Here is a 72089-nt window from a genome sequence, read left to right as displayed (position 1 = left end):
AAGCATACACATAACTGACTTTCTTAAGTAATATAGATCAATTGTATAACTAAACAATGGAGTATAAGTAGATCTATTGAATTAGCCATAGCTGAACGGATCAATGTGCTTAAAAAGGAACAACTATGTAACTGGAAAAGTAAAAGATATAAAATTATAAGCTTATCTAAACTGTCATGTCCGACTTATGATGTAAAACTTCAACTGATAAACATCTCTTAAATTTCGTTCCATAAATGACTACTGTATGGGTCCAAATTTGACCGACCTCAACCTATGATGAGTACGACCAACGACCGAGTACCTTTGAATCGGCGTCCCGAGGGAGACGACCGTAAGGCAAAAGTAGAAATTGTACGACCCTTGTAGAAATGTAAGCCCATTAGGAGACATTAAGAATATTCCTTGTATTTTTAGTTCTTATAATTCCGAATGTTTTCTCTCTAGTATATAAGGGGGAAAACAGGACCTTGCAAGGGGAGAGATTCTGGAAAACTTATCAATCTCGAACAAAAAGAAAACTTGGCAACTCTCTTCTCTTTACTTACTATTATTCTAGAGACTATTATCTTCAGCTACGATTTACCCCTTCATCTTTGATTGATTTGTCTAAAGGTCTGTGGGGATTTCTATAGCTGAAACCATAGTTCTCATCTAGATCCCTGAAAGTGATAGTTACTTTTCTTCAAACTTCGTATAAACCAACAATGGCGGGAAAGGAAGCGAGGCTAAAGGCGGTAGCAGATGCCTCGAATAATCTCCTGAACTCCCTCAACGAAGCCAGCAGAGAAGACAATGAGAATGCAACACCAAGCGCAACACCGGAGGGAGAGATCTCACCTCTTCCACACGGAGATCTAACGATCTTACGCGAAAGGGGAACCTCAGCATCCACGGCGGGGGAAGCCCCACTTGCAGTCAAAAGGCTACTAGAAGAATGGCTAACGAGTGCTTTGAGCAACATGCTCGAGAAACCCACTCAAGGAGATGTCGAAGACGTGCCACCTACAGAAATCACAGCAACCGCCGACGAGCCAAGCGCTACACGAACAGGTAACACCCGCACTGTTACTAATGCAGGTGACGATGCACTCATGGACATCTTAAAGAAAATGGAAGAGATGGAAAATGAGAACAAAACACTCCGCGACCAAATGAAGGAACATCAGGAGAGGGTCGATAAAATACCGGGCGCTCCGAAGCTATTACCAAAATGCGACGTGGGCCGATTCGTCGAACAGCCATACAGCGAAGGGGTTGCTGCTCATCCTATTCCAAAGACCTTCAAGATGCCGCCATATTTGAAAATATATGACGGGACCACGGACCCGGAGGACCAACTAATCCATTATGTTACTGCAGTAAAGGGCAATGATCTGTCAAAAGAACAGGTACCGTCTATGCTGTTAAAAAAGTTCGGCGAAACTTTGACAGGGAGAGCATTGACATGGTACTCCCAGCTACAGCGCGATCGATAGCGACGTTCGAAGAGATGGCGGATGAATTCGCCACCGCCCATGCAGGAGCGAAGAAGGCCGAGGCTAGGGTCAACGATATCTTCGCCATCAGGCAAACGACGAGCGAGAGACTTCAGGATTTCCTGGACCGATTCAAAGTAAGGATGAGTCTACCGAACGTGTCAGAAGGGATGGCAGTAGCAGCCTTTCAAAATGGGTTAAACAGGAACGGATCAAAGGCGACCAAAAAACTGCTCAGTAAACTCATGAAGTACCCCCTACCACATGGGAAGAAACCCACAACACATATTGCACCGAGGTAAGGGCAGACGAGAACGACCTGAACGGGCTGCTTCAGCGATTAACATCAGTCCAGACCGAGACAAGGAGAGATCGACGTAACGATGGGCGAAGAGATCAACCACGACGTTTCAATCGAGAAAGGCATCAGCCCCTATATCCGTACATCCAACTCGACGTCATGCCACGACACACGTCACCCCTCCGAAACGAAAGAGGTATGCCTCCACTACTATCCGCTCATATTTTTTATGTCTCCCCTTCAGAAATAGTGTACGCACTGGAGAAACTGCGCACGAAGGTGCAGTGGCTGCAAAAGATGAAATCGGATCCAAGCACCAGGAGGTCGAACGTCCTTTGCGAATTCCACCAAGAAAGAGGACACAAGACCGAAGATTGCATAGGTCTGCGACAAGAAGTAGTTAGGATGTTGAACCAGGGGTACCTGAAAGAACTGCTAAGCGATAAAGGAAGGGCCAACTTCGCTCGAGGACGCGACCCATCTCAAGGACCTCCAAAGCCACCATCGCCAGCGCGTACCATACAAATGATCATTGGCGGCGACGATGATACAGTAATCAACCATGTGAAGTTCACTACCACGCACAAACTCAAACGGACAGTCGCTTACGAACGGTATGATGACCTCGAAGATAGTATCATCTTCGATAAGTCAGATACCGATGGTTTGTCTTTCCCTCACTACGATGCTTTGGTTATAACTTTACGCATCGTTGACACCGATGTAAAAAGAATCATGGTGGATGACAGAAGCGGCGCGTGTATTGTTCACCCACGAGTTCTCATGCAAATGAGGCTCGAGGATAAAATAATACAGCGTTGCATAACACTAACGGGTTTTAATAATGCAGTAGAGCGGACACCCGGAGAAATAGTGTTGACTGTCCTAGCATGAGGGGTCACCCTAAAAACAACACTCCACGTCATGAACCAGGAAACGGTCTACAATGCCATCATAGGGCAACCATGGATACACGCCATGCGAGTCGTCCCCTCAAACTTCTATCAATTGATCAGATTTCCCGCCCCATGGGAGATATTCAGCATCCGAGGCGAGCCACGTACCGCCCAAGAATGCTACCGGATCGCCCAAGATTGCACACACACCAAGCAGCTAAAAGGGGTAAGCGCGGAAGCATAGCAGTCAGCCATGTCGGGCACCAAACCCGATATACAAGTAGAGGCCATCAAAGATCCTGACATTGTAGAAGCTTGCAGAGCAACCGTGGAGGACCTTGATCCCGTCCAGTTAGATAACACTGACTGCACCAAAAAGGCCTATGTTGGACACAACCTCTCGGAGCCAGGTAAGTATCGTGAGTTTTTAACTAACAACGCCGATTTGTTCACTTTTTCCCACTTAGATATGTCAGGAATCCCAAGGGAGATCGCCACACACAAGCTAAATGTCGATCCACTTTATCCGTCGAAACGTCAAATGAGGAGGAGGTTCAATGTCGCGATCAATGAGGCGGTCAGCGAAGAAGTTTATAAATTACTCGCCAACGGTTCCATCAGAGAATCGAAATACCCCCAATGGGTCGCCAATGTGGTCATGGTCAAAAAGAAGAATGGGAAGTGGCGAATGTGTGTCGACTTCACCGATTTGAACAAAGCATGCCCTAAGGACTCTTTCCCGTTACCCCACATCGACCAACTTATCGATGCAACAGCGGGACACGAACTGCTGAGCTTCTTGGACGCATACTCCGGCTATAACCAAATTCTAATGGCTGAAGAAGATAAAGAAAATACCACTTTCATCACTCACCGAGGTACGTACTGCTATAAGGTGATGCCGTTAGGGCTAAAGAACGTAGGGGCCATGTATCAAAGGTTAGTCACCAAAATGTTCAAAGAACAACTTGGTAAGACAATGGAGGTTTACATCGATGACATGCTAGTGAAGTCGGCAAAGAAAGGAGATCACATTGGTCATCTGAAGGAAGCCTTCAAAATACTTAGGCAGTACGGAATGAAACTGAATCCCGAAAAGTGCGCCTTCGGCATGACTTTTGGAAAGTTCCTCGATTTCCTAGTGTTACAAAGGGGAATCGAAGTCAACCCGGACCAAATCAAGGCCATCGACGCAATACCGGAAATACTGACCAGCAAAAAGTAGGTGCAGAAATTGACTGGACAAATAGCCGCCCTATCAAGGTTCATTTCACGATCCACAGATAGATGCCATAAATTCTTCAATGTACTAAGGAAAGATCACGGGTTGCAATGGAATGATGAATGTATTGACGCCCTGAGAAAGCTGAAAACGTATCTATCCTCGCCACCACTGCTCGTCAAAGCGGATCCAGATGAATGCCTACTGGTGTATCTAGCGGTTTCCGAAGTCGCGGTAAACGCGGTCTTGGTCCGTGAAAATAAAGGTATGCAATCCCCGATTTACTATATCAGCAAAACTTTAATCGATGCCGAGACGAGGTACCCTCACCTCGAAAAACTAGCTCTGGCACTAGTCGTAGCTTCACGGAAGCTTAGACCGTACTTCCAATGTCACCCCATAAAAGTGGTAACAACCTTCCCTCTAAGGGGTATCCTACACAAACCCGAACTGTCGGGTAGATTAGCCAAATGGGCCATAGAACTAAGCGAGCACGACATAACGTACCAACCGCGAACTGCCATCAAGTCGCAGATGCTCACGGACTTCGTCGCTGATTTCAGCACGGAAATATTGCCCGAGGTAGAACAGGAAACACTCCGCACTTCTACACGTACCGACCTCTGGGTCCTCTATACCGATGGTGCCTCTAATGCCTCGGGACTGGGACTCGTCCTCGAGGTCCCTACAGGCGAAGTAATTCGCCAGTCCATACGATGCCCCGAGATGACTAACAACGAGGCCGAGTATGAAGCTGTGATTGTAGGTTTGAAGTTAGCCCTCAAATATGGCGCTCGATGACTCGTCCTCCACTGCGACTCTCAACTCGTGGTGAATCAGGTCACCGGGACTTTCCAAATCAAGGAGCAGAGGCTACAAAGATACCAGTCAGAAATCCACAAACTACTGCCAGAATTCGACGAATGTCGGCTCGACCAAATACCCAGGGCGCACAATATCGAAGCAGACGGCCTCGCTAAACTGGCTGCGGCCACCAAGAATATCAACAAAGAAACGTGGTCACCCTACTTCATTCCGCAATAGACCATGTCGAGGTACATTCTATAAACTTAACTTGGGACTGGCGTAACCGCTTCGTAGCCTATTTGCAGGATAGAACGCTCCCGCAAGACAAAAAAGAAGCCAAAAAACTCCCGGTACAAGCAGCCCGGTACAGCCTAGTAAACGGCGATCTCTACAAAAGAACGTTCGGTGGCCCCCTAGCTAAATGCCTTGGGCAACATCAAACAAGGCGAGTACTAGAAGAAGTACACGAAGGGCACTGCGGCGCCCACACAGGAAATCGTGCCCTCATCCGATGCCTCATTCGCGTCGGATACTACTGGCCCACCATGAAAAAAGAAGTCGCCGACTATGTCAGAAGATGTGCACAATGTCAAAAGTACGCCCCTTATGATACACCAAACAAGGGAGCTCCTTCATTCTGTTACTTCGCCATGGTCGTTCATAAAGTGGGCAATGGACATAGTTGGCCCCATCCCAGCAGGACGAGGTAAGGTACGTTTCCTTTTGGTTTTAACTGACTACTTCTCTAAATGGGTGAAAGCAGGTGCATACACAAAGATACGCGAGCAAGAGGTCATCACCTTCATATGAAAAACATTATCTGCCGTTTTGGCATCCCCAAAGAAATGAGCTACGACAACGGACGTCAGTTCGTCGGAAAAAGAACGACCAAATTATTCGAAAAGTGGCGCATCAAACGAATACTCTCCACGCCATACCACCCTGACGCCAATGGTCAAGCCAAATCCTCCAATAAAGTAATATTGAACATATTGAAGAAGAAGCTTGAGGAAGCTAAAGGGCTATGGCCTGAACTACTACCGGAAGTATTATGGGCATACCGCACTACGCCAAAAACCAGCACAGGAGAAACGCCATATTCACTAGTCTACGGGACCGATGCAGTTATACCCGTTGAGGTCGGGGAGCCCAGTTTGAGATACTTCAATGAGAGCGGAACAGGCAACGACGAAAGTAGGCTACAAGAGCTGGATGAAGTTAAAGAACGAAGAGACATGGCTCACATAAGAATGGTAGCCCAGAAGCAGCAAGTAGAAAGATACTACAACAAGAAAGCCAAGGTGCGATCACTCAAAGTTGGCGACTATGTCCTCAAGGCCAAAACGCAAGCGTCAAAAGACCCTAATCAAGGAAAATTGGGAACGAACTGGGGTGGACCATACAAAATCGTAGCAGCAGCAAACAAAGGAGCGTTCCAGCTAGAAACAATGGGGGGGGGAACTACTCCAAAACAACTGGAACGTCGCCCATCTCAAGTATTTCCACTTCTAAAATAAGGCGTCACCTAAGTCGTACTCTTTTTCCCTTACCCGGGTTTTGTCCCAATCGGGTTTTCCCAGGGAGGTTTTTAACGAGGCGGCAAGGGGGACGCCTTAAGAATCGACATGCTGTTCATTACCTCGACCCGTCGATACGACCTCCGGATCAAAGTAATGAAGGGACTACACATAGATAATCGAATCTCCATTGTATGAACGGAATCAAATCTCCATTATATTTACGAAATAAAATCTCCATTGCATGTGCAGAACCAGATCTCCACTAGTCGACATGTGACGTCTTCCAACGGGAATACGATCAAATCTCCAAAAAGTATAAGTTCGACCTCGTTCGAACTACGACGGGATTCTACTTTGACGACAGTTCGAAGCAACATCCTAATGGCCAAGGCCATCGAAAGTATAAGTTCGACCTCGTTCGAACTACGACGGGATTCTACTTCGACGACAATTCGAAGCAACATCCCAATGGCCAAGGCCATCGACGAAAGTATAAGTTCGACCTCGTTCGAACTACGACGGGATTCTACTTCGGCGACAGTTCGAAGCAACATCCCAATGGCCAAGGCCATCGACGAAAGTATAAGTTCGACCTCGTTCGAACTACGACGGGATTCTACTTCGACGACAGTTCGAAGCAACATCCCAACGGCCAAGGCCATCGACGAAAGTATAAGTTCGACCTCGTTCGAACTACGACGGGATTCTACTTCGACGACAGTTCGAAGAAACATCCCAACGGCCAAGGCCATCGACGAAAGCACAAGTTCGACCTCGTTCGAAACAACATCCCAGTAGCCAAGGGCATCAACGATATCACGCATGCGGTAAATGCAAGAAATAAATAAGCCGACAAAAGTAAATTTCACATTACAGCAAAATATCATTTACATTTGCCCCTACAAACGGGCCCAAGTACGACCCGTGCAAATATCCCTAAACAAAAGCAAATACTACGGGACCGATGCAGTTATACCCGTTGAGGTCGGGGAGCCCAGTTTGAGATACTTCAATGAGAGCGGAACAGGCAACGACGAAAGTAGGCTACAAGAGCTGGATGAAGTTGAAGAACGAAGAGACATGGCTCACATAAGATTGGTAGCCCAGAAGCAGCAAGTAGAAAGATACTACAACAAGAAAGCCAAGGTGCGATCACTCAAAGTTGGCGACTACGTCCTCAAGGCCAAAACGCAAGCGTCAAAAGACCCTAATCAAGGAAAATTGGGAACGAACTGGGGTGGACCATACAAAATCGTAGCAGCAGCAAACAAAGGAGCGTTCCAGCTAGAAACAATGGGGGGAAACTACTCCAAAACAACTAGAACGTCGCCCATCTCAAGTATTTCCACTTCTAAAATAAGGCGCCACCTAAGTCGTACTCTTTTTCCCTTACCCGGGTTTTGTCCCAATCGGGTTTTCCCGGGGAGGTTTTTACCGAGGCGACAAGGGGGACGCCTTAAGAATCGACATGCTGTTCATTACCTCGACCCGTCGATACGACCTCCGGATCAAAATAATGAAGGGACTACACATAGATAATCGAATCTCCATTGTATGAACGGAATCAAATCTCCATTATATTTACTAAATCAAATCTCCATTGCATGTGCAGAACCAGATCTCCACTAGTCGACATGTGACGCCTTCCTACGGGAATACGATCAAATCTCCAAAAAGTATAAGTTCGACCTCGTTCGAACTACGACGGGATTCTACTTTGACGACAGTTCGAAGAACCATCCTAATGGCCAAGGCCATTGACGAAAGTATAAGTTCGACCTCGTTCGAACTACGACGGGATTCTACTTCGACGACAGTTCGAAGCAACATCCCAATGGCCAAGGCCATCGACGAAAGTATAAGTTCGACCTCGTTCGAACTACGACGGGGTTCTACTTCGACGACAGTTCGAAGCAACATCCCAATGGCCAAGGCCATCGACGAAAGTATAAGTTCGACCTCGGTCGAACTACGACGGAATTCTACTTCGACGATAGTTCGAAGCAACATCCCAATGGCCAAGGCCATCGACGAAAGTATAAGTTCGACCTCGTTCGAACTACGACGGGATTCTACTTCGACGACAGTTCGAAGCAACATCCCAACGGCCAAGGCCATCGACGAAAGTATAAGTTCGACCTCGTTCGAACTACGACGGGATTCTACTTCGACGACAATTCGAAGCAACATCCCAACGGCCAAGGCCATCGACGAAAGCACAAGTTCGACCTCGTTCGAAACAACATCCCAGTAGCCAAGGGCATCAACGATATCACGCATGCGGTAAATGCAAGAAATAAATAAGCCGACAAAAGTAAATTTCACATTACAGCAAAATATCATTTACATTTGCCCCTACAAACGGGCCCAAGTACGACCCGTGCAAATATCCCTAAACAAAAGCAAATACTACGGGACCGATGCAGTTATACCCGTTGAGGTCAGGGAGCCCAGTTTGAAATACTTCAATGAGAGCGGAACAAGCAACGACGAAAGTAGGCTACAAGAGCTGGATGAAGTTGAAGAACGAAGAGACATGGCTCACATAAGAATGGTAGCCCAGAAGCAGCAAGTAGAAAGATACTACAACAAGAAAGCCAAGGTGCGATCACTCAAAGTTGGCGACTACGTCCTCAAGGCCAAAACGCAAGCGTCAAAAGACCCTAATCAAGGAAAATTGGGAACGAACTGGGTGGACCATACAAAATTGTAGCAGCAGCAAACAAACGAGCGTTCCAGCTAGAAACAATGGGGGGAAACTACTCCAAAACAACTAGAACGTCGCCCATCTCAAGTATTTCCACTCCTAAAATAAGGCGCCACCTAAGTGGTACTCTATTTCCCTTACCCGGGTTTTGTCCCAATCGGGTTTTCCCGGGGAGGTTTTTAACGAGGCGACAAGGGGGACGCCTTAAGAATCGACATGCTGTTCATTACCTCGACCCGTCGATACGACCTCCGGATCAAAGTAATGAAGGGACTACACATAGATAATCGAATCTCCAATGTATGAACGGAATCAAATCTCCATTATATTTACGAAATCAAATCTCCATTGCATGTGCAGAACCAGATCTCCACTAGTCGACATGTGACGTCTTCCTACGGGAATACGATCAAATCTCCAAAAAGTATAAGTTCGACCTCGTTCGAACTACGACGGGATTCTACTTTGACGACAGTTCGAAGCAACATCCTAATGGCCAAGGCCATTGACGAAAGTATAAGTTCGACCTCGTTCGAACTACGACGGGATTCTACTTCGACGACAGTTCGAAGCAACATCCCAATGGCCAAGGCCATCGACGAAAGTATAAGTTCGACCTCGGTCGAACTACGACGGGATTCTACTTCAACGATAGTTCGAAGCAACATCCCAATGGCCAAAGCCATCGACGAAAGTATAAGTTCGACCTCGTTCGAACTACGACGGGATTCTACTTCGACGACAGTTCGAAGCAACATCCCAACGGCCAAGGCCATCGACGAAAGTATAAGTTCGACCTCGTTCGAACTACGACGGGATTCTACTTCGACGACAGTTCGAAGCAACATCCCAACGGCCAAGGCCATCGACGAAAGCACAAGTTCGACCTCGTTCGAAACAACATCCCAGTAGCCAAGGGCATCAACGATATCATGCATGCGGTAAATGCAAGAAATAAATAAGCCGACAAAAGTAAATTTTACATTACAGCAAAATATCATTTACACTTGCCCCTACAAACGAGCCCAAGTACGACCCGTGCAAATATCCCTAAACAAAAGCAAATACAAACTAAGACTACACATCATCCCCAGCGGGGTAAGCGTCTTCATACCACGAATCTGAAGCAAGGTGATTCGCATCATCAGAGTTAATACCACCCGCGTCAGGTGTAAGGGGGTTGTACCCGCACGATTCACGAGCTGCACGAGCTTCAATATGCACAACCTGAACCTCCGCCTCAGTAGCCCTTCCATCGGCGTGAAAAGCCTTATACACATCAAGTCGAGCCTTCGCGTGGACCCATAACTCGTATAAACGACGGGGCACAACCGGATCGGCTGAGGCACGAGACGTAGAAGGCTGAGAATGTCGACTCGCATCCTCCGCCCTCAGCGAGGCCATTTGTCCGTTTAGTACGGTCAGCTCCGCCTCCAGCTCTTTGACACACCCTTCGAGCCCTGCAACCCGACGACTAGAGGCTCCCTTCTCCCCAATCAACTCCGACCTGGAAATGCGGAGGGCATCTTCCAAAGATACCGATTCAGAGATAGTTGCTGCCAGCTTATCAGTGCTAACGTTCAGCTCGCCCTTAAGCCCTCAATCTCCGCTGCCTTAGTACTCAACTCAGCAGTCAAGGCGGCCACCTTCGCCAGTAAGTCGACATTCTCAGCCGTCACCCCCGTGCTCAACTCGAGCTCGTCCTCCTTCGCCTTAAGAAAGGCCTCCAACTCACTGTTACGGGCGACAACCTTCACGAGCTACTCGTCCCTCTCCATCAACTCCTCTATTTTGCGCTCCAACTGATCCTCCCGCTGCTTAAGCCCCTCACGAAACACCTGAAACTTAGGTCTTGATGATAAATGTCGGACATCGTCCGGTGCTTAGCACGATACTGCTGATACTTGGACGACATCTTCTCATAAAGGCCCGTCCTTTTTCTCTCTCAATGCTCCCTCTCAATCTCCAGGACGAGGGTCTGACAAAAAGGAAAGGGCGGAAGTTAGAGACAAAATACAGAACGACGATTACCGCATCAATCCAACGACAAAAAGAGAAGGAAAGGCACCTACCTGTAGGGCCATACCAGCAACTTTCTGAGATAACTCCATGTCGTTCATCGCCCCAAGCATCTCGCTTTCAGGAGCGGCACACAGAAGAGCTAGGGCCGACGCCACCTGCTCGTTGTTCAGCAGCAAATTGTAGTTCCCCGGAACGACTACATGACAGTCGGATTCGTCCATCCTAACCTCCACATGGGTATTGGCGGCCCACATATTCATTAACATCCTCTGGGTTGATATCCGAACCTGAGTCGCCGCCCTCCGCACGATGCCCTCCAACATTAGACTATGCACCACCCTCAACAGAGCGCACCAAACTAGCTCCTGGTCCAACTCCTTCCACTTGGGGAGATCTCCCCGACAAAATGGCATCGGCCATGAATACGGGCACAGGGGCTGTCCGGGACGCCCTGCTGCCGTCAGTCAGTGTCTGTAGCCACGCCTTTCCTCAACTCCAGCCTCCTCCTTTTCCTCGACAACGGCTCGTCCCCGTAGAGGATTTGCCCAAAGGATGTGAAACCGGTACCGAAGAAGCATCTTCCCTTGCAGCCATAACTCGAGACGGGCCTTCCGATTGAATAGGTTGAGGATGACCCCATCAAACAGACTCACTTAAGACAAACTGCGTATCAGCAGCAGCAACGGCTTGTCGGAAGGCGGGGACTGGCGCCGTCCTCCTGGAAACTCCTCGAGCTGTCATCACAAAGGATCGTACCATTAAGCAAAGTCGCATGGTCAACAAAGTAGTAAATAAAATCTTTACCTGAGGAAACTTTAGGGCCATAACGCTACACGAAGGCGGGCCCGGTTCGAGTTTTTGTTGTATGAGGCAACAAGCGAGCTACCCAATCTCTGATATCCGCAATGGGGCGAGGTGGACGGCCCATAGCTGCAAAACGGCAAGCGAATAAGCTTTACAGTGAATACAGAAGAAAGAGGAACATAACGAATGACGGCACTTAAGTACTTGTGCCAGAACTTGCGGCTCGCCCGGTCATCCGTTCCAACCACCAGCCCTTTCGTACCACGAAGCCTCAAATGCACCATGGTACCTCTGAGGAAGGCAGGCGTGAACATGTGTAAAAAGTGGTGGACAGAAACGCTACATTCAGCCAACTCTGCTTACTTAGTCAATAGCAGAAGCACCTTGAGCGTGTATGGCAAAAGCTGTGCTGGGCAAACTTGGTAAAATCTACAGAATTCTTCCGCTAAGGGGAAGAGAGGAAGGGTGTAGCCAATTATAAAAGGGTACTCGTAGAAAGCACAGTACCCAGGTCTATGGACGTCCACGTAATCTCTCCCCGCTGGAACCATTTCTATATGAGCAGGAATGCCATACTTTATACGTAGGGCATCAATATGGACCTGCTCCGTCTCAGAAAATACGGGGTTCGGAGTAGGAGGTGGATCTTTGAGGAAGTCACTCCGGGATAAGGGGTGCCTCGGTAGTAACTCATCCACCGTAGGAGGGCAGTCACTCTCTTCTACCACTACATCTCCACTGTCAGAAGGAGGCGCCATGGATGACGGGGCGGCTTCAGTAACCTCTTCGCGAGAACGACGAGACCTCGGAATATATCGTTTAAAGGAGTATCAACACAAAAAGAGGAAGGAAAAGAAGCTTCAGGTGAAGAACGAAAGAAGAACAGAAAGATATGAGAGCAAGTGAGAAAGAATGAAAGAGGTCTTCAAGAGAGGAATGGCCAAAGTTTTTCAAAAATCAAATCCTTCACCTATTTATAAGATCGGAAGGCGCCAGAATCGAGGTGACAGCTTCAAGGCAGCGCAAGAATCGAAGCACCAAGCCTTCAGTCCCCGCCTCGAAAACCTGCGTAATGATGACGCACGTAAAGCTGACATCACTTCCCGGAGGAGTGTACCACACGATGCCTTGCTGAACACGATGACCAACTCCCATTGGCCACGTCACGTCGTTCCCGCGGGTCAAATTTCTCCAAAAGAATGCACGAGCTCCGCTCATCGAGGACGCATCCGGCTGCGACCCCGACAAGCGGAGGGACTAACTGTATGGGTCCAAATTTGACCAACCTCAACCTATGATGAGTACGACCAACAACCGAGTACCTTCGAATCGGCGTCCCGAGGGAGACGACCTTAAGGCAAAAGTAGAAACTGTACGACCCTTGTAAAAATGTAAGCCCATTAGGAGACATTAAGAATATTCCGTCGAATATTCCTTGTATTTTTACTTCTTATAATTCCAAATGTTTTCTCTCTAGTATATAAGGGGGAAAACAGGACCTTGTAAGGGGAGAAATTCTGGAAAACTTATCAATCTCGAACAAAAAGAAAACTTGGCAACTCTCTTCTCTTTACTTACTATTATTCTAAAGATTATTATCTTCAACTACGATTTACCCCTTCATTTTTGATTGATTTGTCTAAAAAGGTTTTAACATCTTTTGAGTCAAACAACTACTCCAACGCTTAGCAATCAGCATGCAAACCACTGACAACACACTTTCATCAAATATAGACCCAGAATCACATGGCAAGAACACACTTTGGTAACTCAAAAAAGTCAGAGAAATCACTGCTCTTTTTCACTTCTCTTAATTAACTTATTTTCCATGTGTTGGTAACTAATTTAACTATTAACTTTTACGTATGTGCTTCACCTGGACAATCATGCCCATATCCTAGACTAAAACAGTTAACTTGCTCGACACTTAGCAAACAACAATTAACTTCCAACTTAAACAGAGTTAAAAACCCGTAGAAGTAGGAGCTAGGGATTGATTGGTACCTCCTTCCAGCAGCGAGTTAAGACCTCGCCCGGGTCACCCTTGAGCACCAATAAGCGTGAACCTAGCTTACTGAGACTCAAGTCAAGATCAACTAGGCATTCAAGCAAGAACTGGATCCGGTTCAACCCGGCTTTGGAAGAACCGGGAGAGAATGCAGTCGGGTCGAGCTCCATGTAGTGTGGATCAATCACGAAAACCGGGTATAGAAACTTCGACCCTTTAGCTGCGTACTCCAGAGCTGGATTATCATGGAGTCTCAGTCCCTTCCTGAACCACATCAATGAGTTCGACCCGGAAGCCATGGTTGAGATAAAGTTGCCTGAAAACAGAGAGGAATTCAGCATTTAAATTTATTATTTAAAGGACAAAATGGGGGATCTTTATTTAAACGGTTAACGGGTTTCCCGCCATAAATGGGTTCTGGTACTTTTACAATGAGGGGTGTTAACTAACGTGAGCCGGGTGCTATGCGTTGGCGAAATGGCGAGCATTTGGTCATTTTTCATGAGGATGTTAGGGCTAGTACGCAACAAGCGTAAGTTAACATAGAACAGGGAAGCATTGGCTGTGAAGATGCCACGTCATTTGTTGGTAGTTCTAACGCTTTGGGCTTCCCGATGAGGTGGATTAATTTGGACCGATTACTCCCACCTTGCAGAGTTTTTTTTTTTTTTTTTGGTTTAATAGATAAACATATATTATATTAAAGGTTGTGTACAGAGCCTGGATGCCTATATTGCATCCTATTACATGCAGATGCATGTGCTAAAGTATTATACACAACTATAATACTACCACACCTAGGATAACCACTATTATACCACGTATTTACGATATTAAAAACGTAAGAGTGAGGCCTATAGTGACCCAAAACAAGTTCCTGCACTGTACTCTTTTCTTGCTCAAAAATTGATCATGCAAAGTCTGGGTTGTCGTCAAAAATACGCACCACCGATTGAATGTCAAAATTGCAGCCTTCCTTTGCTAGTTTATCTGCAACTCTATTCTGCTCTCTGTACGCATGCAGTACTGTAGGTTTACCCAACCTGTCCAGGAGGTGCCTGCAGTCAGAAATTAAGTTATTAGGTGCCACATTATTAGAGTCGAGTAACCATATAATATCCTTTGAGTCCACTTCCACTTCTAGTGGTACAAGATTATGCTCAAGAGTTAATTGGAGTCCCTGCAATAAAGCACGTAGTTCTGCTAAAGATGGTGAATCTGTTGTTATTGCTGCTGCGAATCCTAATATCCATTCAGCATTTGCATTTCGTATCAGGCTACCAATACCAGACTTGCTCATAGTATATGCTCCATCGATGTTTAATTTATAGCAAGGATATTTAGGAGGTTTCCATTTAAGATTTTGTTGTCTCTTTTTCCTAATAGTGTGTTTCTTAGCAACAAGATATGTGAATTCGGCTGTTTGTTGAGTAGTTAATTTAGTGGAAGCTGTGGAAATGATATTTCTATAACAATTATTATTACGTGCCACCCAAATATTCCATAAACTTAGAGGCAAGTATGTGGCTGGATTTATTTTGTATGGAAAATGAAGATCCTTCCAAGTTATAAGTTGATGAACCCAATCAGAAGCATGTGTTCCTTGCAAATAATGATTGATGAATTGAAGGATGCCTAAAGTCTGCCAATATGTTTTAGCATTTGTGCAATCTAGGAATAGGTGATTAATGTTTTCATCTTCCCTATGGCAATATTGATAGGTAGCATCTTGAATTACGTTGATGTGCTTGAGATAGTCCCTAGTGGGTAGCCTCTTTCTGTCAAGAAGCCAGATGAACCCTTTAATTTTGGGTTGGACAGGTAACTTCCATATCCACTCAGAATTTGTATAACTTGGAGTAGAAATATCATGATGTGCATCCAATATACCATACATAGACTTGGTGGTGAAAAGACCCGTAGGAGTTAAACCCCAGAAAATGCTATCAACCTTATTACTGTATTTCGAAATATAAGTAGATTGAATTAGTTGGCTAATATTATTGGGCATCTCAAATGGCAGCTTATTCCAATCTCATCCCTCATTATCAATAATGGAAGAGATAGTCCTATTCTGGTGCTCTAAGGGTAAGGATCCATAAATAATTGATCGAATTGTTGTACCAGGCGCAATCCATGGATTATCCCATAATTTAATGTGAGTTCCTTTTCCTATATTCCATTTTATACCTAGCTGACATAAGTGCCAGCCATTAATAATGTTAGACCAAATGTGAGAGTGATTAGTAATACGAGAAGTATGAATATATTTGGACAGTAAGACCTTAACCCACATAGCATTTAGTGAATTGAATAGCCTCTAAGCTAAACTTGCTAATAAAGCGTTGTTCTTTTCACGTAATATTTGAATTCCTAATCCTCCAATATTTTTAGGCCTAGTAATATCATGCCATTTGACAAGGTGCAATTTCTTATTTTCTTATGTAGTACCCCATAAGCAATTTCGTTGGTACTGATCCAACTAATGAAGAATGTGGGATGGAATGTGTATGTATTGCATTATATGATTTGGTAGTTGGTTTAAAGTGGATTTTATTAAGGTGGCTCTTCCTGCTAGTGTTAGAAATTTAGACTTCCATCCTGCTAATTTATTCTTAAAATTGTCAAGCAGGAAAGAAATCAACATTCTTAGGCTTTGCCTAGAACACGGGGAATCCCAAGTAAAGGAGTTGCCTTCTTTCATGCTAAAGGAGTTGATAACAAAATCCTTATCATTAGGACCACAATTTTTAGAGAAGAATAGTTTAGATTTATCAAAATTAATTCTTTGCCCTGCGTATTTAGAAAAGTTATTTAACACATCGATGATCGCATGACTGTAAGCACGTGATTTTTACCCTATATGAGAATTACTCCCAAAAAATTCAAAAATAAAATAATTTTTCTTGGTGTGCAATTTTTGTGATATTTTGTGTAACTATTTGTATGTTTGTCTATGCATGTTTATTTGTTAAATTAATAAAAAATACAAAAATAGGCATCTTTTGCATTTTTAGCATTTAATGTCCAAATGAACAATTTTATGCTTAATTATTACTTAATTGTGCGTTAATTGTTATTGGAAGTTAATTTGCGCTTTTATAACTTAATTTAGTTCTTAATAATAATTTAAGTACTTTTATAATTTAGTTTTAGAAAAATAAAAGAAGAAAAGAGAACAAAAATACAAAGAAAAATCGGATTGGGCCACTTCTTCAATTTCAAACCACAGGCCCAAATAATTGCCCAACTTTCCCCATGACCCGGTCCGTTTCAAACCGGGTCGATCCGGTCCGCTCCATTAACCCAACACCCCTTCTTCATTTTTGTCCAACACAAAACAAAACCGAAAAAATAAAAAATAAAAAGTGAATTATCACTATTAATAGTTTTATTTTTTGTTTTTTATATATATAAAAAAAATCCGAAAATATTTTATTTTATTTATTATTTTTATTTTAAAAAATATATATATATAGTAATTTCGGAAATGATTTTAAAAAAAAAAAGTAAAAGAATGTAGAAAATTTTAAAAAAGTAAAAAGTTTTAAAAAATTTAAAAGTAAAATAAGGTTGGAATTAAAAAATAAATATAAAGGTATCTGAAAATTTAAAAAATTTAAAGTAATTGAAAGTAGCATTTTTAAAAGAAAAAGAAAAGATAGTGGTTTGTTTTTTAAAGAAAAGTTAAATAAAGTGAGATTCTCTTTTAAAAAAATAAAAAGTGGGATTTTAAATAAGATAAAGTAATTAAAGTTGGAATTTTAAAAATAAAAGTAAATAAAGGTGGGATTTCTTTTTCTAAAAAAATAAAAGCAATTTGTAAGTGGGATTTCTTTTAATTAAAAAAATAATAAAATAATAAAAAACAAATCTGAAAATTTCGAAAATTTTGCTATAAATAGAAGAGAAAATTTAGGAAGAAGGGTGGAAAAAAAGAGAGGAAAAACTAGATAGAGAGAAGAAAAAAAGAGGGGGCGGAGTGAGAAGTATACACCCGATATACATTCTGGATACACTGAATATACAGGGGCAGAATTCATTTTGGAGAGTTTTGAAGTTGAAAAAGAATAGTTACTGCTTCATTGCCTCGCTTAAGATCTGAAATAGTCAGAACCTTCCTGCCTTTTACTTCTTCTCTATACTTGGAGTCGTTTATAGTCTCCTGGGTTTTCTGCTATTCCTACTGTACTGGTTTGCGGTGTTGCTGAATCTGCTGTTGCTGTGTTATTACTGCTGTTGACTTCTCCTTCTTTTGTTCTTGTACTGCTGTTTCCAGGTACACATTTGTACAATCTCGGCTTGAAGCAAAAAATGAAATATTAATCAGGCTTTGTTCCTGTTGAATTCCTCCTGTTTAGATTTGTGGTTGAATATAATTTTTCTTTCTTCGTATAAAGATGTAGTTGAATGATTAATGAATAATGAGGTTGCATATGTATACTTTCTTCATCTAATAATGTTAGTTTAAATTAATCGGAGAATAATTAATCTGTTTTGATATTATGGTCAATCTCATGTTCTAGTATTATTGAATAACAGAATATAAAATGAAAGCAGTTTTTTTTGTACAAACTCGATCGCAATTTTCCATTCGCATTAGCCGTAAACTAATAACTAATAAGTTACGTTTTTCAGCATGTAAATAATTAAGAGATTTTCTTTTATTTTAGAGACGAACTTAATAGAAAATATAGTCATTGTAGGTTTATCCTTTAAAAATAAAAATGAGACGAGCCTCGCCAAATAAAACGTATAGATTGCGGGGCCCTCACAAAATGTATGGTTTAATTAGAATTCGGAAGGACCGTTTAGCGAATTTCACGGTCTTCCCCAAAATAATAACGCGATAATCTCTTTAGGCGCGTGTTTAATATTTTACTTTCTTAAGCCTGGGTGTGCATTTCATGCGACCCGAATCCAAATCCCAAAACATCAAATAAAACGTGTTCCGGATTGTGGGTGCATTTCATGTGACGCAGTCCAAAGACGTGTTTTAAGCGATGTTCACATTTCTTTTAAAAACAATAATAATAAAGCGGTTAAAAGATAAAATTTGCACATAAGTTCATATTTGTATAAAATCAGATAATCAAGCCGAATATAACAATTGAGCGACCGTGCTAGAACCACGGAACTCGGGAATGCCTAACACCTTCTCCCGGGTTAACAGAATTCCTTATCCGGATTTCTGGTACGCAGACTGTAATATGGAGTCATTCTTTTCCTCGATTCGGGATTAAAATTGGTGACTTGGGACACCCTAAATCTCCCAAGTGGCGACTCTGAAATAAATAAACCAATCCCGTCTCGATTGTCCTTTAATTGGAAAAACTCCCTTGCACCCTCGCGGGTGCGGAAAAAGGAGGTGTGACAGCTCTGGCGACTCTGCTGGGGAATACTTTGACCCAGAACCACTGGTTCAGGGTTAGAAATTCGAGCTTAGATAAATTGTTATGTTTGGCTTTATCTGATTTTTACATGTTTTGAGCCTAATGTGCTAAATGTTGCCTTTACCGCTTTGATATTATCTGAACTGTATATAAACTGTGCCGAAACCTACTCTTCTTACCTCCGGGGATGTGCTTACTGGTTAAGACTCCCTATTCTATTAGTGTCATACCCTAAATAAAAGAGGCTCGGAAAAGTTTCTAAGCCGGCTGGCCTTTTGGTTCCCGGACAGGAGCTCCTTCCTCAACTCGAGTGGTCCGCTCGGGTACACTGTCTAGAACACCGACCCAGGTTTTGAACATAGAATAACGTGACTTCATGCCGGATCCCTAGTAGGAACGCTTATTTGCATCACGTTGCATTTGACTTAGGGGACTCAACACAGGGGTTGGGTCCGTCTAGGACTAGCAACCTGATATGAAAAGGCCATCCTGATGCATCCTATTTGTTTTCCGTGCATTTATTTGTCTCGTGCCCGCATGCTGACCGGTGTTTGAATATTATGAATATTGTGAAATTGAAAAAAAGGAAATAGCGGTTAGGGAATTGATTGTTTATTTTTGAAAAAACCCAATACCCAAATACTGTCAAAACTCTGCCGAAATTTTGGAAAGAAAAAAAAACGTCTTATTAGTTTGTTTTATTAAAAGCAAAGGAAAAATAGAAAAAAAAAATCGTTGTTCTGTTTTGTTTTTCAAAAAAAAATATATAGAAATATATAGTTTGTCTTGTCATAAAAATAAAAATTAAAAAGAGTCTTACTTTTTTAAAATGGGTTTTTTATGAAAATTCAAAAAATAATAATAATAATAATAATAAAAAAAAGAGTCTTTCATTATTTGTCACAAATATATACATGTATATATATATATATATATATATATATATATATATATATATATATATATCCAAAAGTTTTTATTTCCAAAAAATATATATATGTCTTTATTTGTTGCAAAAATATTTGTCTTGCCAAAAAGTCTAGAAAGGTTTTTAGACCCCCAATTTTCAAAAACAAAAAAAAAATCCAAAAATATTTTCCATTATTAACTTCTTTAGAAAGTCTTTTAACTATTTTTTTTTAAAAAAAATGTATAATAAGATAGAAAAAAATCCGAAAATATTTTTCTTCTTTCAAAATTGAAAAGAAAATTCAAAATTCAAAAAAAAAAAAATTTTAGAAGCATTTCTTTTATTAAAGGTAAAATTCCGAAAAATATTTTCTTCTTCCTTTAGAATAAGAAAAAAAAACAAATGGAAATTAAAAAAAATATATATATCTTAGAAGTCTTTCTTTTAAAAAGAAAATCAATCAAAAATATTTCCTTTCTCCTTTTAAAGTAGTTCTTTCACAAATTCAAAAAAGGAAGTTAGTTCATCTACTTATTCTTGATTGCCCGAACTACGCGGGTTTGATTCTCACCGGATGTGAGATACGTAGGCAACCCTCATCGGGTCCAACCCCACCTTTTGCTAAAAAAGCCAAAAATAAATAAATAACAAAAAATATATGTCAAATTTTAATTTTGGTGATGTTGTTTTGTCATAAATAGCCGAATGTTCCCGAATGGGACACCGGAAGGCTGACTTTGCATAAACAGCCACCTTTGGGTCATTTTTTAAGACTTGGTCCAGTTGACCCCCACAGCCTAAAAATCTTCGTCCCCGAGACGTTGAAAGGCCGTGTTTGCAATATTGACTTTTCTAATTTGAAAAACGATAAAAAGAGTTATAAATAAGTCAGGTGATGCTGTTTTGTCATAAATAGCCGAATGTTCCCGAAAGGGACGCCGGAAGGCTGACCTGGCATAAACAGCCACCTTTGGGTCATTTTGAGATATGGACCCACACAACCTTAAAAATCTTCGTCCCCGAGGTGCTGAAGGGCCGTGTTTGCAACATCAAGTTTTTATTATAATTTGAAAAAAAAAAACAAAGAGTCGACGGTCAGGTGAATACCGTTTGAAAATATTGTCATAATAAGCCGAGCCAGCTTCGGCCGCGTCTTAAACCGTTCTTGCCGAAATAGCCTTAGAATATCTTTCAGTTGTCGAAAGGTTGTTTTCGTAAAAGAATGGACAAGTTGGTAAAGTGTCAAAATAATCCTCCCCGACCTCAAAATTCATGTGAAGTTTGACAGGGGCCACATTTGCAAAAATAACCGTTTGGTTGCATTTGACAAACGGGGAAAGGAAGCTGGCCGTTGTTTTTGTAAATCTTTTGATTAGAATATGCGGGTTGTTTGATTTTCAAGTTTGTAGGTCATCTTTAAACCTTCGAAACCCAATTTGTTTTATTATGAAAATTGATAAAGAAAAAATGTTTCATTGCTTTTACCTTTCATTTTGTCCGAACTACGCAAGGTCTGATTCATGCGGGGTCATGATACGCAGGCAATCTCCATAAGATTCGACCACAACAAAAAAAATGAAAAAAAAGACAGAAAAAAGAGAATGAAAAAAAAACGAAAAAAAATGAAAAAATGAAAAATGAAAAATAGAAAAAAAAGAAAAATGAAAAATTTTGAAGAAAAAAAAGAAAAGAAAAAAAAGATATTGTCAATAATGAGGACCGACTGAGTCCATTCTAACCTGTTTTGTTTTGAATCACAAAGTTAAGGTGGTTGGTTTATGGTAAGCCGGACAATGACACCCAGAACATCGCGAAGAATCCTATTGGGAACTTGTTGACGGGTGATGATATTGAAGTTGGCAACGGTCTGGCAATACTGATGCAAAGCAAAATGGCTAAGATGCCAGTTTCGCTAAGTGGGAGGACGCTCCGTTCCTTGGTTAACAAGAAAGAAGCAGTTGGTGGCTTATTTTGTTGTCATTTCTGTTTGTTCGGATTATTAGGATTGTAATTCGGATTTTGTTTTGTGTCAATATCTTTCCGCTTATCTTTCCGTTTTGTCATAGCGGTTTGTTTAAGTTTTGTCCAGGTTGTTTAGGATTTTATTTCGTTTGTTTTGTTATTCAAACCATTTCACCGGTAGTCTAGCACAAAATCCAGTCTTTTATTATTTCCATTCATCTTTTTGTTTAGTCTTTTTATCATTTTGTTCAGCGCCGATTCTAGTGACATGACATGCGCACACAGTTTGGGCCTAATCTTTAAAGTTAATCATAAAACCCCGAAAAGGTGATCAGAACATTTAAAGGAAATAAGAACGGTTTGAGATTATTCAGAGCTCGAGTCATGTGGAACTGGGGCAAGTAAAACATAAAGAAAACCGTTAAAGGCAAGATTCGCCAAATTGACATAAGGGTCTTCATGATAATGAGAAGTGAGAGTGTCGCCCAACGGTGCTTTAGAAATGGCAAATGAAAAAGCAAACGTGTGAATATAATTGTCAAGTCCAGCATCATCGGAAGAGACTATAAATCTTTATTGTGTTGTTTGCACTTGGCATGTTTTGAAGACTGGAATGACGAAGGCATTTTGTTCTGCTACCTAAACACTTTACCCTTCGTTACCCCTTTTGAGCCTTATTTATTTTCCTTCATACCCCTCGTTCGGAATTAGTAGCAATGAATAGAAAACGCAAGCGCGGCAGGTAAACAAAAGAAAAAAAGGAGAAAGAAAAGAAAACAACACAACAAAAAAAGGGGGAAAAGAAAAAAAAAGAAAAAAAATGATAACAAAAAAACAAAAAAAAAAAACAAAAGAAAGTCAAATGAAAAAGAGGAATTGGGAACTACGTTTGACCTGATTCCTCAAAGAGGATACGTAGGCGCTTCACGGCTCGGTCATAGTTTTGAAAAAAAATATAAAGAAAAATCAATTAAAATATCCCCAAGCAAGAAACTGGGGCAAAGGTTGCGTTTGTTGTAAATAAATCTAATTCCGAAGGTTGTAACTAATAACCCAAAATTAATGCATTTTTTGAGCCTTTAATACCTTTTTTTCTAGCCCTATCCAAAACCCACATTACGGTCCAAAGAAAGACCTTCTGATCAGTCTTCAAAAGATGCCAAGTCAGACAAATGAGAGTCTCCCCGGTGAGCATAACATTCTGTTCCACAGCAGAAAAGACTCTAATCCCCAGCAGAAAGAGTCATACCGGCGACACTCCAAATCCCCAGCTGGAAAGTGATACAAATGAGAGAGTCTTATCGGTGAAAACCTTCACAGGCACCATAAGGCGATGAAAGCTGAGAGAAAACCAAAATGAGAGAGACTTGATAGTGAAAACCCTTCGGGCACTACAAGTCGAATAAGATTGAGAATCAGAGGGGGAATCGCCAATGGAAGATCTTGAAAGATGATTGACGGTAGAGGATAGGCCACATGTGCATGTCATGACCATTAGAGCTGGTATCTCCATTTGATAGATTTTCATTTATAGTTTCTTTTGTTAAAGAGTCATCTTTTCTTTTGTCTTTATTCTGTTCCCTTTTATCTTTTTCCTTTCATAGAAAAATCCCCAATAGAGTCTGTTTGGTCAGAACAAGTGTGAACTGACTTCAAAATAGGCCATCAGCTTTCCAAAATGAGATCTGACTAGTATATCCAAGTGGTATAGTCAGCAGGGAACAAACGCGAGGCCAGTGTCAAAAGATATCCCCAACAGAAGGGAATTGACAGAAGGACTGACAAGTGTCAAGAGGGATACCATTGCCTTTATCAAAGGTTATAAACCTCAAGGCCAAAGCCCGTGGGCAAATCAAGGAGAGCAATGAGCATGATTTGGGAAATTCATACTAGACTAAAAGGTCGGGGAAATGCCAGTTTCCGAGCTATGCCACAAAAGAAGAGGGATATCCCCAGAAAGGAATTATCCCCAGCAAATAATATCATCCCCAACAAGTTGTGGAGCGCAAAGCAAGGAAGGAGAAAGGGAAAACCATCCCAGTAGGAGTATCACAACCAACCACCATGTTTTAAACTAACAAATTTTGTTTGATTTGAAACAGGTAAAGGAATGGGCATTGACGCCAGAAATGCATGCCACAAGGGATATTACCAAACTGGGGCAGAAAATTTTTCTTCCATTTAGAAAATTTTTTGTAAGTCAGGTACCCATGCGGGGAAAAATAAATATAACACCAGTCTCAAGGGAAGTGGTCTTAGAACCAGTGTTGCCCCAACATAATAAGTTTCAATGGAGGAAGTTGTTCCCCAACAAAGGAATCAGAATCCCCCAGCAGTGTTATCCATGACAGCGTTATCCCCAGCTGATAACATTTTACCCCCAACAGGTAAGTAAATAATTCCCCAACAGTGTTAACCCTAGCAGTTTCGAGGAGTCCAACACGAGTTTGGTGAAAATCGGTATCCTCAGCGGTTCCTTTCGGGGAAAGGCAAAACGAGTCTCAAGGGAGTTAGTCTTCAAAGAAAGAAGCTAATAATAATAAAAAAAAAATTAATTTTTTTTTTTGGGGAAGGTAGAAAGGGAAAATTCATCCCAAGCAAAATAATCCCCAACAAGTATTCGAGATAAGATATTTTCAAGTCTTAAGGATATTTTGGGTTCATCCGCCCCCTCGAATCCGCCCTCGAATATTTTGGGTTCATCCGCCCTCGAATAGGATATTTTGGGTTCATCCGCCCTCGAATAGGATCTTTTGGGTTCATCCGCCCTCGAATAGGATCTTTTGGGTTCATCCGCCCTCGAATAGGATATTTTGGGTTCATCCGCCCTCGAATAGGATATTTTGGGTTCATCCGCCCTCGAATAGGATATTTTGGGTTCATCCGCCCTCGAATAGGATCTTTTGGGTTCATCCGCCCTCGAATAGGATCTTTTGGGTTCGTCCGCCCTCGAATAGGATCTTTTGGGTTCGTCCGCCCTCGAATAGGATATTTTGGGTTCGTCCGCCCTCGAATAGGATATTTTGGGTTCGTCCGCCCTCGAATAGGATATTTTGGGTTCATCCGCCCTCGAATAGGATATTTTGGGTTCGTCCGCCCTCGAATAGGATCTTTTGGGTTCATCCGCCCTCGAATAGGATATTTTGGGTTCATCCGCCCTCGAATAGGATATTTTGGGTTCGTCCGCCCTCGAATAGGATCTTTTGGGTTCATCCGCCCTCGAATAGGATCTTTTGGGTTCATCCGCCCTCGAATAGGATCTTTTGGGTTCATCCGCCCTCGAATAGGATCTTTTGGGTTCATCCGCCCTCGAATAGGATCTTTTGGGTTCATCCGCCCTCGAATAGGATCTTTTGGGTTCATCCGCCCTCGAATAGGATCTTTTGGGTTCATCCGCCCTCGAATAGGATATTTTGGGTTCATCCGCCCTCGAATAGGATATTTTGGGTTCATCCGCCCTCGAATAGGATATTTTGGGTTCATCCGCCCTCGAATAGGATATTTTGGGTTCATCCGCCCTCGAATAGGATATTTTGGGTTCGTCCGCCCTCGAATAGGATCTTTTGGGTTCGTCCGCCCTCGAATAGGATCTTTTGGGTTCGTCCGCCCTCGAATAGGATCTTTTGGGTTCGTCCGCCCTCGAATAGGATATTTTGGGTTCGTCCGCCCTCGAATAGGATATTTTGGGTTCGTCCGCCCTCGAATAGGATCTTTTGGGTTCGTCCGCCCTCGAATAGGATCTTTTGGGTTCGTCCGCCCTCGAATAGGATCTTTTGGGTTCGTCCGCCCTCGAATAGGATATTTTGGGTTCATCCGCCCTCGAATAGGATATTTTGGGTTCATCCGCCCTCGAATAGGATTTTATTTTCAAAGTTATTGTTGAAACCAGGCACCCACCTGAATAACGAGAGGAATACTTTTCTTGTCTGTCCATTGCATATTTTAGGTGCCCACCTGTATAACAAGGGGATACATTCCATGCCTTTACCAATAGGAGACGCACTTCCTAGGTCAAGTTTTACCAATAGGAGACGCACTTCCTAAGTTTTACCCATAGGAGATGCATTTCCTCCTAAAAGTTTAGTTTCACCCATAGGAGACGCATTTCCTCCTAAGTTTAGTTTTATCCATAGGAGACGCATTTCCTCCTAAGTTAGTTTTTACCCATAGGAGATGCATTTCCTCCTAAGTTAATTTTAGAGTTCTACCCATAGGAGATGCATTTCCTCCTAAGTTTGTTTTAGTTTTACCCATAGGAGAGGCATTTCATCCTAAGTTGTTGTTAAAATCAGGAGCCCGCCTGAAGAGAGGAATGACATTTATTTTTAAAGTTGTAGTTAAAATCAGGAGCCCGCCTGAAGAGAGGAATGACGTTTATTTTTAAAGTTGTTGTTAAAATCAGGAGCCCGCCTGAAGAGAGGAATGGCGTTTACTGTTAAAAGTTGTTGTTAAAAGCAGGAGCCCGCCTGAAGAGAGGAATGGCGTTTACTGTTAAAAGTTGTTGAAATCAGGAGCCCGCCTGAAGAGAGGAGTGGCGTTTATTTTTAAAGTTGTTTAAACCTCGCCAACCTAAAGAAAGGAATGACATTTTATTTTCAAAGTTGTTGAAATCAGGAGCCCGCCTGAAGAGAGGAATGGCGTTTATTTTAAAAGTTGTTTTTGAAACCAGGCGCCCACCTGAATAACGAGTGGAATACTTTCCTAAAGTTTATTTTACCCATAGGAGATGCATTTCCTCCTAAGTTTGTTTTAGTTTCACCCATAGGAGATGCATTTCCTCCTAAGTTTGTTTTACCCATAGGAGATGCATTTCCTCCTAAGTTTAGTTTTTCCCATAGGAGAGGCATTTCCTCCTAGGTTAGTATTGAAGTTGGGAGCTCGCCCATATAACAGAGGCATACATTTCTGTCCTTTCACATTATGTTCTAGGTCGCCCACCAGTAAAATACGGGAATACTTTCAGTTCTAGGTCGCCCACCAGTAAAATGCGGGAATAAATTATGTTCTAGGTCGCCCACCAGTAAAATGCGGGAATACTTTCTGTTCTAGGTCGCCCACCAGTAAAATGCGGGAATACATTCTGTTCTAGGTCGCCCACTAGTAAAATGCGGGAATACATTATGTTCTAGGTCGCCCACCAGTAAAATGCAGGAATACTTTCTGTTCTAGGTCGCCCACCAGTAAAATGCGGGAATACTTTCTGTTCTAGGTCGCCCACCAGTAAAATGCGGGAATACTTTCTGTTCTAGGTCGCCCACCAGTAAAATGCGGGAATACTTTCAGTTCTAGTCGCCCACCAGTAAAATGCGGGAATACATTTCAGTTCTAGGTCGCCCACCAGTAAAATGCGGGAATACTTTCAGTTCTAGGTCGCCCACCAGTAAAATGCGGGAATACATTCATGTTCTAGGTCACCCACCAGTAAAATGCGGGAATACATTTCAGTTCTAGGTCGCCTACCAGTAAAATGCGGGAATACTTTTCAGTTCTAGGTCGCCCACCAGTAAAATGCGGGAATACTTTCAGCTCTAGGTCGCCCACCAGTAAAATGCGGGAATACTTTTCAGCTCTAGGTCGCCCACCAGTAAAATGCGGGAATACTTTTCAGCTCTAGGTCGCCCACCAGTAAAATGCGGGAATACTTTTCAGTTCTAGGTCGCCCACCAGTAAAATGCGGGAATACTTTCAGTTTTAGGTCGCCCACCAGTAAAATGCGGGAATACTTTTCAGTTCTAGGTCGCCCACCAGTAAAATGCGGGAATACTTTCAGTTCTAGGTCGCCCATCAGTAAAATGCGGGAATACATTCATGTTCTAGGTCACCCACCAGTAAAATGCGGGAATACATTTCAGTTCTAGGTCGCCCACCAGTAAAATGCGGGAATACATTTCAGTTCTAGGTCGCCCACCAGTAAAATGCGGGAATACTTTTCAGTTCTAGGTCGCCCACCAGTAAAATGCGGGAATACTTTCAGCTCTAGGTCGCCCACCAGTAAAATGCGGGAATAATTTTTAGCTCTAGGTCGCCCACCAGTAAAATGCGGGAATACTTTTCAGCTCTAGGTCGCCCACCAGTAAAATGCGGGAATACTTTTCAGTTCTAGGTCGCCCACCAGTAAAATGCGGGAATACTTTTCAGTTCTAGGTCGCCCACCAGTAAAATGCGGGAATACTTTCAGCTCTAGGTCGCCCACCAATAAAATGCGGGAATACTTTTCAGCTCTAGGTCGCCCACCAGTAAAATGCGGGAATACTTTTCAGCTCTAGGTCGCCCACCAGTAAAATGCGGGAATACTTTTCAGTTCTAGGTCGCCCACCAGTAAAATGCGAGAATACTTTCAATTCTAGGTTGCCCACCAGTAAAATGCGGGAATACTTTTCAGTTCTAGGTCGCCCACCAGTAAAATGCGGGAATACTTTCAGTTCTAGGTCGCCCATCAGTAAAATGCGGGAATACATTCATGTTCTAGGTCACCCACCAGTAAAATGCGGGAATACATTTCAGTTCTAGGTCGCCCACCAGTAAAATGCGGGAATACATTTCAGTTCTAGGTCGCCCACCAGTAAAATGCGGGAATACTTTTCAGTTCTAGGTCGCCCACCAGTAAAATGCGGGAATACTTTCAGCTCTAGGTCGCCCACCAGTAAAATGCGGGAATAATTTTTAGCTCTAGGTCGCCCACCAGTAAAATGCGGGAATACTTTTCAGCTCTAGGTCGCCCACCAGTAAAATGCGGGAATATTTTTCAGTTCTAGGTTGCCCACCAGTAAAATGCGGGAATACTTTCAGTTCTAGGTCGCCCACCAGTAAAATACGGGAATACTTTTCAGTTCTAGGTCGCCCACCAGTAAAATGCGGGAATACTTTCAGTTCTAGGTCGCCCACCAGTAAAATACGGGAATACTTTTCAGCTCTAGGTCGCCCACCAGTAAAATGCGGGAATACTTTTCAGCTCTAGGTCGCCCACCAGTAAAATGCGGGAATACTTTTCAGCTCTAGGTCGCCCACCAGTAAAATGCGGGAATACTTTTCAGTTCTAGGTCGCCCACCAGTAAAATGCGGGAATACTTTCAGTTCTAGGTCGCCCACCAGTAAAATGCGGGAATACTTTTCAGCTCTAGGTCGCCCACCAGTAAAATGCGGGAATACTTTCAGTTCTAGGTCGCCCACCAGTATAATGCGGGAATACATTTTCTGTCTCTTCATTTCTATTCTAGGTCGCCCACCAGTATAATGCGGGAATACATTTCTGTCTTTTCATTTCTGTTCTAGGTCGCCCACCAGTATAATGCGGGCATACATTTCATATTTTTGCATTCAGGCACCCACCTGTATAACAAGAGGAATACTTTTGAGTCTTATACTGCAAATCTTGAAATCAGTAACCCACCGGAAGGTAGAAGGTTACAACAGGAATCCCCAGCAGGAAACAATAAAAATCCCCAGCACCGGAAAGCAAAAAGTTGCAACAAGAGGTCCCAACACAAGTTCAAGCGCATGAGTCAAAAGGAAGAAAAGACGCGTCTTGAAAGAAGCGGCCTGTGAACATTAAATTATGCCCAGCATAACAGATCTGATGAAGAGAGCCGTATCCCTAGAGGAACCGCCAAAAAGCTTAATGAAGGAAGTCATGTCCCCAGCGGACCGAACAAAATGATGAAAACTGGTATTCAGAAAAGCAAAGGGCCAGTGTCATCCCCAAATTCACGGAAGAAAAGCACCGGAGGAAACACAAGCCGACAAGAAAGGAAGGCAACAAGAACAAGTTGCAGTCTAGCCTAGCTTCTTGTTTTCTTTTAAGCACGGTGTAACAAAGAGATCGGTAAGCAGTGGTAATAGCATGCAACAACAGTAACATTGCAGTCCCACGGTAGTCCCAGCTACCAAAACTTCCCGAACTACATTGACCTGATTCCTGTTTAGCCCAGGATATGTAGGAAACCTTTGAAGCAAAGGTTCGGTCAAATCTTTTTCAAAATAAAAAAATAAAAAAAAATGCTTCACACGGAGTACTCGGATGGGCAAAAATCGCTCGCTTTATCTTTGCACGAAAACCATTCGTGTCTTCGGGCAAAGAGGGGCAGCTGTAAGCACGTGATTTTTGCCCTATATGAGAATTACTCCCAAAAAATTCAAAAATAAAATAATTTTTCTTGGTGTGCAATTTTTGTGATATTTTGTGTAACTATTTGTATGTTTGTCTATGCATGTTTATTTGTTAAATTAATAAAAAATACAAAAATAGGCATCTTTTGCATTTTTAGCATTTAATGTCCAAATGAACAATTTTATGCTTAATTATTACTTAATTGTGCGTTAATTGTTATTGGAAGTTAATTTGCGCTTTTATAACTTAATTTAGTTCTTAATAATAATTTAAGTACTTTTATAATTTAGTTTTAGAAAAATAAAAGAAGAAAAGAGAACAAAAATACAAAGAAAAATCGGATTGGGCCACTTCTTCAATTTCAAACCACAGGCCCAAATAATTGCCCAACTTTCCCCATGACCCGGTCCGTTTCAAACCGGGTCGATCCGGTCCGCTCCATTAACCCAACACCCCTTCTTCATTTTTGTCCAACACAAAACAAAACCGAAAAAATAAAAAATAAAAAGTGAATTATCACTATTAATAGTTTTATTTTTTGTTTTTTTTATATATAAAAAAATCCGAAAATATTTTATTTTATTTATTATTTTTATTTTAAAAAATATATATATATAGTAATTTCGGAAATGATTTTAAAAAAATAAAAAATAAAAAAATAAAAAAAAGTAAAAGAATGTAGAAAATTTAAAAAAAAGTAAAAAGTTTTAAAAAATTTAAAAGTAAAATAAGGTTGGAATTAAAAAATAAATATAAAGGTATCTGAAAATTTAAAAAATTTAAAGTAATTGAAAGTAGCATTTTTAAAAGAAAAAGAAAAGATAGTGGTTTGTTTTTTAAAGAAAAGTTAAATAAAGTGAGATTCTCTTTTAAAAAAATAAAAAGTGGGATTTTAAATAAGATAAAGTAATTAAAGTTGGAATTTTAAAAATAAAAGTAAATAAAGGTGGGATTTCTTTTTCTAAAAAAATAAAAGCAATTTGTAAGTGGGATTTCTTTTAATTAAAAAAATAAAAAAATAATAAAAAAAAAACAAATCTGAAAATTTCGAAAATTTTGCTATAAATAGAAGAGAAAATTTAGGAAGAAGGTGGGGAAAAAAGAGAGGAAAAACTAGATAGAGAGAAGAAAAAAAGAGGGGGCGGAGTGAGAAGTATACACCCGATATACATTCTGGATACACTGAATATACAGGGGCAGAATTCATTTTGGAGAGTTTTGAAGTTGAAAAAGAATAGTTACTGCTTCATTGCCTCGCTTAAGATCTGAAATAGTCAGAACCTTCCTGCCTTTTACTTCTTCTCTATACTTGGAGTCGTTTATAGTCTCCTGGGTTTTCTGCTATTCCTACTGTACTGGTTTGCGGTGTTGCTGAATCTGCTGTTGCTGTGTTATTACTGCTGTTGACTTCTCCTTCTTTTGTTCTTGTACTGCTGTTTCCAGGTACACATTTGTACAATCTCGGCTTGAAGCAAAAAATGAAATATTAATCAGGCTTTGTTCCTGTTGAATTCCTCCTGTTTAGATTTGTGGTTGAATATAATTTTTCTTTCTTCGTATAAAGATGTAGTTGAATGATTAATGAATAATGAGGTTGCATATGTATACTTTCTTCATCTAATAATGTTAGTTTAAATTAATCGGAGAATAATTAATCTGTTTTGATATTATGGTCAATCTCATGTTCTAGTATTATTGAATAACAGAATATAAAATGAAAGCAGTTTTTCTTTGTACAAACTCGATCGCAATTTTCCATTCGCATTAGCCGTAAACTAATAACTAATAAGTTACGTTTTTCAGCATGTAAATAATTAAGAGATTTTCTTTTATTTTAGAGACGAACTTAATAGAAAATATAGTCATTGTAGGTTTATCCTTTAAAAATAAAAATGAGACGAGCCTCGCCAAATAAAACGTATAGATTGCGGGGCCCTCACAAAATGTATGGTTTAATTAGAATTCGGAAGGACCGTTTAGCGAATTTCACGGTCTTCCCCAAAATAATAACGCGATAATCTCTTTAGGCGCGTGTTTAATATTTTACTTTCTTAAGCCTGGGTGTGCATTTCATGCGACCCGAATCCAAATCCCAAAACATCAAATAAAACGTGTTCCGGATTGTGGGTGCATTTCATGTGACGCAGTCCAAAGACGTGTTTTAAGCGATGTTCACATTTCTTTTAAAAACAATAATAATAAAGCGGTTAAAAGATAAAATTTGCACATAAGTTCATATTTGTATAAAATCAGATAATCAAGCCGAATATAACAGTTGAGCGACCGTGCTAGAACCACGGAACTCGGGAATGCCTAACACCTTCTCCCGGGTTAACAGAATTCCTTATCCGGATTTCTGGTACGCAGACTGTAATATGGAGTCATTCTTTTCCTCGATTCGGGATTAAAATTGGTGACTTGGGACACCCTAAATCTCCCAAGTGGCGACTCTGAAATAAATAAACCAATCCCGTCTCGATTGTCCTTTAATTGGAAAAACTCCCTTGCACCCTCGCGGGTGCGGAAAAAGGAGGTGTGACAATGACAACTTTTAGTAGTTATTATAGAAAATAGTATAATATCGTCTGCGAAGAATAGATGAGATAGTAGCCGACCATTGATTGAGAAATATTTCTAGATAATAATTCCATGCACATAATAAACAAATACGGTAACGAAGGATCTCCTTGACGAATACCTCTTGAGGGTGTAAAGTAGTGTGTGCTTGAACCATTGATTAATATAGAAACTGAGGTAGTTGTAACACATGACATAATTAAAGAAATCATCGAAGGAGGAACGTTAAAATAAAATAAAGCATGTCTTATAAAAAACCGTTCTAATCTATCAAAAGCTTTCTCTAAATCAAGTTTTAATAACATTGATGGATATTTCCCTGTCATTCTAGCAAGGTAATTTAAAGCTTCTTGGACTATTATAGCATTATCGCAAACTCTCTTGCCTTGATGGAAGATAGTTTGTGTTGGTCCTATAATCTTACTAATGATTGGCTTAAGCCTATTAACTATTATCTTAGTAATTAGCTTATAAACAGTATTGCAAAGACTGATTGGCCTAAATTGTTGTATTCGAGTAGGATGATTTACCTTAGGGATAAGGCAAAGAAGAGTCTTATTAAGATCATGGGGAACAGTTTTAGAATTAAAAACATTATGACAAAAAGTGGTAAGTTATCACCTACATCCTTCCAGTATTTTTGGTAGAAAAATGGATGTAATCCATCTGGTCCTGGTGATTTGTAGGCCTTAAAACTATTTAAAGCGTTTAAAATCTCTTTATGATCAAGAGGTAAATCCATATTAATTAAATCATTAGAAGAGATTTCATAACTATATGAATTCATTCTCATGTTCTCCGAGATTAAATGGTCAGTTTGAAATAGATCAGTGTAATAATTTAATATTAGGCTATGTATTTCAGTAGAAGTAGATACCCAATTCCCAACGTTATCTTGTAAAGCAGTAATTTTATTTCTACGACATCTATGAAGAGTGGATAGATGGTAAAATCTAGTATTTGCATCCCCTTCATTCAACCAATTTATTCTAGATTTTAACTGCCAGAATTCATCTTCTATACAAAGAATGTGACTGTATTCCAAAGTCAATTGAGTTTCCAAATTTTGCAAGAAAATACTAGTAGGATAATGTAATGAAGATTGTAAGCTTGCTAATCTAGCAAGCAATTTTCTTTTTCGTTCAAAGATATTACCAAAAGTATTATAATTCCAACATGTTGCTACTCTCTTAAAGTTTTCAGTAGTAGTTAATAAAGATGTATCATTCGACCATGTTGCATGAACCAACTGTTGAAATTGTGGATGAGAAGCTCACATAGTCTCAAATCTAAATATCTTTTTATGAAATGGTTTAGGAGGTTCTAAATTAATTAGTAAAGGACAATGATCAGAGTGAGTACGAGGAAGATGCATCACAGTAGAGTTTGGAAATAAATTTAACCACTCATAATTAGCTAAAAAACGATCTAGCCTTTCTAATATGGTACGCCCATTTCGTTGTTTATTAGTCCAAGTAAAACGACTACCCTGAAAACCTAAATCAATAAGGCTACAACTGTGCATGAAGTTAGAAAATTTATCAGCCCTATTATTATTATTAATGGGTACACCCCCAAACTTATTCCTAGATTCTAGAATTTCATTAAAATCCCCCCTATTAGCCATGGCAAAGCATTGTTATCATGCAAGTTAATTAAACTATTCCAAAACACATCACGTAGTTGATAATGTCGACTAGCGTAAATAACAGATAATATCCAGGAGGGTTTTGTGGGACTAACCTGGACTAGGCAATGTATTTTCTGTTCAAATATCCTCATTTCAGTGACATTAATAAGATCAGCATTCCAAAACACCACCAAACCCCCGATGAGTCCATTTGCAGAAGCTTGAGCCATATTTGTGAAATTGAAGTCCTCACGCAAGCGTGCATGATCTTGCATGTTGGTTTCCAGTAAGATAGCAAGAGTGGGAATATGATTATCTAATAGAGACCTGAAGTGCCTCCTAAACTCCGGATTATGGGAGCCCCTACAGTTCCAAACTAAGAAATTCATATAAGAATTAGGGTTTCTGGGTTGGTTCGTAGGAGTTTGAGTCAGCGGATTGACAACTGAGGGTGTCAAAGACTCAGTGGAAGTTGAAGAAGCGTTGGAATGATGACCATGGCATATTTTCCAACCTCTGGATTGGTTGTCTGGCGGAAATTGAGGTTGCATGTTATCAATTCCGGAGGACACTTTAGAATGAATTTTTTTTCAAATTCTTCCTTGAGGTTGTAAAACTGGATCCCTTTTAACCACAAAAATTCCGTTCGTGTCTCTCTCATCTCCGCAAGTAGTGCTATCTGTTCCTCTCTTGTATATCTATCTAGTTCTTGTAGAGATGGAAGGGGTGAGTGCACTGGACTGTTAATGGAGTTAGACTCTCTAGTAGGCTTGAATAAGGGAAGAGTGGATTGAAGGAGTCCAAAGCTTGAAACCAAGGAGCATATACCTGACCCGTATGATGGGGTGGATAAAAGGGTAGGAGACTTACTGAGTGATCCCAGGTTGGATTCATTTGGGTGAACTGATATGGCCAAGGTTGATGAGTGGAGCTGGAAGCCTGGTGGTCCATCGGAAGAGGAGTTTGGGTCGTGTACCATTGATTCTGGTTGTAAGCTTCCATGCCCAACCTCATCTCTTCTATCACTATTTCTGCTAGATGAATTGGATTTTGTATGAGCAACACCACCTCTTGGTTGTTGAGTTGCAGAGTAAAAACTATAGCATATCCCTGCAATCCTATTTACAACCAAGATTGGAGAGGAAGATCTGTGGTCATTACCTGGGACGTGTATATCAGAGGTGATGTACTTCGAGGCAGTTGAGAACCTACCATTGTGAGACGAGGAAGATGGAAAAATTGGTTGTTGGTTTGTAAATTTGCCCTCAGAAACTAACTCTGAGTCATACTTATGAATGTTGATAGTTATGAACTCTGAGTCATACTTATAAATTTGCCCTCAGAAACTAACTCTGCATTGAGAATAAAGTATGATAGTTGCTTTGCTTCAGAGGGAATAGTCGTACTTGGTGCGGGTGTTTGATCCAGTGAAGGATAAATATTAGTGAGTGAAGGAGATACGATGGTGGGTTCATCATGATGATATTCACATGAAAGGTCATCATGTGGTTTGAATGGGTTTTGAGGAAGCCTAACATTAGAAGTTACTGGATTTACTGTAGCATGCATGGATTTTACTCCTCTAGTCTGAGTTGGATCCAACATGTCTAAAATTTGTAGAGGTCTTTCTGACTTGGTTGATGTTAATTGGCTTATAGAAGTAGCTGGCCGGTTACATGGCAAGTGTAGAATAGGTGTCATGCAATCCTGATGAGACGTGTGATAACCAACTAAAGGTGTAGATTGATCTTTTGGTAGTATAGGCTTAGGGTTATGAGGAAGAGGATTGGTTATTGAGGGCGGCAACTTATCACCATCCAGTATGAGTTTGTTAGCATGGTCTTGGTCTTGTAGTAGTTTATTACTAATATTATTAGCTATTGGGCTTTGGAAGGAGCAGCCAGATTGAAAATCTGATGGCCCAACTATAGAAAGCATTTGAAATTTATTTTTAGATCCTATAGTGGGCTCCTGCAGCTTAACATGCCTTGTGGGGGAGACCCGGCCCATTACAGCTGGAGTAGGGTTAAAGAACTTACCCGGGGGTGGATGTGTCGCTTGTGAAACCGCCGTTGTAGCTACCTGCTCCTTGCCAAGGAGTTGTTTAGGTAGATTAATGTATTTCTTTGGAAAGATTACTATTTTCCATTCATTGTTCTCCGAAGGGATGTTATTAGTAGAGGTAGTAGATTGTAGCTGAGTGTTTTCCTTATTTTGCTCTTTTGGGACACTAAAATTTTCAGGGCAATTAGAAGTAGGGTGCCCAAATCTCCCACAGTTGGTGCATAAAAGATTTAATCCTTCATATAAAAGGGACTGCATGTGGTTTCCTATATATAGATGAGTTTTTAATGGCTTCTCCAAAGGCACTTCAATACATATACGAGCGTATCATCCACGTGTAGTTGATGATGTACATGTATCTATCTTCAGCAGTCGCCCTAGTTTAGAACCAATCCTTTTGAGTATTTCCAAGTCGTAGAACTCTGTAGGCAATTCAGGCAGCCTTACCCATAGTGCTGAATAGGTAAGTTGTGTAGAGGAGGCCTTGAACTTAGGTTCCCATCCTCTGACAGTTAGGAAGTGACTTAGGATAAACCATGGTCCTCCATGTAAGGCTTTATGCATATTTTCTTCTCTTTGGAATTTAATGAGGAAAAAATCCGAACCTAAATCAATGAGGGGGAGGGCCTCCGTTGTTTTCCATAAGGACATCAGCTTATTATGCATGATTTGGTGCGTAATCCTTCTACTAAACAACTTAACGATGACAGAGTATTTCTATGGTTCGTATAATCGTGTTTATCAGTCGATGTAATTGGAATAAAAGTATCATCGCCAGTAGGGTTATGAAGAACTTCATCTGTTAGATCTATAGTGGTTAAGGCGGGTATTTGCGTGGTTGGGGCTGGCATGAAATATTTGTCGGTTAGTAGAGTTTGTAAGAAAGTTGGTGGTTGTGTAGGCATATTTGTATCATCGATTTGCATAGATCCAATATCCAAGGGTTCTGTAGGCGTAGTAATCTGAGGTAATTGTTGTTGAGAATCAGCCATAGTGTTTGCTAAAAGAGGTAGGATGGATGGAGTTGTGTTCTGAAGTAGATCGTTGGTAGGGAAGGTTTTCACATTGTGAGAGAACTTTTTGTCTAAGAAAGAGAGAACTTTGTTCGAGCTAGGTTTTTTTAGCTTTGAATTGCACACAAATCCTTTGCAAATCCCTTGCAGAGTTATTACAAGTTATACTCTGTTTCGAAAAAATAAAATAGAGAAAATTCTAATGTTTGGCTTCCAACGAAACTTTTATGATTAACAAGGTCGGATAAAAATTATAAGAGATCAGAATTTAGACTTGAGCAAAGACAAAAATATTATTCTACCTCCTTTGTCTCAATTTATGTGATGCAATTTTCTTTTTAATATGTCCCAAAAAAATAATATACTTTTATACTTAGAAAAATAATTAAATTTGAAACTTTCCATTTATTTTTAATAGAATTATTTATAAAACTTTTATGATTAACAAGGTCGGATAAAAATTATAAGAGATCAGAATTTAGACTTGAGCAAAGACAAAAATATTATTCTACCTCCTTTGTCTCAATTTATGTGATGCAATTTTCTTTTTAATATGTCCCAAAAAAATAATATACTTTTATACTTAAAAAATAATTAAATTTGAAACTTTCCATTTAGTTTTAATAAAATAATTTATAAATACACATTATATCTCTATGAGTGCGGCTCTTCCTCATATCTTGCATAAATACAAAATATTTTGTGGATCGGCTGCACATACATTTATAAAATTCAAAAGTTCTTTGTTTTCTTTGTGTTAGATAAATATTACAAGAAAATTATACAAGTTCAACTTTGTAAGGCAAAATATCCGAGCTCGATCTTTCCCTCCCCTTACAAAAATTTGCGCGGCGTGGCACTGTATGGCCAATGAATGTCTTCCCTAACTGACGATATTTAATAAATGGCCCTTACGTCTTTTTTCCTTGTGTACGCTTCGATAAGATCTACTAACACAGTAAAATTTGTACCAAATGCTATATAGTAATATATTTGTATCTAAAAGTTTTACTATTTTGTCATATTGTTTGTACCCAATTACACTTTTGAAAAAACACTTTATGAACAACATAAATAAATTATGCTATTTGGTAGATTTTGATGAATTATTTTGACAAATAAGTCACAACGTCATACAAATCTAGTTTGATGAACAGTTGAATAAGCATATAATAATGGCAACTAGAGTTATGAGCAATCTAAAAAATATGTGACATGCAAATAGCACAAAGTGAACGTCAATTTGACAGCTTTTGATGAACAATTAAACAATCACAAAATTATATCAACTGGGTAGATCTTGATGAATAATTTAACAAATAGGTTGATTGTAGCTAACACAAAATTACGCCAATCTGATATAGTTTAGTGAACAGTTGAACAAGTACATATCATGCCAAACTCTATCAATTTGGTAAAAAAAATCCTAGAAAATAATAATTGTGTGTGCAGATTCGAGAGTTCTTTTTTTTTTTCAATGACGTTAAGACCAGTTTGTTCCTACCAATCTCCCCTACACTAGAGCCCGTTTGGTCAAGCTGCCAAAAACTTTTTTTTAAAGTACTTTTTTTCAAATGTGTTTTTTGAAAAAGTATTTTTGCAAAGAAGCATTTTGTGTTTGGTCAATTCATTAAGCAGTGCTTTTTGCAACCAAATTGAGTTTGGCCAATCATCAAAAAAAGTACATTCGAGTATCAAATTACTAAAACGGGCAGTAAACGTTCAATTTGCAATTAGTATTAATTAAATACAACAACAACAACAACAACAACAACATACCAAGTATTTATCCCACACCGTGGGGTCTGGGGAAGGTAGTGTGTACGCATACCTTACCCCTACCTTGTGAGGATAGAGAGGCTGTTTCCAATAAACTCTCGGCTCAAGATAGTATAAGTACCACATTAATAAAAATATAGGCAAGAAGAGACAATATCAAAAAGCCATATAAAAGCATAATAACACAACAAGACAGTAAAGTGTTCGTCAATGAAATAAAACAATGGTTAGTCATAAAAACCTTTTACCAACAGAAAACGAGACTGCGTGGCAATACTAAAGTTATGAACACTCTATACTACCTACTCTACTACTCTACTACTCTAATTCTCGACCTCCATACCTTCCTATCAAGAGTCATGTCCTCGGTCAGTTGAAGTTGCGTCATGTCTTGCCTAATCACTTCTCCCCACATATTATTTGGCCTACCTCTACCTCTCCGTAGGCCCTCCAATGTCAACCTCTCACACCTCCTCACCGGGGCGTCTGTGCTCCTCTTCCTCACATGACCAAACCACCTAAGTCGCGCTTCCCGCATCTTGTCCTCAATAGAGGCCACCCCTACCTTATCGCGAATAACCTCATTTCTGATCTTATCTAACCTAGTGTGCCCGGACATCCACCTCAGCATCCTCATCTCTGCTACCTTCATCTTTTGGACATGAGCAATCTTGACTGGCCAACACTCAGCCCCATACAACATTGTTGGTCTGACCACCACTTTGTAGAACTTACCCTTAAGTTTCGGTGGCACCATCTTGTCACACAAAACACCGGAAGCGAGTCTCCATTTCATCCATCCCGCCCCAATACGATGTGCGAAATCTCCATCAATCTCCCCATCCCCCTGAATAATAGACCCGAGGTATTTAAAACTCCCTCTCCTAGGGATGACCTGCGAGTCCAGTCTCACCTCCCCTTCCCCTCCTAAAGTCTCGCCGCTGAACTTACACTCCAAGTATTCTGTCTTGGTATCTGCTCAACTTGAAACCCTTAGATTCTAGGGTCTGCCTCCATACCTCTAATTGCGCATTCACACTGTCTCGCGTCTCATCAATCAATACAATATCATCTACAAATAGCATGCACCACGACACCTCCCCTTGGATGTGGCGCGTCAGTACGTCCATCACCAGAGCAAACAAAAATGGGCTTAATGCTGACCCCTGATGCAACCCCATCATAATCGAAAAATGGTCTGAATCCCCCCCATCGTCCTCACTCGAGTCTTTACTCCATCCTATATGTCCTTAATCAATCTAATATAGGCACCAGGAATACCTATAGCCTCCAAACATCTCCACAAAACCTCCCTCGGAACTTTATCGTACGCCTTTTCTAAGTCGATGAACACTATATGCAAGTCCTTCTTTCTCTCCCTATACTGCTCCATCAATTAATATTAATTAAATGAGATAAATAAATTTAATATTTATTATAATAAAATATAATTTAAAGATTTCAATCATTATAAAATATAGTTATTCCAAAGTAATAAATTTGGGTATCTAGTATTACTTATTGTATACAAGATGATTTAAATATATTAAAATATATCATTCAATATAAATTAAAAATCTACTTATAAATCACTATATAAAAGAAGAAATCTATTTATAATAGAGAGAATATTCTAAAGAGTAGTAGGAGAAAGAGAATAAAAATATGATTGAATAAAGAAGAGAAGAAGTATATGGTAAAAAGAGAAAAAGAGAATAGAAATATTAAAGTAATTAAAATATAAATTTAATGTAAGGCTATTTATATTTTGATAAATTAATTTTTTGCTTCTTCTTCTACTTCTCGGAAGAAGATAGAATTTGTAGCTACTCTCAAAAAATGTAAAAATTATTTTTGTTAATGCTCAAAAGTATTTTTATTTATTTTGACCAAATATCTTAAGTCTTTCAAACATTAATTTTTTTGACCCAAGTTCTTACCTAGCTATACTACAATTTAAATCTGTTTACCACCTTTATTTAGGTTTCTTATTAATTACTTTGTAGATCTATATTTACTAGTTATATACAACATAAAAAAAGAAGAAATTCAAAATCCCTTAAGTCTAGCCTATCAGTTACATGACACTTAACCTCCATTTTCAATAATTCCGCATACATTTAAGATTCTTTCTTTTTCCGGAGGATTATAAAATCATCTTTTGTCTTTCTTAACAATTAGCCAAAATTATTCTTACCCATAGTCAGAAATCTCACTTACCAAAACCTTGCTTACCCAATTATTCACCCCAAAATTGCAGATTCTTTTACTATTCCAAAGCTTTTGAAATTCAATTTCTCTCTTTTTTACGAATCACCCAAAATCTCTATTTCTTATTGATACAATACGATGAAATTAGAAATATTACTCGAGAATCAAGTTGTCGGTAAGTTTTGAATCTTATTTTCTTTTTTTCTAAAATATTTATTGTATATGACTTGTATATGATATATCAAAACCCAAAATAATACTCGATACAATATTAATACAATTTCTTCTTATCTTTTCTTGTATCTAGCTTATGTTTCAGTCTTTTTATTGGTTTATTACTTACTCTTTTCACGATTATATTAAATTTTTAGTGTGGAGTTGTGATTGAAACCTGGAGAAAATGGAGGTCATAACTGTATGATTTTCTAAAAATGTATCACAGTTGTATTTTTAGATATGATAATTGTTGCATGAATTGTATTACAAATGTATGATAATTGTACATTCATTGTATATTGTTAAGAAGTTACGCATTCGTGACAAATTTCACAGTTTGTATCACAAGTATGATAATTATATATTAATTTATTAGTATTGTATCAGATATTATTTTGGGTATTAATATATCGGATACAAGTTATATACAATTGTGATACAAGTATGATATATTTATGTTTTAGGCATTGATATATCTGATACAATTCAAATACAATTATGATACAGTTATCACAAAATTTCAGAATATTTTTTAATAATATAAAGTTGTCGGTAATGGTGGAAAGTGAGAAGATGGAGATTGTGGGCATAGATTAAGGAATTTTGATGTAAAAAAAGGAGAGAGAAGAGGAAAGGAAAAAAAAGAAATGATATAATTGAATACCTTAATTGAAGACACTAATAATGGAGTGAAAGTCTTTTAAGAAGTAATATATATAATGTGTAAGAAAAATCTAGATACTTATTAAAAACTTAAAAACATAGAGAACATGGCTAAACAAGTTTCTAATATAGTATAGCTAGGTAAAAATCCCAAAAAAATACTTTTTGCTTTCCACTCTTACTAGGAAAACCGAATTTGACTCGAGCTAGGCGGCCCAAGGCCCGGCTCCACGAATTCCTGATTTTTTTAATGAGAGAATTACGCTCCTTATCACTTGGCCCAATAGTCCATCAAAAAATGACCCACGTTTGAAGCCCTTACCTGATATGACCAAGGTTGTACATAATCTAAAAATTATTTTTCGCTAGTTAGCCTACCTTATTTAATTATTTTTTTCTTTTCTTCGTTCTTCTTCTTCTTCCTCTTTCACGACTTTGCACCCCAAAAATTCTCTACAATTATATATATATTCTTTAATTCTCCTTCCAGATTCAAAGTTGATAATCACTATTAAGTTGAGAAGAAAAAATACCACTTAAGAGAATTATTATTTTTGGAGCCACCATTAAAGGTCATTCGAAGCTTCAATTTCAGAAATTAGATTTTTCGATTTTGTTAGTTGTTTGGATTGGGTGTTGGCCCAATTAATTGGGATCGTCAAGGGGAGTTCAAAACTCAAATTTGAAGTGATTTGGAGCATATTTGAGGTAGATTTGAGTTGAATTTCATAAGATGCCCAAAGAAGAAGAAGAACCAGTGAAGCTCCATTAATAGGATTCATTTGTATAATAGTGTATAATAGTGTATAAACACCTCTTATGCATTATTTTATACAAGGCTAATACATTATTTACAGGTATTTGGTGGATTTCTCACATTTCTTCTTCTTCTTCTTCTTCTTCTTCTTCTTCTTCTTCTTCTTCTTCTTCTTCTTCTTCTTCAACTGCTACTCCTATATACATGGTGTATCACTAACATTTTCACTACTGTGCTTATACATTTTTATACACTTGTATACAACTATATATATAATATATCTCTTTGTATAAAAATGTATAATATTGTATAAAAGTGTATAAGTGTCTCATACGAATTTTTTGTAAGATTTTCACTTGCAATTCTTGATTAAGACTATTCCAAATCTCCACTAAATGACTTCAAACTTTGTATACAGTCTACTTAGAATAATTTTAATAAGTTTAAACAATACCCACTCTAAATTTCTCACAAAATAATATTCAAAAACTAACAAAATTAGTATTAAAGAAGATTAGATTTTAGATTTCTCGCGTCAGTTTGTGAATTTTCGTAGTTGTAATAGGTATGTAGAAACTTGACGAAAAAGGAGAATGAAAATATTTCACACTTGAAGATATAGAGAATAAAAAAACTAAAAAAAAATAATTCAGATTTAAGCTTATTAATATTTGGCTACACAGTTGTAAATTTGTAAGTGAGCTAAAATAATGGAAGGTAAACAAGTGCATCGTTATGTAATTTTGTCTGTTTTAATTCTCCAGATGGTCTGAGCCACACGCGCCTCTCCCTCCCACACACGAAGGCAAAAAAATCTTCTCGTTCCCTAAACAAAGTGCAGTCATTCCAACGCCACACCATTTTCCTCTCCACTATTCATCTGCGCAGCGTTGCCTCTCTCTCTCTCCTTGAATAATGAGTACGTCCTCTTTCCTATCTCGATTTGTATTTTATTGATGTTCAACAAAATGCGTCCGAGAGCGAAATGAACAATATAGATCTCAATTGGTCTGGGATTAAAGTTTATTGATTGAGTAGAAATGAGCTTAATCTTATGATATTTTTTACACAGGTTTGGGAAAGAAGATCGGGATAGGGCTCGCAGGTATCAACTCATCTCTATTCATAGATTTTGCAAACATTTTATACTTGTCAATTTTTGCTTTATCATTTCCACCGGAACTGTCAAGTTTTTTTGTCGTTTGGAAATTCAGGATTCGGAAGAATTAATCGTTTTATTACGAGAGCAGCTCGCCACAGAGACGAAACCAAGCTTTCGAATGCCAGTGATGTGCTTAAGACCTCAACTACTAAGGTATTTATTTATTTATTTATTCTTCCCAAGGGATGGTGCAAATTAAATTGCAATATAAGTTATTAGGGAATTTTTCTTTGAAGTCAAATTGTTATCAGTGTCGCGAATAGAGTGGAATAGATGTAGAGGAATCATATAGCTGACCTAGTTTATAAAGGAGATGTAGTTGATTGACTGTGCTAAATTCTGTATCCCTATTTCTCAGAACGTTTTTCTCTCTGCGTCTTATGGTAGCAAGGCACGTTCCACATTTTTGATACAGAAATAGCTTCAGGTTGATTGGAACAGTAAAAATGATTCGGTGCATGTATCTGTCACCATGTTGGTCTTTAGAATTGGGCGACTGCACCAGTGCCAGACTTGCTAAAATGTCTTTGTTGAGATTCAAATGTTAATACTTGTACGTTGTCGAGAACCAAAAACTATATGATTAGGTAGGAAGAGAGAACTTATAGGTTCATATGTTCACCTGTCATGGGGCAATATGCTTTAGATTAATTTTCTTTTCCTTCTGCTGGTGCTTTTTGATTCTGCATATGCTGCAATATGTAAGGTTGGACATTCATTGTAAGAGGATGATCAATTAAAGATTTCAGTTGAATTTGCATAGAGGAATTAGTCATAGTCAGTTAAATAGTGCTGTTCATTAGAGCTTCCGTAACGGAAACATGGAAAGCCAACTTCAGTTGCAAATTAGCTTGTGTTAATTGTTAAACGAGCCTTAGATTAACTTCCTCAGTTGTACTTGTTGCTGGTCTCTCCTTTAACCGAGTGAATAGTTACCTGCGCAAAGTACACCATAATTCGAAGACTTCTTGAGGCCTAAGCACGAGGGACAAAGAGAGTTGTATGCTTTATAGAAGTGCCACAAACATTTTTAACACAATGTGATTTTTTTGTGACATAAAGTTTCAGAATTTTTGGCTAAAAACATCCCTCAATTATGGCTTAAACCTAAGGTATATCCTTATCTTACTAGATTGAACAAAAAATATCCCTTAACTATTCCAAAAGTTGCAACAACCATCTTTCCGTTTAGTTTCCGTCAAGAAACTAACAGCATAAACCAACACACGTGACTTCAACCCTCAATCTCCCAAATGTGTCCCTCAGCCCGATCATCTTCCACCTTCATAAAACTAAGACTTCAGAAACTAAACTTTCTTTCATTTTTAACTTCATAAAATAATATAGAGCAAAGTCATACGAAGAAGAGATTATAAAGCAGGTTATTCTTCTAAACCAAATTAAAACACGTGACTTCCCTCTCAATCTCCTGGTCAAAAGTAATGCTCAGAGCTTTTAATCACCACAGGTTGGTGATGATTTATCATGGAAACAAAACTTTATGGGTATGTTTACAATTCAGAGATTATGATAAGATGGAGGTTCTTTTGAGTCAAATCATACAACCTGAAGTCTACTACATAAACGAACTAAAATATGCTAAATTTAGTTCACCGAATACTGTGACCTGAAATTCACACAGAACATGCATAAAGCATTTTACCAAAACAGGTAAGTGGCATCTCTAACTTAGCAGATCTTAATTATTGTATAGTTATTTTCTAGATTTCCTTAGTAAAGACAATAATCTCTTTCAAGATGAAGAAGATGTAGAGAACAAAAAACTAAACTAATCCCACTCGTCAACTACATTACCCAATTAAAACATTGTTGGAACAAGAAAGAAAGAGAAAGATTATGGACTTGACTTTAATTTTACTTTTTTTCATGAAGCGTAAGTACAACTTACGGCAAATTGTGTTAAAAGAATAGCTCTTTCAGTTTTAATGACGTAAAACTGTGAAAGAGTTGGAGTTTAGAATGAACAAAAACTTCAATTTTTCAAAGCCTTGCTTCGCTGAAGGTTGAATACAAAGGGATGGATAGAACAGGGAAATTTTGGGGAAAAGTCACGTGCTTGACATGTGTTTTGGTTGATACCGTTAGTTATTGACAAAAACTAAACGGAAGAATGGTTAATGCAACTTCTAGATTAGTTAAGGATGTTTTTTGTTTACTTTAGTAACACAAGGATGTACCATAGATTTGAGCCATAATTGAAGGATGTTTTTAGCCAAAAACTCTAAAGTTTCACTTTATTATAAAAAATTCATTATTCAGAAGAACATTCAATGTCCACATTGAACCACCAAGACTGTAAACCCTTAAAAGTTGAAATAATGGGTTTTAATGATAAGAGTGAAGGGATAAAACCACATACTGTAATTTGTGGAAGAGAGAAAGAGTTCCTTACTGATCAACAAGAAGAACAGTTATCAAAATAGCGTTTGATTAAGCTGAAGCTATAAAGTATAAATGCCATGCCAAAAAGCTTGTTAATTTTAAGATAATATTGCTACTGAACCCTAGCCTATAAATGGATCCTGATCATAGCTAAAATAAAGATGACATATGGGACCTGCCAGGAAGTATAACATATAAATAATATAACTACGTCTAGAGTTCAGAGTATTTCTGCATGAACATGCTATGCTTTTACCATACGTCAATAGTCCATATCTCATTCATCTTTATTTTTCACTGTTTTCTTTTTCTTTTTTGGGTTGAACGTATTGGTGGTTGTTGTTGTATCAGCCTCTGAAACATCAACTGTTGCAACTATTGATAATTCTATGTTTCGGGCGTCATCATTTCTATGCTCTCGACTTGACCTCGTTGGCAAGACTCAAAACAGCTAGGCACACCGTCACCTTGCCTTTAATTTTAGTTGGAGTAGTGAATAAAGTATATGCCTCATCTGAATCCTAGATGATGTGCCTTTGACTAGGGAAAAAAGTTGGGATTTGTTTGCATAGATACGGATGGGAGATTCAATATCAATCAATTAACTTTGCCTATAAATTATATATATGTGTGAGATTGGTGAAATAGAAAAGGCCATATGGGACAAGCAGAGACCTAATGCATTCAAACTCTTAAAAAGATAAATTGCTTTATATCTCCACTTCACCCAAACTCAAGAGAGATTATCCTCTATCTCTTACTAGGTCATTATCCCTTTTTCTAGATGGGTGTACATAGGAACAACTTAGCATTAGATGCTATCAAGGTTCTGCTATTGGTCATAGTAATGGTGGCAGACTGGCAGTTGGGCAGCAGCCACCAACCCCGAGGTAACCCTTTTAGCTTTGACTAACCTTATCAACTGGTAAACTTGGAGCTCTTTGACCCAAATCACTAATGCAGCTACAATGTCAAAGTTCCCATGTACTATCTATCTAGAATAAAGCATGTATAAGAGGTGAAATATGCTTCGTTCTAGTGTCATAGTCTTCACGAAGGCAGAGCACAATCCACGTCTTTCCATTCCAGGTTGAATTAATCACCAAGATAATCCTTCCAGGTTCCTCAACGAACCTGATATTTGGCTAGATCAGCAAATGGCATATGCTACTGACGCTACAGGATATTTAATGCATTCCTATAGTTAGAGCAAGCAATGGATCTTGATACACGGTAGAGAGCTACTTTACATCTTGACCGTGTTTCCATGTCCCCGAGTGAAACTAAAGAACTTGAACTTTGTTTTCTTTTTGGTGGTTCTGTCACAAGAATAAATGTCAAGTCAGCACTGTATTTACCCCCTGGCAGATACTAGTTCTACTTGTCTTACAATCCATACATGATACATCCTTTGTTTCACAAGCAAAGAATAGAAATGCAGAGTGGTTGATCACCAAAAGCGTGCCCTCTTACATTTCAAAAGTTGCATAGTCAGTTTTGTGGATCTCTCGGAAGACTTATCGTTCCCAGTGTTTGAAATTTAATCTGATTCTTGAGATTGCATATTTCCTTGACATATAAAGTAAGAGTATCATTCATATAACTACTCACTCGTGTATGTATGAGAATGTAACCTATGCAAAGTTAGTTTTTCCGACCCTCTGATGGTTTCCTTCCCCTGAGGAGCAATATTGCTTCTTGGAAGAACCATCAGAATTGAACCTCTAAAAGAGAGTAAAAATAGTTATGTATCCTAGTGGTTCAGAATCATTAAGATTTTGCAATATGCCTTATAATTGCCTTTTTATAGTATTATGTTCACATATTTGCCAATGAAGTTCTTATCACTAAGATATATAGCAGGAGTATCTTCTTGATATGAGCAATTTCTTATCTGTAAAGGATGTACACAACCGTGCATTATCTATGCCATATACTACTTGTTTCTTTACTTCTGCCAATCGTTACAGCTGTTGGTGTGTTCTGATGAATCCTTTAGATTAGCATTGAATGATCTTTAAATTATTACAACCAACTAAATGCCTTCTGTTGTTTATTCCAAAGCATGACTCGGATGGGTTTGGATCTGCTGGCTTAAAGTCTTTCAGAGCATTAGCAGTCATTGGTGCTGGAGTCTCTGGGCTCCTTAGCTTCACAAGTGTTGCTTATTCTGATGAAGCAGAACATGGGTTAGAGTGTCCCAGCTATCCTTGGCCTCACGAAGGCATCCTCAGTTCTTATGATCATGCTTCGTAAGTATATGCTATGCTGCCACACCACATGGCAAAGCTTATTAGAGGCCTTAAAATAACATTTCAATCTTTTGTTCTGTGTTTAATTAAAATGGAAACACTCATTTAGTTTCAATGCATTTATTTGCTTGACAGGATACGCCGAGGTCACCAGGTTTACCAGCAAGTGTGTGCGTCGTGCCACTCGATGTCACTAATTTCGTACCGTGATCTTGTCGGTGTGGCATACACTGAAGAAGAAACTAAGGCCATGGCAGCAGAAATTGAGGTGGTTGATGGCCCTAATGACGAGGGTGAGATGTTCACCCGCCCTGGGAAGTTGAGTGATCGTTTTCCACAGCCTTATGCAAATGAAGCAGCTGCAAGGTTTGCTAATGGTGGAGCCTATCCTCCTGATCTAAGTCTTATCACTAAGGTACTGTCTTGATCTTCTACTTTCAGCTATATTATATCTGCATTGCTTGATTGTTCTTTCTGCTTTCAGGCCCGACATAATGGTCAAAACTATGTTTTTGCTCTTCTAACTGGCTATCGGGACCCTCCTGCTGGTGTCTCGGTAATTTCTGTCTCTCAGACTCCTTTTGGTTTGTGACTAGCTTTTGTTTGTTTAGAATAGGGGAAGCAACAAAAACAAAAATTCTGCAATTCTGAAGATGTAGTTGTGAAGAGATACAAATGTGCTCCCGTTTAATTGAGAACCATAATACTTTTCAACTCTGATTGTAGATTAGGGAAGGTCTTCACTATAACCCTTACTTCCCTGGTGGAGCTATAGCAATGCCTAAAATGCTTAATGATGGTGCTGTTGAGTATGAAGATGGTACACCGGCTACTGAGGCACAAGTACTATGTCTTGTTCTCTTTCTACTTTATTTATTGACCCTCTTTTGAGAGATGGAAGTAATATTTATCTCACTATGCAGATGGGAAAAGATGTTGTGTCGTTCTTGTCATGGGCTGCTGAGCCAGAAATGGAAGAGAGAAAGCTGGTAAGTTGCAATCTTCCATTTAGTCCTTCCCCTGCATTATTTTAGTCTCTTAATGGTGTATGAGGTTTTGGAAGTCATTTTTGTATTGAAGTTCTTTCATTAAAGTCTCTATATACTCAACCTCAGCCTTGTGCATGCTGAACTGATGTGCTCAACCTCTGCCTTTTACATATTGATCTGATATTGGATCCTCATTGACAGTTAAATGTGCCGTAAAAAGGAATTTTCTGACCACTTGGGTATTGTAATTCCTACAGATGGGTTTCAAATGGATATTTGTTTTGTCACTTGCACTTCTCCAAGCAGCTTACTACCGTCGCCTGAGATGGTCTGTCCTGAAATCTCGCAAATTGGTCCTCGATGTTGTCAACTGATCTTATTCACTTCTCGCAAATGTGAATTGAGAACATTTCTGTCTGTGTACTGTAAGTGTACAGGGCACAAGGTATAATAAAAAACTGCCCAGTGATTTGAATTGTAAGTGTTATACGACAGAATCTAGACAATAGATCTGTCATTGGAGCTATTCTTTTTGAGGGGGAATAAATAGCTGCTGTACTATTTACAGTATCGTCTATATGAAAGCTTTAATATTTGGAATTGAAGTGTGAATAGTTTTGATGGGCACCTTTGTTCGGAAGTCACCCAGGAGATAGGATTTTTGCCTGTTTTGGATGGAAGCTTTACTTCAAGTTTTATCCCTACTAATGGCAGCTAAATGAGATCTTCTCTCTAAAGTTTAATGGATTTAGATGAAATGGTTAAAATAATTCAAACATATAATTAGACGTACTATATTAGGTAAAGGCTCTCGATTGGAGGAGTTTCATTGTTTCTCAAAAAATAAAATAAAAATAAAAATTTAACTGGTAAGGTAAATTGCTTGGTTTGATGTAAATGCCGGGCACGGAAAAGTATTTACCGATGCAATTTGTACCCAATGAATTCCTATGTCAGCTCAACCGTGATGATCTTACAACTTGAAGGTTCTTCACTTTTTGAATTGTCATCTACACTTCTCCCCAAGAAGATTTCTGCTTTGGCACTCGGAAGGGAGGAGAAAGGAAATGTTAGCTTCAACTTATTCTGGGAATAAAGAACCAATAAAGATTGTTTGGGATAAAGAGAACATACTTTATAAGGTGCAGCCAAATTAATTTAAACTTCTAGAGGTTCAAGGTTGTTGAGCTCCATTTATTTCATACTATTAGATATTGTAAGAGTTTCCAAAGGTATTTATGAAGATCTTAAGGGTCTTTTGGTAGTAGGATATATAAGGATATCCCATTGGATTAGCTATCCTACCTTCTACATGGGATAACTAATCTCACCATTTAAGGGGTCGTTTGATTGGAAAACATATTATTCCGGGATTAATTATTCCGGGAATGGTTATCCTGGGATTATTATCCCACCCTTTCATAGTGATAAAAATAACACTACAATCTGGGGATAACTAATCCCAGGATTAGTTATACCGCGATTTTATCCCAACCAAATATGGGATAAACTCATCTCAAATTTAATTTCGGGATTCATTATCCCTTATTTCTCGTACCCAACAAGCTATTATTACGGATTAACTAATACCCCAAATCAAATATGAGATAAAATTAATTCCAAATTTTATAATCCGTGATTATTATCCTTATCCCATGTACCAAACTACCCCTTTAGTTTCAGCTGGTTTTATGCTCAAACTCTTTCATAGAGCATCAGTATTGAGCCATCTCATGTATTGATGAACAGTATAGCATTGTAGGATATATGCTCAAGTTCTTACAATGGTATCAGAATAAATGTTTAGTTATGTGAGTCCCACATATATAGAAGAAATAATGATAAAAAGATATAATATACCAAAGGGGGAAAAGAAAGTGAGATAAACAAACATAATTTCATTTAATTCTTGAAATTTCGATAGGTACATGTTGTAAGACGAAACACTGTAACACTAAATAACTTAAACCTCTTGTGTAACGTATAAAAGCGACAACTGTGCTATAGTAAAGCTTACACTGAATATATAATATAGCTCATTTCTGTAAAACAATGTAACCAAGCAACCAAATAAAAAGATAACATAACATAATGTAAGTTGTTTCCTTATTAATTAAGTTGTATACACTATTGTTAGTGCATAGAACATAAACTCATTAATTAATTAATTGATCTACGGAATGCGTGGATTGCGAACGCTGACTAACCTAACATCATCAATCACAGGACCACACAAAGAGCCAGAATTATCACTCTTCATATGATAATTTGTGCTCAAGAACCTAACCCCTGTGCGTCGAGAAATTGCAGTAAACCTAAGTTTTGCACGTTTGAAACCACCTTTGCCTTTGGACATATAGCGAACTTGTAATGCAACTTTTCCAGCAAATGCCTCAATTAGCATAGACCCTTCACAAGAATTGTTAGCATCTCCAACAGTGAAAATCAGATCATAAATTTTTCCTGCTTTGGTTATGACTTGTTGTGCTAATGCACTTTCTCTTCCGGCGACTAACTCGACGGCGCGCTTGCCCTCTGGCACGGTGAAGTGTTCAGCATCAACGTATTTTACGGCCTTGAGAGATTCGATTATCCATCCAGGTAATGGACAATGATCATCTTCTATGTTGGGAGGAATTAGAATGCCCCAGTTTGTGTTTGGGAAGATGTATGGACCCTCCTCAAAATTTCCATTCTTCAACATATTGCCTGTATACATTTATGTAATTAGTGTTGAAGACATCATTAAGTAAATAAAAGTATGCTCTCTCTAACAGTTTAAACTTTTAGATGAGATGATCACACACTTCAACATGGTATCATGACATGCAGAGGTCCTGGGTTCGAGTCTCACCGCCACCAAATATCAAAAGAATTTTCACGTACTTGGCTCATCGAAAAGAATCAAGCCCGCACGTGAGGGGACGTGTTGAAGACATAATTAAGTAAATAAAAGTGTGCTCTCTCTAACAGCTAAAACTTTTAGATGAGATGGTTACATACTTTAATAATTAGAGCTTAATTTCCGTTTACTAATGGCACAAGAAATATTTACATAATCCGGTTATTTAAAAGGTAATTATGGATAATTTTATTTAATAAGCACCGATATGATAAGCTAGATTACGTGTGATTCTTTTTTACAACGAAAAGTGTAAATTCTTTTATACTGTTTGTATAACTTAAATAAGTCATGTAAGTGTGTGATTTTAGTGTTTTTTACACTTCATAGTCTACGCAAACGGATCTGAATAATTTAGCTAGTTTAACTCGAACTATATATGTGTCAAAAAGGTTAAAAATATGTAGTAGTACATATATATACTACATAAGGTGAATGCATTCTATATTCGCTTACCAATTCTTGGACCCAAGTACTAGAGTAAACAAGTCAATATTTTCAAATGTATCAACAATTTCTATCATGAATCAGGTGATTAATCTTGGTCAAATTGAAATATCTTCTCTACATTTGATCGCGTAAAAAACTAATATAAAAAAGTGTATATTTAAACAAATATTGCTTAAGACTATTAAGTATCTTTATTCTTATAAGTAATTTAATGTACAAAAATCTCAATTAAAAGACAGATCGTACCTTTTGGTCTGTGGGGGGTTTTCAAAGCCTTGAGCGCGACGAAATCAATGAGGGGGCCACAAGCAGGGTCCTTCTCACGTGCAGGATTATGGAGCACAATTTCAATCACATTGGCCTCAGCGAAGAAACCCCAAGAATAAGTATCCCAACCATCACTACTATACATTGTCTGCAATGGCAACATTCCCCAGTCTTTGGGTTCTTTACTAGGTGTTACTGACACATTGAGTCTTTCTTCTTGAGCACAAGTCCTAGCAAAGACAAAAGATAGAGCATAGAATGTTCCCTTTGTGACATTCACAACTTTGGTTTTAAGGGAAGCATCTTCGCCAAGTCTAACTGCAAAATCACCTTGTGGCACTGGAAGTAACATGTCACCTTGCATTTGGCCTGATTTAATGTACTCAACATAACCTGATAGTTCCCAATGGGGTATAGCGTGAGGGTTAATCACTATTGTGTGCTTCATTTGTGATGGTTTTGGACCTTGCTCAAAATTGCCGTTTGGCAATAATCCTGATTAAAAAACACAAGAAGAAAATAAATTAGATTTTAACATCTAATACTATTATATCACCTAAAAGATAATCGTGTGCAGAAAGTAAATCCAGTAACCTGAAAAATAAGATTGTTTATTAGCTATAACAGGTTAAAGTTCACTAATCATATAAAATTTCTTCATACTTGATGCATATAAAGTAAATCGGATAAATTATAGTAGTAGTTGGATATATTGAACTGCAACAAGAATTTATTCTTAAACAGCCTTTAGCTTAATTAACCACTAACGTAAGCATTGCCCCCACTTGAGGAGATCAGATCCAGGTTTGCTTTCCGGTTCCTGGCAAAATGCCCAACTATCGTCTAACGATTGCTCTCTCTGCTATCAAATATTAATCATTTTGGAAATTGAATTTGTTTTAAAATATTTAATGTAATATAGAAACAAACAAATATTTATACTTTTATTTTATAAAAACTGACCCTTGCATTTTTATTAGTAAAGAATTAATTAAGATATTTAGGAGACATGAATAATAATTTAAACGAAAATTCTTATAGTTAAAGCTAATATTAATTAATTAATTATCTTTTAAGGCTGGAGCATTTAATTAATGACATATGCGAACTCGGTGCTGAGAAATCGCTCACAACGATAGATCATGTGTACCTTATGGTATTTTATGGTACCAACAACGAGAAAGCTAATTTATTGTCCTTCATTTGATTTAATTTCCAAATGAAACAATAACTTAGCAAATAATTTAAAAGTTAGCCATAAATATCCATGAGCCAAAACTCATTGCTACGGAGCTACGTACGCTACAATTGAATACTTACATTTTAGTTTTCGTAACATTAATTTTGTTTATATAGATCAAATATTATGTCGTTGGCTTCACCTTTGATAAAAAACTGTATTTTCTCGCATTAGGGCAAAACACTAATACATCTAGCTAAAAAAGTACACTTTTTAAAAAGATTTGTCACTTTTTTATAAATGACCATCCAATAGCTTAATGGAATGGTTGAGTCATCTAAGTATATAACTGATACCTCTTTGTATCTTCCGAGATCTCATTATTAATAAGCTAACCTTATAGCTAAACTCTTGGATTAACACGATAAAAACTTTTTTAAGAGTTAAAAAGGGCTCAGGTAGGATTCAAAAAAAGTCAAATGTAGATGCATGGCAAGGCGCTGAGTATCATTTCATACTAAATGAGAAGTTCAGTAGTTCATATTGAGCAGAATTTGAAACACACACTAAAAATAGATGATAATTAAAAGGATAAAGATTTTTAATTACCATCAATTAGTGATGAACCGACTTGGAGGGTGGCACATAGCAGCACCAACAGTATAGCTGTTTTCTTCATTTTCATAGGTTCGTGCATTATACACTCAAGAGATTTAGAGAGAGAAAAGAGAGAGATGCAGAATGAAAATTCTCAAAACTCTCGATGGGTTTTTATGAATATTTGTTCGTGAAAATGCCCCTAGAGATGAAGGTAATAACAGGTGATTGCCTCGACTGCTCTTTCGCCGCAGCTACAAAGGAACATAGGCTGCACGTGCAATCCTCTTGTTGAGGAACACCTTAACATAGACAAATAAAAAAAATATTTCATTTATATACACTATTAATAGTATAAATAATGTTTATATTATTAGTATATTTTAATATGGTGTGATAAGCTGCTTTACCTATTTTTTAGTTATTAATCACAAATATTATGTATTGTTACCTATGGATATTTTTCAGATGACTTGATAACATAAACATTGTTAGCAGTATATCAATGTATAATGTTAAACCCATAAAAATAAACTTAAGCTTTGTATTTTTTTTAAGGACACACTCCACATGGAAGGATCAATATAGTAAGCTTTGTAAACTTAAACAGAGTATTGGCCTTTCATAAATGGAATAGCATAAAGCATCCGCATTTACCGTCTTTCTTTCGGAGGTCTGTAGACACTTACCCCTCAACCTGAGTCGAACCTCTGACTTAAGAAAAAACCTAAATATTGTTAGAAGAAGTTTAATTTGTAAAATAAAGAAATTTATTCACGTACATCGCCTAATCATAATGTTCTGGGGTGGTCGGCGTTTCTCTCTGATCAGCAATTGGTTAAGTATTAAGCATATTGCCTGGCTGAGTGACATGATCCGAGATACATGGAATTATTTTTATGTAGATCACACTATATTAGTATTGTTGCGTGTTTTAATTCCTTGGTATCAAGCAACATATACAATATGAATTGCCTATTCTTTTTAATGTCTCTTTCTTCAAATTCAACTAAGAAGATGCATAAACCAGAGAGTCAATGCAAGGTCTTATCTGGTGTAGGTTGTTGACTATTAGCCATGCATATTAATTTAATGTCTCCTTCATGTTCTTCTCATGGTCAACCTGAGGGTAATCTTGTCATTCATGCTCCTATTAGCTTCTTCTACGCATTGGCACTGACTCAAACCATGTATGTTTAAAAATATTTATGCCGGGGAGCTCAAGCATATGCCCACATGAAATCTGAAAGGTTTTGCGTTTGGTTCCGTTGCATTTCATACTCCCCCTATTCTAGTTTATGTGATCCTATTTCCTTTTTAGTCCGTTCCAAAAAGAATGACTCCTTTCTAAATTTGGTAACAATTTAGTTTAGACTTACAATTTTACCCTTAATGAGAAGTTTTTATAACCACACAAATACTCAAGGCCCCTTTTTGGCTTGTTTAGTACCACAAATTTCAAAAGTCTTCATTTTTTCTTAAACTATGTGCCCAATCAAATAGGTTCACGTAAATTGAAACGGAGGGGGTAATTTTTAGCAGAGAATGACAACGGTATCTATCTCATAGAAATGTAGATATGATAAAAATAATGCAAAAGAAAGGAACCTTGGGAACTGAATATTAAAATCAATATACTATGGATGTGTCAACATTCTAGAGAGAGAACATCAGTAGCGTAAATCAGGGAAACTGGAACAAGAGACATTGAATCTCTACCTAAGGTAAGCGCATGTGCAACACCGTAATTGAAGTATGAGCGAAGAATAACCAAAAAAAGCTTTCTGACAGCTGATGTTAGAAGAATGAGCCAGCGACTCAAAAGCAGTAGCTTGGTTAAAGAAATTCACGGGAGCTAGCGAAAGCGAGTTCTCATAGATAGTTGTCACTGGTTATGAATTCAAACCTAGGTGATAAGAATATTTACTGTTAATTTAAGCTAGATTGAATAATTGAAACACTACATAGCACATGCAAGAACAATTTTCATTGATTGAATTGGAAGAATCTAGAGAGAGAAAGATTGAACTTCAGCTAGGAAGAAGGTCGGTTATGTACAGGTTAATCTGATTTCCAGATTTACTATACTATATAACAACCTATTTTTCCTTTTACATAATTAACTACCCCAAACTTCCTAATATTATATTTTGATCCTTGACTCTCAATACTTCCCCTCAAGCTGGAGCGTTAAAGACATCAAACACTCCAAGCTTGGAGAGTAGTAGGTGATATTGTACTGTTCCTAATCCCTTTGTCATCAAGTCAGCTAGTTGTTGCTTGGAAGGATTGTAGTTCGTAGTGATCAGTCCTACCTTGGTTCTTTATCTCACAAAGTGACAATCGATCTCTATATGTTTTGTCCTCTCATGGAAGATATGATTTGCTGCTATTCGTATCGCAGCTTTGCTATCACAGTGCAGATGTACTGGCTTCTGTACTTTCACTCCCAATTCTTCTAATAATCCTGTTACCCAAATGATTTCTGCAACTACAGCTGCCATGCTCCTGTATTCTGCTTCTGCTGAGCTTCTACTGACTGTTTGTTGTTTCTTAGACTTCCAAGATAACAATGAGTTTCCTAACTTCACAACATAGCCTGTGATTGATCTCCTAGTATTGGGGCAAGCAGCCCAATCTGAGTCATAATAAGCTGTAAGAGTATGAGTTTCTCCCTTCTTCAAGAATATACCAAGGCCTTGTGAACCTTTGATGTATCTGATGATTCTCATTGCTGCATTCAAATGGGATTGTTTTGGATTTTGCATAAATTGACTCAAAACCTGTACAACAAAGCATAGGTCTGGTCTTGTGATGGTCAAGTACAACAACTTCCCTATTAGTTTCTGATATGCTGTTATATCTCCCAGTTCTGCATCTTCAGTGATTCCCACATGCTTATCATAATCTACAGTTGTTAGCTTGTGATTGAGTTCCATTGGTATGGAAGCAGGTTTACAATCACTAAGTCCTACTTCAGAGATTAACTCCAAAGCATATTTTCTTTGGTTGAGAACTATTCCTTCCTTTGACCTCATCACCTCATGCCCAAAAAATACCTCAATTCCCCCAGGTCCTTCATCATGAAGTTACTATGCAAGGAATCCTTTGCCTCATGTATCAAGTCAACATTACTTCCTGTGATTAGTAAGTCATCTACATACACTAGGATCACTACAGTATCAACTCCTTTTTTTTTAGTAAAAAGGGAATGATCATATGGACTTTGTATATACCAAGCTTGCACAAGGGTAGTGGTTAGCTTTATATTCCACTATCTAGAAGCCTGTTTAAGGCTATACAGGGATTTCAGCAACCTGCATACCATGTACTCCCCCTGTTGCTGGAAACCCTAAGGCATTTCCATGTAAACATCTTCTTCTTCTAGGTCACCTTGGAGAAAAATATTATTAACATCCATCTGAAATAATGGCCAGTCTTTTGATGCTGCAACTGCAATGACTGTCCTAACTGTGACCATTTTAGCCACATGTGAAAAAGTTTCATGGTAGTCAAGGCCTTCTTGTTGAGTATAGCCCTTGGCTACTAACCTTGCTTTGAATCTATCAACCTCTCCATCTGCCTTGTACTTTACACCCATTTTGACCCCACTATTTGCTTTCCTGGTGGTAAGGGCACCGCCTCCCAAGTTTGATTGTCCTCAAGAGCTTTAACCTCTTGCTTCATTGCTTCAATCCAATTCTTATCAACTGCAGCTTCCTTGAAGCTTCTAGGTTCAGTGAGAACTGAGAAGGCTTGCAAATAAGCCTGATATGAGTTAGACAAATATGAATAATCAACATGGTTGGATATAGGATACCTGTGACCTGATGATCCTTTTATAGGATTCACATAATCCTTCATCCAGATGGGAGGCCTTGTTTTGCTCTGAGGTTTGCTGGTAGTACATTGTGGAACATCTTGTAGTATAACTGTTGATGCAGGCTATTCATTGGCTTCAGTGATTACTGGCTTAGGCTGCTCATCGGCTGCATCAATTGATTCAACAATAGCTGGGACATGATTGTCCTGTAGTGGAGCATTCCCAATGTTAGTCTCAATATTGTCTTCAGGCAGAGAAGCATATGCAGGAAATGTGAGCTGCTCATGAGTATTGGTATTGTCATAGGGATCAGGCACTAGGAATTGAGTTGACTGCTGAAGGAATGAGCCACCTTCACCTTGTTCAACATTTCCCATTTTAAAAGGGAAACAGTCTTCTCTAAACTGAACACCTCTGCTAACAAAAAAGGACTGTGTCTCCATATCATATAACCTGTATCCTTTCTGAGTTTCAGCATATCTTGTGAAAATTGCCTTCCTTGCTCTAGGTGCAAACTTGTCTCCCTTAGGCAGATTGCTTGCATAACATAAGAAGCCAAATACCCTTATTAGATGATTAATCCTGCTAACCTTCCCATACAGCAATTCAAAAGGTGTTTTTCCTCTTAATGCTGAAGAAGGTACTCTGTTGATCAAATATACATCAGTCTTCATGCAAACACCCCAAAATTTGATAGGTATCCCACTCTGAAACTTCAGTGCCCTGGCTACTTCCAAGATGTGTCTATGCTTCCTTTCAACCATCCTATTTTATTGGAGTGTGTAAGGACAACTACTTTGGTGTAAAATACCAAGAGATGACAGTAATTCATTACACTGTGCATTGAAGAACTCAGTCCCATTATCAGATCTCACAATCTTAACACACACACCAAACTGATTCTGAATTAAAGATAGAAAATTCTTCAACACAACATAAACTTCACATTTTGACTGAATCAAACAAGCTCAAGTGTATCTGCTAAAATTATCAACAATTGTAGCAAAGTACCTTTTCCTATCATAAGTGGGTACCTTATAGGGTCCCCAAATGTCTAGATGAACAAGTTCAAAAATAGCTGAGTATTTAGAATTGCTAACAGGAAATGGTAATCTACATTGTTTAGCTAAAGGACATATAGAGCAAGATTTTAATTGTCTAGTATTTATTCTGCCTTGTAGGGATGAAATGTGTTGCACAACCTTCAATGAAGCATGACCTAGCCTGAAATGCCAAAGTGCACTCTGTGTGTGTTCTTTTGATACTGATCCAGCTGCTGCTACTGCACCTCTTTCCTTTAGTATATACAGACCTCCAGACTTCTTTCCAATCCCCAATACCTTGCCATTGTAGAGCTCCTGTAATAAACATAAGTCAGGATAAAAGCCAACAAAGCATTTAAGTTCCTCTATTAGCTTTGCTACATATAATAGATTAAACTTAAAGTCTGGCACATATAGGACATCTCTGATGCACTGATCCCCTAGAATCACTGCATCCCCTGTGTGTATTATCACTGCTCTACTTCCTGTTGGTAATTGCACTCCACTTCCTTCGTTTGAGTCTAATCCTTTTGTATTGTTTAGAACTTCCTTATTGCAAGTAATGTAATGTGTTGCTCCAGAATCTACTATCCACTCTCTTAGAGAAGCACTGGATAATAAAGCAACAATACCTTCCATATTGATAGAACTCTCACCACCAGATGGCTTGTTCAACAATCCTACTAATTGTTTGTATTGTTCTTCTGTTAGGAAGTGTCCTTGTCCTTGTTGAAGGTTTCCACTACTGTTGGCTTCTTCCACAGTAGCATTGTTGGCATAAGTTCTTCCTCCTGCTCCTGCTGGTTTCTTTTTGCTTTTGAAATCAACGGGATATCCAACAATTTTGTAATAATTTTCCTTTAGGTGTCTTTTGTACCCACAGTGATTGCAGATGAGCCATGATTTCTTAGGTTTGAAGCCTTGAGTTCTTCCTGTTAACATAGTTAGAGGATCTCTATTTGCATCACCAACACCCAAAGATCTTTGACTTTCTTCTTGTGTTACTATAACATATGCTTTATTTACAGTTACTACAGGTCTTCTTAGCAGCACATTACTTCTCATATTACTATAGCTTTCATTCAATCCCATTAAAAATTATAATAACCTCTGATTAGCTAGATGTTCTATGGACGGCCTAGCTTCCTCACAATCACATGAAGACAAAGGAACTAACACATCTAGTTCACTCCATAGATCATTCATCTTTGAGTAGTAAGTAGTCATAGAATCTGTACCTTGTTTCAAGCTAGCAATTCTGTCCATAGATGATATATTCTAGTCAAACTGCATCTATCAAACCTTTCTTTAAAATCGCCCCACACTTTCCTTGCACCAGACACAAATATGATGCTGGGTATCAATTCATCTGCAATAGTGCTACCAATCCATGAGAGTACAATCGCGTTGCATTTCTCCCATTGTTCTGCTAGTTCCCCTCTGAACATAGTTTTTACACAGGTTCCGTCAACGAATCCAAGCTTACTTTTTTCCATAAGAGCTAGCTTCACCGCCCTACTCCACAAGGCATAATTCTCCGGCCCTGTGAGTTTGATTGGGACTAGAACTAGTCCTGGTGCATATTTCGCTCGAAGAAACAACGGATGATTGTGTTCGAGTTAAGAAACCTCATTTTGTTCCATCACGATTTAGTCTTAAACAACCAATTTCGTCAGGTCTCAGTTCAGTGGTCGCCGGAAGTCACGTCAGAGTCCTAATTTTAGAATCGCTGCTCTGATACCATGCTAATTTGAGCTAGATTCAACACTACATATCACATGCAAGAACAATTTTCATTAATTGAATTGGAAGAATCTAGAGAGAGAAAGATTGAGCTTCAGCTAGGAAGAAGGTCGGTTATGTACAGGTTAATCTGATTTCTAGATTTACTGTACTATATAACAACCTATTTTTCCTTTTACATAACTAACTACCCCAAACTTCCTAATATTACATTTTGATCCCTGACTCTCAATATTTACATCAATTAATAAACATATCACACTTGTCTCGACGTACACTTTTATTTTCTCATGTGTCAATGTGTGAGTTTTTAGTCAAAATTATCCCTTATCTTTTGGGGTAGGTCTAACTTTATCCTTTATCTATTACCTTGAGCACCTATTGTCCTTTAAGTTTGCTAAAGTTAAGCAGGTTTAGTCCATTTAACAGAAAACCCAAATGCAAACCTAAAAACTAACGGTAGTTTCACTGAGTCAACTGGGTAAAGAGACTTTCAGTACTCAAATTCTGCAGAACCGATGTAGTAAATCATAAGAGTTCTTTTTAGCATCATTTTGTTTAACAATTTCCAAACACCAGTTAGGTGATCTTTCAAAGTTAGATTGGGTTAATAGGTGTAGATTGTAGTTTACGTGTAGGAACAAGTCCAAAGTATATATACACCATATCCTCGTCGCTTGATTTGATAAAATTCACTCAAGATCAAAAGCTCATCCACCATTCCTCATTAATTTGGAGATGGGAAAAAATAATTTTTTTTAGTTCCCTTTTCTCTGTCCCTCTTCTATTCTCTTTCGATCAAAATTTAGAAGAAAAATGGCAAGGCAAAGTTAAAGTTGCTACTAAAGGCAAATGGTATATATAGCAGCAATAGAAGAAAGATGTGGCTCTGATGCATTTAAACAAATTGGGAAAAAATGGAATTGGGATTTCAAAGAAGAAGAAGTGAAGAACAGTCCGGTCGAAATCTCTTTTTTCACCACTGCCGACAAAGACTCATGCATCTTCCGTTTAAATTAGGACTCTCCGTTTGAATTCTTTTGGGTAGACTAAAACTGCTCAACTTTAACAAACTTAAAGAACAATAGGTGCTCAAGGTAATAGATAAAGGACACAATTAAACCTACCCTAAAGATAAAGGACAATTTTAGCTAAAATATTGAATAGCTTTTTGAATCCAATAACATGGAATGCTAAGGCGTGTATACAAAGTGAAGATGATTTACTAGTTACTACAAGTAGAAAATTTTTCATCACTTAATCATAATTACGTAGTTAATAAACATTTTAAATATAAATTTATTCCCATAGCAAATTCCGGACTAACCCTCATCAACTCTAACGATAGATCTACGTAGCCTTTGGCACATTCACGCTATATGCATTAATACTAAGTTTTCGCTCATTTTCTCTTAAAAATGATGTGCATTAATACTAATTTTTCGCTCATTTTCTCTTAAAAATGATGTGCATTAATACTAAGTTTTCGCTCATTTTCACGTATAATACACTGATTGGCATCTCCAAGTGATTAAATGCCTTTTGGGTTTGGCAAACGGCAGCTCCTTCGAGGTCGGCGATGATTGGAAAATGTTGAAAGGGGAGGAATGTGCAATTATTGACCGGGGAAAGAGTGAGTTAGCAGATATATGCAACTGTTATAATTACATTCATGTGTATGTTTAATTAATTATATCCATCTTTACCATGCTACAAAGTACCTTGTCGGATACCATAAGTCCTCTTCACATGACTTTCAAAACTAAAACCACAATAATAACAATAGCGATTACACTTCCTTTCAAATAAATTAATATAGACTATATAAGTTACTATATATCATACCGTACATTCTCCAATGTGTAATACCTCTCATTACATCAATTTTTGCAAGCTTATTATAGAGAGCTGGACATGTCCAACTCTTATCCATATTCTGAGGAGGTTAGGAATGTTTCCTGTCTCCTTTATGTATTCATCTTTTGGTTACTCCTATTAATCTACGCGGTAGGGGTCGATTTCAAACTCGTTGCTATTACAAGGCAGTTTTGTTTACTTTGAAATCGGATAATAATTAAATTTATATGCGGTTTTAAGGAAACTTAGTTTGATTCAACACAAATAGTAAAGAATATTAGATAAATAAATTAAAGACGAAATAAGCGATCAAACCAATTGTGATGTTATGGCCAAACCTGAACTTAGATTGAATAGTGACCTCGTCCTCGATTGGACTCTCGGTTCAAGCCCGGTCATGAATGAAGAACAAAATAAGTGAGTAAGAACTTTAACAGTAGCTAAAAGGTTGAAAATAAACTTGTATTGCTTTGATTTGCGTGTTACAATGTGTCTTACAAAAGAAAAACTTTCCCTTTATATAGTAGGAGAGTTTCATCCCTAGTATAGACTATAAAAGGTAAAAAATCTTCCTTCTCTAGTAATTACTGGTCCATAATCAATCTCAAACGAGATCCGCGCCGTGATATCCGGTTGAGTGCTAATATCACGGTCCTCTATCCGTCATGTGTAACCGTCTATTGTATTTTCCGAAGTCTTAGAACTCATTCTTGGTCCGGGACGCATCACTTTATCATACCCGGTGACAAGCACATTGTTCACTCTTGCTGTATCTCGATACGAAGGGTCTCTAACCTCGATTACAATCTTCTACATCTGTGACCTTCCTCCATTTTCTCACCGGGAAATCGCGGTAGACATTACCCCCAATTTTACTCATATACAGATGGTCCCCTCGTTTCCCGGATAGTAGGTTTACCAAAATAATGGGAAGCGATAGATGAACTCCGGTTACTTTCTTCGTACGTTACAATCAAGATGACGGGTCAATCAAAACATCCCATCAGTCGTGTCGTTCTGATTACGGACATGTTTCAGCCGCCGGTTGATCTTCCTCGAATGCGAAATGTCACGCATTGATTGTTCTTCCTCTATAAAAGCTCCGATCCTTTTTCACTTCTTCCATTTTTTGATTCCAAAATTTACTGTCGAACTCTCTATTTGCTTTTAGCTCCTCCAAATCTTCATACATTTCTCCTTAAACCTTCATATCTTCATCTTTCAATCCTCATACATTTTTGTGGATCTTCAACATAGACCTTCATACCATCTTCAAATCTTCATATTTTTCTTCAAACCTTCATATTTCCTAGATTACGATGGAAGAAACTTCCAAGTCAGTGCCTCAGCAAATTGCTCCTTCATCTTCCCACCAGCCACAAATGCCGAGGTGGCCATTCCCTAGGTGGCTCAAGAGACTCCATGAAGATTTTCTTACCTGGGGGCTGCTCTATCGGGAATGACTTCAACGTCGAGAATGCCTCTAGTCAATATGACCGAGGCGAGGGAGCATGGAGATATATATACTCCGTTACTGAGAAAACACTACCCATAGTCCGAGTAGACTGTAACTGGGAGGGTAAGGAGGTGGTCGTCCCCTGGCATGATGACGACATCACTATTCACGTAGAGGGGTACTTAAGTGTTTACACTTACCCCTTCACGCTCGCCCTGTGGACCCCATAGTCCTTACCTTCTGCAAAAGGTACGAGGTGTGTCATGGGCAAATCCATCCGTCCTTTTAGGGATCGTGATCCTCTTACGAAATTTCGTGAACAATACTGAAGCCCCTCGGTTCACCCTCGACCACCTACTCCGCCTACACAGTCCCCGAATCTTCCGAGGGGGCTGATCAAGCTCATATGTTGAGTAAGCAAGGCTCCATTCTCGAGCATCGATAAGGACCGAGATCGAGCAGGGAGGTTCGTTTGGGTGAAAACCGAAGACCTCATCCCTTCCGAGTTTCTGCCATTCTGTAAGAAGTGGAACGCATCCCGTAAGTATTTTCTTTCTCGAGTATTTGTCATTTCCTTTTTTTCTTTCTCTCATTGCTTATATTTGTCGCTGTGCAGCTATTGCCCAGCAGTTTCCCACTTCAAGGAGTGGATTGAGGGGATCTACAAGCAGATGCAATATTCTAAGCGCGTACGGCGCAAGCTCTCGAAGGGCAAATGGGAGGCCCGTTCCCATGGTGAGGTTCTTTCCCGAATATTTCTTTCGTACTTTTAGCTTACACATTGCTAAGCCTTCTTTTTTTCTTACAGGTTTACCTAAGACCACCAAACTCAGGCCGTTGGATGAGGACGAGGCTCCGTCCTCACTTGCTGAACCCTCCGCTTTGGGATAGCTTGGGGATACCGCAAAAGGAGAAGGAGAAGAAGAAAATAAAATCCTTGGGTTTTTCGGATGCTGAGGCAAAGAAGAAAAAAGTGACTATCCGTGTCTGAAAAACCAAGAAGAGCACCAAGTCCAGAGTACCGGACTCTGATTCCCTTTACCGGCTTAGGGATGATCTCGAGGACGACAACCTTTTTATTACTCATGGATCGACCCTTAACAAGGGGGAGCACGCGATGAACGAGAAAGAGGACCATGAGGTTGATCCCCTTCTAACTCGGGAACCAGAGGGAGAGATAGAGCCTGCAGCCTCAGGGGAAGCCGCTCCTATCCCGAAGGAGGCAACCGGTGTCATTAACATAGTGGATACACCCTCCTATACTAAGTCCATGCTCAAAGAGGCCCAAGCGAGTAAAACAAAGTCAAGCGTGATAGTGCAGGGCCCAGATGACGCCCTCAACATGTTCTTCAACTACATAGATATGGCCACACTGGAGGAGTTTTCCGGGCTTGGTCACTTGGAGGTCCTGAAAAAGGATGTGCTATTGGGAGCGGGTGAGCCAAATTCGAGCCCAAAACTGGTGAAGCAATTTCCTGCTCCGAGCGTAGACCCCGAGCGCAAGAGAACTATCATTCTTACAATTCTAGAGGATGCCCGAGTCTTGTCTTCTACGGTGGGCCTGGGTTAAGATCGATACCCAGGCCTCAATATCTTCTTTTTGTCTAAGAGAAAAATGGATAATTCTCCAATCAAAATATTTTCTATCAAGATTTCTTTCTATATATAGAATATTGCCTTTTCTTAGATAATTATTGATATGAAGATTGCCGAGCATATAAAAAAGGTTGTGTTTGGACGTGTTGGAATTAGAAGAAATTTTGAGGTTATTATTTACTTGAAAGGGTAATCTAGAAATAAAAGAGTCATTTTTAACCTTCGATGCATGGTGACCGAGTAGGACCAGACAAAGATGAACGAAGTGGGCGTCGAGCCTGTTCAACGAGGTGGAACAGGCGCTGAACCGGGTAAGGCATCACCCCTTTATACCCCTTTGTGAATCTTACTTAGATTATGTGCTCTATTAACTTTGTTGTTTTTTCAGACTTCAGTGCTTCATCATGAAAGCTTCCTCTGGTCCCGCTTGGAGATCAACCAGCTCGAGTTCGAGCTCAAAGAGTAGGTCCGAAAGAAGGACATGTACAAGGATCTTACTGAGCAGCAGAACGAGGCCCTCAAAGACCTCCCGATTCTCCAGGCCAAGATGGAAAAAGCCTAGAAGGAGGCCTCGACCCTGAAGCGGAAACAAACCGACCTGGTTGAAAGGGTAAATATCTTTGAGGCTAAAAACAAACAGCTAGTCGTGGTGATTAGCAACACAACTTCACAGGTCCAAGAGAAAATAGACTTGATCGACCAACTTCGGGGTGAGATGGATGAGGTCAAGGCCATGACCGAGACGTGGAAGGGAAAGATGAACCTGCTGGCTTTGAAGAAAGAAACTACAAAAGCAGAGATGGTACCAACCGAGAACCAACTCCGGGTAGCAAAGGACAAAGCCGATAAGTGGTCTCGGCTAAATGATGATCTCCAGGCACAATTGAGCTCGGCCGTCACGGAACGAGATGCCCTCAGACAATAATATGTCGCACTGAGGTCCAAATTGGATGCAACCTCTTCTGATGTCGAGGAAATGTTGGCCCAATATAAGGCTGATGTAGTGGTAGTTAAGACCCGCTTAAAGACAAAGACTGAGTACATAAAACGGCTATCCCAGAAATAGACCCTCGAAGAGATCCATGCTCGAGGTTTTGACCTATCAGTTGAGATTGAGGAATCCAAGAGACTCGAGGCTGAGGCAAAGGAGCTCTACGCATCTGAGGGTCCCGAAGGCTCTAAGGGCTCCGAGGGTTTCGAGGGTTCTGATGGTTCTGGCGACAAGTGTGAAGACCAGGCGAAGATGCCTTAGTTCTTTTTCAATATTTCACTATGTATATTTTTTTGTTTATTTCGAGGCCGTTCTATCGTGCCTTTGTAAATATTTTTTGGAATATATAAAAATTTTCCCTTTTCAGCAATATCGTCTCTTTACTTTTCCAGCATCTACTTGCAATTTTTTATTTGCGTATTGCTTTTAATTCCTTAGCATAAAATCAAATGCAGTTCCAGAGCATTCATTTTTCGGAGGTCCGAATGGAGCCTGACTTCGATGTAACTTCAGGTTACTTATGACTTCGAATCTTCAGTAAAACCGAAGGCCTTTAAGATGCTCAAGTGTTTTTTTAAGATGTTTTTGCCGAGGGTAACCTTTTAATAGGTTTCAATTTTTCGTAAGGGCCTTAATTTCTGATTACAGACTTTAGATGTCTCCGAGCCCTTTTTAGAATGGCCGTAGCCTTTCATATTCGGGCACCGCTGATAACTAGGGATTCTAGTTCATTTTGCACTCCTTTTTACTTGAGTTTTGGATTAAAAATGTATACAAATAGTCCCAAAGGCTTACATCTTGTACTTGTTTGCAGGTTTTGGTCAAAAAAGTAACAAGTAGTCAAAACCAGATCAGAAAGGAGTGAAACATGCACAAGTACCAAGAATAAGTCAAGGCACCGTTGCAACATAAAATCCACTGCAGCCTCAACAGACCCACCAATACCGCTGACCATTTAGTGCGATCCGCGGTGGATGAGTTCAGAGAGGTGCACTTTTGGAGCTTAAAGCAATACAGTCCGTGGAGGATTTATCGCGGTCGCAGTAGCCTCTTCGTGACCGCGATCCATTTAATGCCGTCCGCGGAGAGGGGATTCAGAGAGTTGGGAGTATGGACGATTGAAGCCAACGCGGTCCGCGGAGCATTTTGTGCGGACTGCAATGAAGCCACCGCGGCCATGGAACATTTTATGCGATCCGTGGTGGCCAGATTCAGAGGGTGAAAAGTTAAGCCAAAAAGCCTCATCGCGACTGCGGTGCATTTTCCGCGGTCCGTAATACCTCCGTCAGGGGTATTTTTGTCCAGAAAATTCGGCCTAATATAAATACTTTCTTTTCATATTTTTAGGGCATTTTTTAGAACCTAGAGCACATGAACGGCGATTTTGTTCCATTTTGAGTAATTTGTAGCTTGTTTAATACTGAATCTTCAATTTCTTAGTTTGTAATCAAATTTTATGGGTTATTCTTCATCTATTTATCTGTTTTCTTCCATTATTATGAGTAGCTAGACCCATTAGCTAGGGTTGTGGCTCAACCCTAGTGTGGGTATTTGATGGGTCTTTTGTTCTAAGGCTTAGATATTTATGGGTAGTTGATATTTGGACTAATTTGTATTTTCCGTGCTGAATTAGTGGTTGCAAACACTAATTTGTGCCTTTTTGACTTGGGATCTTCTTGAGAAAGAGAGTTTGAGTCTAGGAAAATTAGTCCAACAAGGAATTGGGGTGTATTCAAGAGATTGATAGCCCCAATTAAAGGGTTAAACCTAGAGATAGTAATACTCGACTTGAGCCTATATTACTTGCACAATTTTGACACCCAATTGGTCTTGAGGAAGTCAATTAGGGCAAAGTCACTCAAGTTACCGAGAGGTATAGAGTAAGTAGTTCCATGCATTGGCTATATCGCAATCCCCAACATAACAACTTTGCCTTAGGCTTTAGATCTCGTCAAGTATTCACCTAGGAGAAAGTCACTTCCCTAGTACCTCTTTAACTATTTAGAAAACCTTACAAGTATTTACTCCTAGTTTAATTTAGCATCTCAATAGTATAAAATTAGAAGTAACAAACAACAATTATGATTAGAAGTGTAATTAAGAGCACTACGAATTTCTAGTTTAGATAGGAATCCAATTCCCAATCAATCTAGCTCCTTGTGGATTCGATCCCGACCATCTCGGGTAAAAGCTGCATCGACCATTCTTGCCACTTTGTAGTGGTGTAGGGTTGGACCTGATCACTTTTTGGCGCCGTTGCCGGGGAGCTAATGGTTTTGGCTATCTATCTAAATAGTTTTGTGTATTATTTTTCTTTCCTTCTGTGTTGCTAATTTGTGTGTGTCACAAACTCAGGTACAAAATGGCGGCAAAAAATGCACCTCTTGGAGACCTTCCACCAGGGGAGGAGGTAGATGACAATATTGATGATGAGGTTCCTATAGTGCCTCAAGCTCAAAGGAGATGCCGCCAGGACAATGATAATATTCCAGACCCTCCCCCGCCACCTCCAAGATGCGCTTCAGTTGAGATTATTCCCTTTTTCACTTAGAGGGAAAGCTTTGGTCTGGCTCGAGAGGCTTACCAACCATTCTATCACTACATGGGATGAGTTGGCCGATAATTTCATAGCCAAGTTTTTCTTACCGGGACATATGACAGCTTTGAGGGATGAAACTTAGCTTTCAAACAGGAACCAAATGAGCCCCTTCACGAAATCTGGGATTGATGAGAACTATGGTCAAGGAATGCCCCAACAATGATATGACTAAGGCAATGATTCAACATACATTTTATCAAGGTATAAACACGACCCATCAGTGTGTGGTGAACCAGCTAGAAGGGGTAATTTCATGAAGCTGCCTTATGTTGAGGCTTGTGACATTCTTAATGAGATGGCTGACACGTCCTCCGCTTGACAAAGTAGAGCCAATGTGCCACAAGGTGACCCCACGATCATTCACTTGCACAAAAAACTCCATGATCATGGGCAGGCAATAGCAGAGCTGACAACAACAATGAACCAGCTAGCAAAGACACAGTTACAACAGGTTCAAAATCCACGATAGGTAGATGCTATGGAGGGTGTCAACATGTTAGTGAACAAAAGAAGACAAAGAGGTCAACAGAACCAAGGGAGTTCGGATCAATATGACAATGATAGTGGTAGATTCCAAGATGATGGTTATGATAAGCAGAATGAAGAAGTGCAATATGTGAACAACTATCAAGGCCAAAGGGGCAATTCTTCCAACCAACAACAATGGATACCCCAAGGCAATTGGCGAAATCAGCAATAAGGCAATAGTAATTGGGGGAACAACAACCAAAGTGAAAATTGGGGCAATCAGAACAATCAGGGTAGTTGGAATGGCAACAACAACAACTGGTGTGGAAACAACAATCAGGGCGGTTGGAACAATGGCAACCAAGGAAATCGGGGGTAAGGCTTTCAAAGGCCCCCGATGTATTAACAACCGAACAATCCACCCCCATTTCCATCCCAAGGTCCTAGTTCTTCCAATAATGAAATAGGGAGAATCGAAATGATGTTTGAACAAATGATGAAAAAGAATGCTGACTCTGATGCCCAGTTAGCATCCCACAATACTTCAATCAGAAACTTGGAGGTTCAATTAGGTCAAATCTTACAATCCTTGAATACTCACCGTAAGAGGGCTCTACTTAGTGATATGGTAGTCAACCCGAAGGGTGAGAACAATTACGGGCATGTAATGGTGGTAACTACAAGAAGTGGACGAGGCGGTGATGTGAATGTCTCCAAATAAAAAGAAATTTTGAGTGATGAAAGTTGAGTTGCAAGAGGATGAGATCCCTTTGGTGGTTGAAAATGTGATTGATGAGAACGTGAATGAGGAAGTGAAGATTGATATCCAAGATGCCAAGGTAGAAACTCAGAATGACGTGAACCCGTCTAGGGAACACGTAATAGACATGCCGGAAACGGTTGTGCCTAAAGCCAAGGCTCCTTTGCCAAGGACACCTCCAACTTATCCTCAAAGGGTCGCGAAGCAGAAAAATGAGAACCAGTTTAAGAAGTTTATTGACATGATGAAGAGCTTGTCCATCAATGTACCTTTGGTAGAGGCTCTAGAGCAAATGCCGGGTTATGCTAAATTCATGAAAGATTTAGTGACTAAGAAAAGATCCATGCATTGTGAAACTATCAAGATGACCCACCAAGTTAGTGCAATAGTACACTTAATGGCTCCGAAGCTAGAAGATCCCGGTGCTTTCACCATTCCTTGCACCATTGGGAGTGCAGACTTTGCAAAAGCTCTATGTGATTTGGGGACAAATATCAACTTGAT

The 72089-nt window shown here is 39.1% G+C and overlaps 5 protein-coding genes across 6 annotated transcripts in view; 1 reads left to right on the top strand and 4 right to left on the bottom strand.

Annotated features, from left to right (window-relative positions):
• LOC104215867 ((6-4)DNA photolyase) overlaps nucleotides 1-14290 on the bottom strand; it is an 18483-nt gene extending 4193 nt beyond the window's left edge. Inside the window, exons 1-2 of one of the 2 annotated variants that reach the window (XM_009765811.2) lie at nucleotides 14216-14290; nucleotides 13762-14081 (exon numbers count right to left, since the gene is read on the bottom strand). In XM_009765811.2, coding sequence (XP_009764113.1) covers nucleotides 13762-14081; nucleotides 14216-14261 — 366 coding nt within the window. In that variant the 5' untranslated portion in view covers nucleotides 14262-14290. Of the gene's footprint in view, nucleotides 1-13761; nucleotides 14082-14189 lie in introns of both variants that reach the window. The other variant, XM_009765795.2, reaches the window with a different exon arrangement.
• Nucleotides 14291-43746: 29456 nt separating this feature from the next.
• Nucleotides 43747-50458, top strand: LOC104215880 (cytochrome c1-2, heme protein, mitochondrial-like). The gene is made up of 9 exons (XM_009765817.2): nucleotides 43747-43966; nucleotides 44120-44152; nucleotides 44262-44362; nucleotides 48677-48864; nucleotides 49000-49279; nucleotides 49349-49420; nucleotides 49591-49707; nucleotides 49788-49853; nucleotides 50111-50458. The coding sequence occupies exons 1-9, from the start codon at nucleotides 43963-43965 to the stop codon at nucleotides 50225-50227; spliced, it is 978 nt and encodes a 325-aa protein (XP_009764119.1). The 5' UTR covers nucleotides 43747-43962; the 3' UTR covers nucleotides 50228-50458.
• Nucleotides 50459-51731: 1273 nt separating this feature from the next.
• On the bottom strand, nucleotides 51732-55401 carry LOC104215887 (BIIDXI-like protein At5g11420). Its single transcript, XM_009765824.2, has 3 exons — nucleotides 55262-55401; nucleotides 53452-53967; nucleotides 51732-52562 (listed from the first exon to the last, which is right to left on the bottom strand). The coding sequence occupies exons 1-3, from the start codon at nucleotides 55347-55349 to the stop codon at nucleotides 52027-52029; spliced, it is 1140 nt and encodes a 379-aa protein (XP_009764126.1). The 5' UTR covers nucleotides 55350-55401; the 3' UTR covers nucleotides 51732-52026.
• Nucleotides 55402-57573: 2172 nt separating this feature from the next.
• On the bottom strand, nucleotides 57574-58287 carry LOC138879113 (secreted RxLR effector protein 161-like). Its single transcript, XM_070158693.1, has one exon. It carries the CDS (start codon nucleotides 58285-58287, stop codon nucleotides 57574-57576), a length of 714 nt encoding a protein of 237 aa, XP_070014794.1.
• Nucleotides 58288-61213: 2926 nt separating this feature from the next.
• LOC138879112 (uncharacterized) lies at nucleotides 61214-61611 on the bottom strand. The gene is made up of 2 exons (XM_070158691.1): nucleotides 61418-61611; nucleotides 61214-61373 (listed from the first exon to the last, which is right to left on the bottom strand). The coding sequence occupies exons 1-2, from the start codon at nucleotides 61609-61611 to the stop codon at nucleotides 61214-61216; spliced, it is 354 nt and encodes a 117-aa protein (XP_070014792.1).
• Between the last annotated feature and the right edge of the window lie 10478 nt (nucleotides 61612-72089).

The sequence above is a fragment of the Nicotiana sylvestris genome, chromosome 10 (genome assembly GCF_000393655.2).
Source record: "Nicotiana sylvestris chromosome 10, ASM39365v2, whole genome shotgun sequence".
NCBI classification, from domain to species: Eukaryota; Viridiplantae; Streptophyta; class Magnoliopsida; order Solanales; family Solanaceae; genus Nicotiana; species Nicotiana sylvestris.
This window is presented reverse-complemented; position numbering and strand designations above follow the sequence as displayed.

Excerpts from the sequence above, each read along its gene's own strand:
- LOC104215880 (XM_009765817.2), top strand. Across the intron at positions 44,363-48,676 it reads TTAAGACCTCAACTACTAAG|CATGACTCGGATGGGTTTGG; the intron begins GTATTTATTTAT and ends TTTATTCCAAAG. Across the intron at positions 48,865-48,999 it reads AGTTCTTATGATCATGCTTC|GATACGCCGAGGTCACCAGG; the intron begins GTAAGTATATGC and ends TTTGCTTGACAG.
- LOC104215887 (XM_009765824.2), bottom strand. The coding sequence starts at position 55,349 with ATGCACGAACCTATGAAAATGAAGAAAACAGCTATACTGTTGGTGCTG. Across the intron at positions 53,968-55,261 it reads CGGTTCATCACTAATTGATG|GATTATTGCCAAACGGCAAT; the intron begins GTAATTAAAAAT and ends TTTTTTAATCAG. Across the intron at positions 52,563-53,451 it reads AACCCCCCACAGACCAAAAG|GCAATATGTTGAAGAATGGA; the intron begins GTACGATCTGTC and ends AAATGTATACAG.
- LOC138879113 (XM_070158693.1), bottom strand. The coding sequence starts at position 58,287 with ATGAGGTCAAAGGAAGGAATAGTTCTCAACCAAAGAAAATATGCTTTG.
- LOC138879112 (XM_070158691.1), bottom strand. The coding sequence starts at position 61,611 with ATGGAAAAAAGTAAGCTTGGATTCGTTGACGGAACCTGTGTAAAAACT. Across the intron at positions 61,374-61,417 it reads TGGGGCGATTTTAAAGAAAG|AATTGCTAGCTTGAAACAAG; the intron begins GTTTGATAGATG and ends ATCTATGGACAG.